Raw genomic sequence first — 72,089 nt, 5'->3', positions numbered from 1 at the left:
TGTTGTGTCTGTAACTCAATGTGTAATCATCAAATTCTTCATCTCAGAACCATGTGCCTTCCGCCTACAATGTTTTGAAAAGTTTTTGCAAAAAGCCTTAAAACTCCGGACGATAGCAATTAGAGCTGAATGCCATTTATTGGAACTTTCGTTTGCGGCAGGCTCAATAGTCTTGACGGCTACAGTGGAGATTCCGTCGTGGCTGTGGGACCACCATTTTAAGCCGATGTCTGCATCACGAATATCCGAGTAATGGCCTGAGACACGATCCCGTAAATGAGATCGGTGAAAGAACCACTCCCAGCCACAATGTCACCACTCCTCAAATGCCGCAGGCAACACAATATTTCAAACGAATATCCAAAGATAAGACAACTTCATATCGGAGATATTCCGAAGGGATTTCACGTTTACAATGTGTGAATGCCGTAATAACAAAAGTCTATAAAATCCACAGATTACCAGTCTATGCCGGCGGGAGTGGCCCAGCGGTTCTAGGCGCTAGAGTCCGGAACCGCGCTACCGCTGCGGTCGCAGGCTCGAATCCTGCCTCGAGCATGGTTGTGTGTGATGTCCTTAGGTTAGTTAGGTTTAAGTGGTTCTAAGTTTTAGGGGACTGATGACCTTAGAAGTTAAGTCTCATAGTGCACAGAGCCATTTGAACCATTTGAAACCCAGTCGATGAAAAAGGTTCCAAAATTATCTCCAGATGGTACCGTTACTCGAAAGGTTAAATTTTAATCTTGTGATAATACACATTCAAATTTTGATGATGAATGTCACTGCTTAAGTTGTGCCCCATAACTTAGTTTAGCACTCCAAGTGCATCTAGTAGCATTTAGAAAACTGGACAAGTCAGATTGTCCAGCATAATCTGGTCCCTGTTGGGAAATGTAACTTTGGGTACGTGTGTGACGTAAGCTTCCGGGTCCTTTCTGCACACCTGGTGCTGCTTAGCGGCTAAGCTTGTAAGTAGGCTGTTTAGGTTTTTTTTTATTGGTAACGCCACATAGCGCTCTGTATGATAAATCACTGACTGCGCTGTGTGCAGTCTGTGGCTGGTTGGCATTGCTGTAATACTCGCCATTGTAGTGTTGGGCAGCTGGATGTTAACAGCGCGTAGCGTTACGCAGTTGGACGTGAGCCGCCAGCAGTGGTGGATGTGGGAGGGAAATGGCGGAGTTTTGAAATTTGTAAGACGGGATGCCATGAACTGCTATATACATTATGACTTTTGAACACTATTGAGGTAAATACATTGTTTGTTATCTATCAAAATCTTTCATTTGCTAACTATACGTATCAGTAGTTAGTGACTTCCGTAGTTTGAATCTTTTATTTAGCTGGCAGTAGTGGCGCTCGCTGTATTGCAGTAGTTCGAGTAACGAAGATTTTTGTCAGGTAAGTGATTTGTGAAAGCTATAGGTTAAAGTTAGTCAGGGCCATTCTTTTGTAGGGATTATTGAATGTCAGATGGCGTTGCGCTAAAAAAATTTTGTGTGTCAGTTTAAGCACAGTCATGTATAATTTTTCTAAGGGGATGTTTCAAGCTCATATGCGCCACGTAGCCTGAAGACACTGTCGTGTGGTAGCGTTCTCGCTTCCCATGCCTGGGTTCGTTTCCCGGCGGGGTCAGGGATTTTCTCTGTCTCGTGATGACTAAGTGTTGTGTGATGTCCTTAGGTTAGTTAGGTTTAAGTAGTTCTAAGTTCTAGGGGACTGGTGACCATAGATGTTAAGTCCCATAGTGCTCAGAGCCATTTGAACCATTTTTGACACTGTTGCAAACGGAAGTACGTCTCAGCTAGCCAAGGGCTGCAGCTCGGAGACTTGTGCAATTTGTAAAGTATTGCTGAACAGCACTTTATAAAATATTACAGAATACAAGTTGTGTTCTGTCTGATGAATGAGTGTAAATAATGGGAGGGTAGTGTGTCCTCCGGCACTATACTTTCGAAACTTCAATGCATTAGTGCAGGACCCAAGGCCTGCAAGTGAACTGAGTATATTTGTTGGTCCTCCGGGCCGGATACAACTAACACATTAAAACCGCGAGAAATTAACAACGTGTGACCCGCAGACATTCTCGGTTGCGTCAGTAAGTGCTACAGAGTGTTCTAGTCCTGTTCACGGCTTCAGAAACACGAGTCTTCATGCGAGCGAGGTGGCGCAGTGGTTAGCGCACTGGACTCGTATATGGGAGGACGACGGTTCAATCCCGCATCCGGCCATCCTGATTTTGGTTTTCTGTGATTTCTCTAAGTCGCTTCAGGCAAATGCCGGGATGGTTCCTTTGAAAGGACAGGCCGATTTCCTTTCCTAATCTGATGAGACCGATGACCTCGCAGTTTGCTCTCCTTCTCCAAATCAACCCAACACAACCTGTCTTGAAACAAATTTTTGGAGACATTTTTTGTCGATGGTTAATGTGTCTTTTTGAACACAAATACAGACACGGACAGTGCCAATCATTAGCTGTTGCGTCATCACTTGTTACTCTGCACTGTAACTTTTATAGTTATTATTTCTGGTTTTGGCAGTGTGCCAGACATTATAAATAACTATTTGTCACCCATGTGTCAGTATATTCTGCATTTAAATTTATTCTTTTATAAGTATAATTGTGCTATCAATTAATTTAGCCTTACTTGAATTTCTTCAGGGCTACAGAATTATAACGCTTGTTTTACTGTAAGTTATTTAAAGTTTGGATGATTAATATTATAAACTGTTAAACTGAGCCCAACGTCTGCCCAGCCCCCAACACGAACACCAGTCTACCTAAATCCCAGGCTACAGAGGCTAGACAGCAAGGAATTGTCGGCATCTATGTGCAGACGCCAGGATTTTCCTAATTTTACCCTCGTGGTCATTAACTGAGAGGTAGGTTGAAGTACTGGTAGGTAACATATTTTTTCATTCGTTGTGGAATGCATGCTCTCGTAATTTGGGAAGCAGAATTCTATGTGACGTATACCACATATCGTTGCTGAGCATTTCTATGAGGGCCCCGCGCACCTGAAAGGTGAAAAGTGGCTACAGATTTCACAACGTTTTATGATTATAGCAACAGAAGATATTAACTTCTAGCAGCAATTTATCGGAGATCGCTTGAGCAACGAATGATACCTAACGACTGGAAAAAGGCGCACGACATTATAGTTTTTAAGAAAGGCCAAAAGACAGATCCACCCAATTACACACATATATCGTTGACGTCAGTCTGTTGTCGATTATGGAACATGTTTTTTGCTCAAGAAAAGTTTTTTGGAAAATGAACATCTCCTCTATAAAAATCAACATGGATTCCGCAAACAGAGATCCTGTCACACTCAGCTCGCTCTGTTCCTGCATGAGATTCACAGCGCAGTGGACAACGGCGCTCAGGTTGATGCCGTGTTCCTTGCTTTCAGTAAAACATTTTACACCGTCCCGTATTGCCGTTTAATGAAAAAAATACGAGCTTACGGAGTGTCGGAGGAGATCTTCGATTGTATTCAAGACTTTCTTTCAGATAGAACTCAACACGTCGCTCTTAACTGAACTAAATCGACAGATGTAAAGGAGTACCAGAGGGAAGTGTGATAGGAGCTTGTTTACAGTATATACAGGGTGTTTCAAAAATGACCGGTATATTTGAAACGGCAATAAAAACTAAACGAGCAGCGATAGAAATACGCCGTTTGTTGCAATATGCTTGGGACAACAGTAAATTTTCAGGCGGACAAACTTTCGAAATTACAGTAGTTACAATTTTCAACAACAGATGGCGCTGCAAGTGATGTGAAAGATATAGAAGACAACGCAGTCTGTGGGTGCGCCATTCTGTACGTCGTCTTTCTGATGTAAGCGTGTGCTGTTCACATCGTGCAAGTGTGCTGTGGACAACATGGTTTATTCCTTAGAACAGAGGATTTTTCTGGTGTTGGAATTCCACCGCCTAGAACACAGTGTTGTTGCAACAAGACGAAGTTTTCAACGGAGGTTTAATGTAACCAAAGGACCGAAAAGCGATACAATAAAGGATCTGTTTGAAAAATTTCAACGGACTGGGAACGTGACGGATGAACGTGCTGAAAAGGTAGGGCGACCGCGTACGGCAACCACAGAGGGCAACGCGCAGCTAGTGCAGCAGGTGATCCAACAGCGGCATCGGGTTTCCGTTCGCCGTGTTGCAGCTGCGGTCCAAATGACGACAACGTCCACGTATCGTCTCATGCGCCAGAGTTTACACCTCTATCCATACAAAATTCAAACGCGGCAACCCCTCAGCGCCGCTACCATTGCTTCACGAGAGACATTCGCTAACGATATAGTGCACAGGATTGATGACGGCGATATGCATGTGGGCAGCATTTGGTTTACTGACGAAGCTTATTTTTACCTGGAAGGCTTCGTCAATAAACAGAACTGGCGCATATGGGGAACCGAAAAGCCCCATGTTGCAGTACTGGTCTGGGCCCCCATTTCTTCCAAAGGAATCATTGGCCCATTTTTCAGATCAGAAACGATTACTGCATTACGCTATCTGGACATTCTTCGTGAATTTGTGGCGGTACAAACTGCCTTAGACGATACTGCAAACACCTCGTGGTTTATGCAAGATGGTGCCCGGCCACATCGCACGGCTGACGTCTTTAATTTCCTGAATGAATATTTCGCAGATCGTGTGATTGCTTTGGGCTATCCGAAACATACAGGAGGCGGCGTGGATTGGCCTCCCTATTCGCCAGACATGAACCCCTGTGACTTCTTTCTGTGGGGACACTTGAAAGACCAGGTGTACCGCCAGAATCCAGAAACAATTGAACAGCTGAAGCAGTACATGTCATCTGCATGTGAAGCCATTACGCCAGACACGTTGTCAAAGGTTTCGGGTAATTTCATTCAGAGACTACGCCATATTATTGCTACGCATGGTGGATATGTGGAAAATATCGTACTATAGAGTTTACCAGACCGCAGCGCCATCTGTTGTTGACAATTGTAACTACTGTAATTTCAAAAGTTTGTCTGCCTGAAAGTGTATTGTTGTCCCAAGCATATTGCAACAAACGGTGTATTTTTATCGCTGCTCGTTTAGTTTGTATTGCCGTTTCAAATATACCGGTAATTTTTGAAACACCCTGTATAAACTATGTGGTAGAAAGCATCGGACGCTCTTTAAGGCTATTCACTGATGGTGCAGTTGTTTGAACCAAAGTAGCAACGCTAGAAGATTCTGGAAACATCCCCCAGGCTGTGGCTAAGCCATTTCTCTGCAATATCCTTTCTTTCAGGAGGGCTAGTTCTGCAAGGTTCGTAGGAGAGCTTCTGTAAAGTTTGGAAGGTAGGAGACGAGGTACTGGCAGAAGTAAAAGCTGTGAGGACGGTGCGTGATTCGTGGGTAGCTCAGTTGGTAAACCACTTGCCCGCGAAAGGCAAAGGTCTCGAGTTCGAGTCCCGGTCCGGCACACAGTTTTAATCTGCCAGAAGCAGAATAAATTGTTTATGACAGTTAAAAATGCTTATACAATTTTTGACGCACCCTGTACAAAATCCAAAACAACCTTCGGTGCAATTAAATATAACGGAGGTAACATAAAGAGTACAATAGGAACTTCTCTGCTGAACTCAGAGGAGAGAGCGGAAAACTTACCTGTTGACGAGATAGAAGAAGAAATTGGAGTCGATGTAGGATATCTCCAGTATTAGAGTCAAAATTTAAAAGGACTCTGGAAGACCTGAGATTAGATAAAGCCGTAGAGGAAGATAATATCCAAAATCTAAAATCACTGGGTGAGGTGGGAATCAAACGACTATTCAAGGTGGTCATCAGAATCTATGAAACTAGCGACATACTGTAAGTAGGCTGTTGAGGTTTTTGTATTGGTAACGCCAACGCCACGTAGCGCTCTGTACGAAAAATCACTGGCTGTGCTGTGTGTGCAGTCTGTGGCTGGTTGGCACTGTTGTAATATTCACTATTGTAGTGTTGGGCAGTTCGATGTGAACAGCGCGTAGCGTTGCGCAGTTGGAGGTGAGCCGCCAGCAGTGGTGGATGTGGGGAGAGAGATGGCGGAGTTTTGAGAGCGGATGATCTGGACAGAGACAGAAAATTTGTAAGACTGGATATCATGAACTGATACATATATATTATGGCTTTTGAACACTATTAAGATAAATACATTGTTTGTTCTCTATTAAAATCTTTCATTTGCTAATTATGCCTATCAGTAGTTAGTGCCTTCAGTAGTTACAACCGTTTATTTAGCTGGCAGTATTGGCGCTCGCTGTATTGCAGTAGTTCGAGTAACGAAGGTTTTTGTGAGGTAAGTGATTCATGAAAGGTATAGGTTATTGTTAGTCAGGGCCATCCTTTTATAGAGATTATTGAAAGTCAGGATGCGTTGCGCTAAACATATTGTGTGTCAGTTTAGCGTTGATCAGGATAAGTAAAGAGCGAAATGTCTGAGTACGATCAGTTCTGCTCAGCTGTTTGAAAATCAAATAACTTAGAGGTTTTCCATCACTGTCATTCATAAATTTTTCTAAGAGGACGTTTCAGTACCATCAGACTTTCAGAAAAATATCGTCTCGGCCATTCCGAATACAGAAAGAGCAGGTAAGTGCGAGAACTATCGTACAGTCAGCTTAACAGCTCATGCACACAAGCTGCCGACAAAAACAATGTAAAGAAGAACGGGAAAGAAACTTGAGGAACTGCTAGATGATGATCAGGTTGGTTTTAGAGGGGATAAAGGCACAAGGGAGGCAGTTTTAACGTTGGACTTAAGATGAAAAAAATCATGACCCGCTCATACGCTTTGTCGACTTATAACTAACCTTCTGCAATGTGAAATGGAGCTAGATGTTCGAATTTCTGAGAAAAAAATGAGTAAACTGCAGGGAGACCAAGAATGATATGCACGGATTAAAAAGGGTATAGGGCAGGGATGTAGTCTTTCGTCCTTACTGCTCAATCTGCACATCGAAGAAGCAGTTGTGGAAATAAAAGAAAGGCTCATGAGTGGAATTAATATTCGTGGTGAAATAACATCAATGGTACGATTCAATGATGACATTGATGTTCTCGGTGAAAGACAAGAAGAATTTCAGGCTCTGAAAAATGGCATGAACAGTCAATGACTACAGAACATGAACTGAGAGTAAAACAGAGAAAGACAAAGGTAATGAGAAGCCTCATAAATTAGAACAGCAAGGAACTGAACATCAGAATTGGGGATCATGAACTAGATGAAGTTAAAGAATTCAACTTTCTAAGCAAAATATTCCATGAGGGACAGAGCAAGGAGGACATAAATAGCAGACTAGCACAGACAAAGAGGGCATTCATGGCCAAGAGAAAGCTGCTGGTATCAAACATAAGCCTTAAGTGAAGGAAGAAATTTATAAGAGTGTATGCTGGAGCACAGAATTGTATGGTAGTAAAACATGGTCTGTTTGAAAACCTAAACAGACGAGAAACGAGGTATTTGAGATGTGGTGCTACAGAAGAATGTTGAAAATTGCGTGGACTGAAGAGGTAAGGAATGAGGAGGTTCTCCGCAGTATCGGCGATGAAGGGAATACATGGAAAACACTGACAAGAAGAAGGGGCAGGATGACAGGACATCAGTCAAGATATTAGGAGCAGCCTTCATCATACTGCAGGAAGAAGTAGAGGATAAAATCAGTAGAAGAAGACAGAGATTGGAACACATCCAGCAAAAAATTGAGGACGTCGGTTGCAACCGCTACTCTGACATGAAGAGGTTGGCGCATGATAGCAATTTTCTTACTGGCCGTATAAAACCAGTCAGAAGGTTGATGACTAAAAACCAAGGAACTCTGCCCTAATATGAAAAATCATGTTATGCTTTGCCATTAACAAATTTTTGTTCGTTATTACATAAGTTATTTTACTGCGTATGTTTTTAAGTATATCTTGCTTAATAGAAAATTTTATAATGCTCGTGTATGCACGACTAGACAATACTGAAAATGAATGATAAGCTGAATTACAATTTTAATAAAAATGAGAGAGCCTGCTGTCCTTTTTTAGAGTAGTTTATTGCCTATCTCGCAAGTTTAATAGATAATCAGCTTCTGGCAGTTCCAGGGCCATCTTCAGATCCATAATCACATAGTTATGGATTTGAAGATGGCCGTTGAACTGATTGAAAGTGGTTGCCTATACAAGAAAACGCGATTTGGATATAAAATCTTCTGAAAGGATACTAGACTCTCAAATATAAAAGATCGCATCGTGCTTCACTGAAAATGTCAGATAATCATAGTATAGAAATTTGTTCTCATGTTTTAAACTTACCTGTAGAAGACATGGGCATGTAACGCGAAGAGTCGAAGGGTACGCTGTGTACAGCTTACGTCGTCTATAACTGTAGATGATTACTCCTGGCCTTTTAGTTATTGTCTGTGTTACATGTACAATATTTTAATCCATCGCTATGGACCCCATTTTATTATACTTTTATTTTAAATCTAGCTTCGTCAAGTAGAATATACACAATTTTTAGATACGATACCCTGATTTCTGTTTTTATCTTTTCCGTTGTAGTGACTGATAAAGTGTTTAATAATTGCGCCTCTCGGCAGTTCTGCCTAACGAGAAAGTTGCTGAGTTCGGATAGGAGGATTGGTGGACCTTCCAGCGATCTTTCCTGGGCACAATTCAGAGAACTCCAAGATTCGTCAGGCAATCGACCGCTCCATTCGAACTATTAACACAACTGGTGCTACGAAAGATAGCCTTCGATTTCCAAATTGCTGGTAAAGGATTATACATAATGCTGGTGAGTTCTATGAACAACAAGTCGAAAAAGAGAGTGAGGGAGAGAGAGAGAGAGAGATACGGTGATAAATACGTACGTATGATAAACTTCTTCCTCGTCAATATCTTTCCTTCATGTCTCCTCCGTGTTACCACAGATGACGTGTCACTGATATCATTTGCAAATGGAATGGATAAGTTCTAATGAATGTTCACCAACCTGCAGTCTTCTATAGTTGTTGTCCCCAGAACAGAAAACAGCACGTAGGTCGTGAATCCGTCAACTGACGCTGTAAGAAACTCCTAGGGAGGAATTGATATTATGTGAATAATTAAATTTTCAATTATTTTACTTATACGGAATTCCACTCGCTTTATATTATCGGAACACGAGAAACTGCCCAATTAGATTCCACTTTAGAGTGACAAATAATTTCCGTTCTTCAACAGAACAATGAACTGAGTATTTCCGTAATTGTTAGCACATTGTTCTCATCTACATGGCAAAATAACTAGAGTTTGCTAATGAAAAAACATGTCTGTTCTCCGACATTGCCAAACCAGCTATGATCTCACAGCCGAACCACTTCGCCCGCCATCCATGTTAAGCGCAATCCGGAGTTATGCGAAGTGCTTCGTCTGCCTTTTCGTTTAGCAGGTGTTTATCTTTCTGCTGATTATTAATACTTGTGAAAGAATGGAGTGATAGCACGCTATTGAGAGAAGCTTTAAACTGAAATGCAAGTAAATACGTTGTTTAGTTTGTCTAACAACAGAAGAATATCATTTTGGCGCCCAACTTCCGAGTGCAGGCAGCCAATCGCGGAGAAGGACCACAATTAAGGTGGTCTTTCTAACGATACCTGTACCGAACAAACCATCTTCCATCGATAGCTTACATCACACTACGTCATCTTGCCACTTCTGCCTTCTCAGTCGCTCTCGTACATAAACATGATGGGTACAAAGCCAGAAATACACTGAAGCGCCAAAGAAACTAGTATAGGGATGCGTATTCAAATAGAGAGATATGCAAACAGGCAGAATACGGCGCTGCGGTCGGCAACGCCAATGTACCACTACAAGAGTCTGGCGCAGTTCTTAGATCGGTTACTGCCGCTGAAATGGCAAGTTATCAAGATTCAAGTGATTTTGAATGTGGTTTTATAGTCGGCGCATGAGCAATGGGACACAGCGTCTCCGAGGTAGCGATGCAACGGGGTTTTTCCCGTACGACCAATACAGGAATGTACCATGAACATCAGGAATCCGCTAAAACATCAAATCTCTCAAATCGATGCGGCCGGAAAAAGATCTAACAAGAACGGGACCAACGACGACTAAAAAGAATCGTTCAATGTGACAGAAGTGCAAATTGCTGCAGATTTCAATGCTGGGCCGTGAACAAGTGTCAGAGGGACCATTCACTGAAACTTCGTCACTGGCGTGATCTGTTATTCACTGGCAAGTCCAGATGTCGAGATGTTCTCGTGTGTGGAGACCCGTGTTGAGAAGTATTTTCCGCAGACAGATTTTCAAAGTTCGGTGATGTTCTGGGGAGGCTTCAGTGGTGACAGCGATATAGAAATTTCGTAAAATGAAGAACAATCTCCTTCATTTTACGAAAGTAAAACAGTCGCGGACGAAACACCGGAAAACAATGGATAAAATTAAGACACGAAAATTGTCGCCGTCTACGGTCGCCTTGCCGCCATGTTGTAAATCGAACAGATCCTGTTGGATCATGTGGTGGCTGCTGTGTACGGTGATGGCTCTGAATCGCTTTCTAACGTCAGTGCCCACTTGGCGGCCGTCAGCAGCGATGAATTGGTCACTGAAGTAATGGAACGGCCGGCGGTGAATTCCGATCCAAACGCAGTCGTGCTGGTATGTGACATGCCTGACACTCGTGTTCGCGGGCGTCCTTTTCATCCCAAGAATGCTCAGCGGCTCTCATTGAAGAATGGAATCGCATAACACAGGGTGACCTTCGTAGACACACGCGGCTCGCGAATGGCACAAACCTTTTGAAGCTCTCAGGTTCAACGAAAGCCACCCAGGATGGGCGTTTCAGTTCTTTTTATGCAAACAATCAAGGATGTAATGATTTTTCGTTGAGTACTTAGTTTGTGAAAGGTAAAGGTATGATTTGGTAACATACTCAGTTCTCAATGGAATATGGCGGACGCCCAAAGTCATGTTCCCCTAATTCATGTGAGCAGTGAATAAAACGCACAGTAATTCTACTAAACTCGTAGGTCTTCTCAGGACACTTTTCTCTTTTTTTCCCACTAGCTGCTTATTTTTTATGGCCCACCGTCTAATTTCTTATGGTGGGTCGTATGCTGCCACTTAGCCGCTGTGACTGGATCCGGGGTCCGGTGTGACTGAAAGTAACACCACACCGGCTCCCGTCCCCATTCACACCGTTTCCCGTGTCCCGCCACGTGGAGGCGGGCTCTATTTGTTTACATCCATTTGATATCTTTTGTTCTGTGCAGCATTAGGAAAACTTATAACTAATACAAAATCAAGTGAGATATTAATAAACAAAACGAAATTAAATATTTAGAAAGAAGGAAGGAAGAGAATTGATTAGAGAAGAGATGAGTATAATATTGCCCGTCACCTGGTTGTGGGCGGCGACCCGGGTCTTGGAATGACCCTCAAGACGCTGGCCATCGCTCACCATGCCTTTCACATCTACCATCCTAAAAACTAACTTAACTAGAAGAGATTAGGGTACGTTAAAGCTAGAAACTAAGACTAAGACCTCCATGTCCAGCCAGCTAAACTATTTACGATATACAATAGAGAGGTAACTGATTTTGTGCTTGGCTCAAAGTTGCTAATGAAAGGGTACTTGTGGTAAAAGTAATAGAGGTAATGACGCTAACGGTTTGTGTTGAGTCTAAAAGGCTCCTAGTAGAGTACATCAGGCACAAGCACCTCCAGGCCCCGCCGACAACACGACCTGATCGGTGGTTTTCCCCGATCTGCCATAGGTATCCATTGGGTTGGGCTCAAAAGAGAGAAACCACAATTAAGATCCTTCCATACAGGCCGTGCGCCACCTCTTACCAGGAGGCGTAGGTCCCTTGAAGAGGTTGCCTAACTTTAAGCTTCAGATCCGAAGTTATTAGTGTAGTGGAGGTTAAGGTATAGGCTGTGTAGGTTGGTTGTACAAACAATTCATGCTGAGCCAATGAGACTTATAATGACACGTGGTGTGGCAGTTAGCACCTTCCGGCCCCGCCAGCAACTTAGCCTGAACGGTGGTTTTCCCTGATCTACCATAGGTATCCGTCGGGTTGGGCTCAAAAGAGAGGGACCACAATTAAGATCCTTCCATCCAGAGTGTGCACTGCCTCTTAACGGAATGTGTAGGTCCCTTGAAGAGGTACACAGCTTTAAGCTCTTTTTAGACATGGAGGTACTGTTGACTATTTACATATAAGGTGCAATCTGTTTTTAGGATTGTGTGTGACTTGTGCACCTCTCTTGTCTGTTGTTCCAGACTGTTCTTTGAAGTGGACTTGGTTGACACTATGCATCATCCGCGCTTGGCGCTTCAATATCTGTGTTGATGCCCTGGTCTGTATCTGTTTCTTCTTCATCACTCGTGGTGCTAATCATATCTGTGTCCCCCTGGGCGTTATGATGTCTGTTTGGACCGACTTGCCTTCGGTAGGGTCTGTTGCGCAAGTATTCTGTTTGTTGGATCTTCGAGATTTCGTCAGTTAATTTGTTGAGTTCAGTCCACCTTTCCGGGTCGCGTATTATGACATGTAGTTCGTTCTGTGTGTTCAGGCGATTTATGTGTACTGTGTGTCTTGTGTTCGTGCGTTGTCCGCAGAAGAAGACAATATGTTCAGGGGAACCTTCTTCCCCGCATGTGCATCTATTAGTCTGCTGCAGACTCACGCGGTATATGTGCATGGGATAAGGGCCATCTCCTGTGGTGAAATGTACCATACCGCGCCTGTTAGTTTTAGTCATTCCCGGATGTCTAAGGGAAGAAGTTGTATACACGGCGGCCCTTATCGCTGTTGGCCCACTCGCTCTGCCAGGTATCCACTCGCCATGCTCTGAGTTGACGTGTTGTCTCAATCGGTTCACCAGTGATCTGCCGAACCTGATCTATTCTCCCCATCCTAGGCTAGTACATTGTTGCGCGGTACCTGATGGTGATATCTATGGGGAAGATTCCCATGACGACACATAGTGCGTCATTTAATGTTGTATTGAATGCCCCTGTTAGTCGAAGTAGAACACTTCTTTGCCCTCGAGGTGCAGTGGTTCTGTTGGCTGAGAAATTTAATCTGCGGGCCCACGTACTGGCAACAAAGCATAGTACTGACTCGAAGAGAGCGCAACGGTATGTTCGTGTGACTGACAGGGGTTGTCTGAATTGTTTTGAATTTAGCCTAGCCAGTTTGTGTAGTATCTTTTCTGCTTTGTGTGTGCATATTCTCACGACATGTCAAGTAGGCCGGTGCAACAAATTCGACAATGCAGGCGACCGGGAGGCCGTCTGCGGTCGTGAGACCTAACTGCCAATTAGTGGCCGGACGGAGCAAAGTGCCGAATGGCCTTCCCCCGGGGGATTCCGTAAACGACCCGTTTTGAGATCCATAACCGCGGAGGCCGTCCTCCTCCCGGCACCGAGCTAACGCGACGCCACCTCGCGCCGTGTTGCCTGCAACCCCCACCCCCTTCTTCCATATTCATCAGGCGATTAGCCTGGCCGCGCCCGGAGGGTGGGAGCAGGCAGACGCAACCGCCCCTCTCCCACCCCCTCCCCGCTCCTACCCGGTGGTTTGCGTGAGCAGGCTTCCCCTCCCCTCCCCCTCCTTCCCGACACGCCCCTCCCTCGCCATGCTGCGCATTGTGCTCGTACCGCCGCTTCTTCCGTCACTTTTCCCCCGTACGAGCCATTGTTCCTCGGGGAGACGTCTTCCAGCGCGAGGCAGGAAATTGCGCCGGACGCCCTTCCGACTTGACCGCGCCGCATTTACATGCGTCTGTTAGCAGCCGGCGGTGGTCGTCTCGAGTGAAGGGGTTGGGGGGTAGCGGCAGGGGATCTCATTGTGGAGAGTCAAAGAGCGCTGCGTGCCGCGTACCTCGGCTGCCGGAGCCATTCCAGAGGAGACGCCTTGTTTACAGTGGATGAATGTTGCGGCAGTATGAGGCCACTTTTGTAAAGGAACACTGGTTCGTAGTCGTATGCACAGAGAAGCCTTTTTAAAGGAGTTTCCTACTAGTTTTCATGGCCTCATAATGAACAGAAGATCTATGGAATATTCATTTTTTTTTTACTTGAAACTTAACCGTTCATAGAGTTCTTTACAATGTGAAATCTACAACTGTCAACAACAAGTAATTTGAAACAAATTACAAATATATGAGACACTTCTAAATTACTCGAAGTCCATCACGAATAACATTTTTTCTCCACTAACAAGGAAGAACATTTTCTTAGAGGCTGACAGTAACACTGAAAACAAACGATGCATAAAATTAAAAGAAATAGTAAACATCATTTCTATGACGACGACCTCCAGGTCTACCTAAGCGTCAGACCTGAAGACGTAAACACTGCAATCGCTCTGATGAATGATGATCTGTCTTCAGTAGTGACATGGGCGAAAAACATGGGGCTTAAATTAAATGCAAAAAAGACGCAAGTAATCTTAATAGCCCATCAGAAATTAATAAGTTCAGATTTCCGCGAACGGCTACCTCCTATTCTGCTCGAAGGTACTCCAATACCATATCAGAAAACAGTGAAGAACTTGGGTGTAACTTTGGACGAGCATCTCAACTGGGCGGAGAATACAGTCGCAGTGTGCCGAAAGACGTCTGCTTGTCTCTATGCTCTCAAAAAGTTTCGGAACATATTCCCACAGGACTTGAAACGCCAGCTCGTGCAAGCACTCGTTCTACCGAACCTCCACTATTGTGATGTGATTCAACAAGGCATGAGTAGTGAAAACAAAAGACGGCTAGAGCTAACCATGAATGCCTGTGTGCGTTACACCTGCAACATTCGCCGATATGATCATGTTAGTGCTTCATACTCCGAGCTAGGGTGGCTGCGGCCGGACAAACTGCGTGACTACCACACTCTATGTCTACTTCACCGACTCCTCGTCGCGCAAGCACCCCAGTACCTAGCTTCAGAGATTAAAAACCTGTCATGCCATCATAATCGAAACACGAGGTCACTCTTATCTAGTATCCAAACTGTGCCCACTCACAAAACAAAAACTTTTGCAAACTCCTTCTCAGCTGCCGCTGTCCGCCTCTGGAACAAACTGCCCCTTACCTTGAGGAAAATCCAATCTACTGTTGCTTTTAAGAAGAAGTTGAAGCATTTCCTACTATCATCGGCATAAAATTCTCCACAAAATTAATGTGCAAGGCCAATCCTCTCATCTGTCAAATAGCAAAGCTAGCGTCTCCATCTTGCTCCTGAGATGCCTTCCACTTCATCTATCTCTATTAGCCACGCAGTCTTCTTTTCCTAATATATTTTCCTTAATCATGTTTCATCATGTCTCTCTATTCTTCTCCTCCCTTCACCATGAGTCTCCCTCATACTCCCTGCTGCCAGCACTCCTATCTAAAATCTTTCTCTTCAATAATGTATTTTTCGAGGTGTACCTTTCTAATTGTTTATCTCACTTTTGGAATTAGATGTAGTTTAACATGCCTACTAAAACATATGACTGTAAAATGAGTAGAATGCCTGGTTAGATGTAAGAGAGGGCCTGATGGCCCTAATCTTGCCAGGTTAAATAAATAAATAAATAAAATAAAAATAAATAGTACCAGTAAGATAAACAACTGTACGAGTCACGTACACTTGGGAATGGGGGGGGGGGGGAGCGATTATTACATGTTTCCATTGTTCGTCTAAATGTTTTCTGTGTTAAAATGCTCGTGGTTAGTATTCAGGTACCAATTATTGTGACCTACTTGCTAAGTAGCATTGTCGGTTTAGCACAGGATGTCGTTCCCGCAAAATCCGCTGGCCAACAATCCCCTACACACCATTCTTTGAACAGCCAAAAAGGAGTGTGGGGGAGGGGGGCGGGCGGGAGCCACGTACAAGCCAAATGTCGCTTGACACCACACAGTAGACAAGGGAGATTTGCATGGTATAGAGTGTGATATATCTGTGGATACACTGATGAGCCAAAACGTTATGACCACCTGCATAATACCTTCCTTGTCCATCTTTGGAACTGATTCTGCATAACAGGGATCCGACAGTTCGTTGGTAGCTTTGTTGAGGTGTGTGGCATTACATGTCTATGCACAGGTCATGTAATTTGCGTATTTTTGCACGCAGTGACAGCGCCCGATGCGACCCAGAGAGGGTCCATAGCATTTACATCAGGCGAATTTGGTATCCGAGACATCAGCTTTACTGTAATGCTCCTGAAACCACTGTAGCACGTTTCTCACTCCGAGACACGGATAATTATGCTGCTGAAAGATGATATCGTCGTCAGGGAAAACATCTAGCTGAAGGGATGCAGGCCGTTCGCAGCAGTCAGCGTGTCTTCATTAGTAGCACAGGTCCCGTGCAAGGGCAGAAGGATGTCTCCCATAGCACAGCACTGCTCCCACGAGAATGCGCCCGTGGAGCGCTGCATGTTTCTAGCCGCCGTTCACCTCGATGACGGCGTTTGTCGAGGTGACCATAGTCCGAGTGTAGCAAAAATGTGACTCAACTGAAGAGCCGACATACACTCCTGGAAATTGAAATAAGAACACCGTGAATTCATTGTCCCAGGAAGGGGAAACTTTATTGACACATTCCTGGGGTCAGATACATCACATGATCACACTGACAGAACCACAGGCACATAGACACAGGCAACAGAGCATGCACAATGTCGGCACTAGTACAGTGTATATCCACCTTTCGCAGCAATGCAGGCTGCTATTCTCCCATGGAGACGATCGTAGAGATGCTGGATGTAGTCCTGTGGAACGGCTTGCCATGCCATTTCCACCTGGCGCCTCAGTTGGACCAGCGTTCGTGCTGGACGTGCAGACCGCGTGAGGCGACGCTTCATCCAGTCCCAAACGTGCTCAATGGGGGACAGATCTGGAGATCTTGCTGGCCAGGGTAGTTGACTTACACCTCCTAGAGCACGTTGGGTGGCACGGGATGCATGCGGACGTGCATTGTCCTGTTGGAACAGCAAGTTCCCTTGCCGGTCTAGGAATGGTAGAACGATGGGTTCGATGTTGGTTTGGATGTACCGTGCACTATACAGTGTCCCCTCGACGATCACCAGAGATGTACGGCCAGTGTAGGAGATCGCTCCACACACCATGATGCCGGGTGTTTGCCCTGTGTGCCTCGGTCGTATGCAGTCCTGATTGTGGCGCTCACCTGCACGGCGCCAAACACGCATACGACCATCATTGGCACCAAGGCAGAAGCGGTTCTCATCTCTGAAGACGACACGTCTCCATTCGTCCCTCCATTCACGCCTGTCGCGACACCACTGGAGGCGGGCTGCACGATGTTGGGGCGTGAGCGGAAGACGGCTTAACGGTGTGCGGGACCGTAGCCCAGCTTCATGGAGACGGTTGCGAATGGTCCTCGCTGATACCCCAGAAAGCAATAGTGTCCCTAATTTGCTGGGAAGTGGCGGTGCCGTCCCCTACGGCACTGCGTAGGATCCTACGGTCTTGGCGTGCATCCGTGCGTCACTGCGGTCCGGTCCCAGGTCGACGGGCAGGTGCACCTTCCGCCGACCACTGGCGACAACATCGAAGATGTACTGTGGAGACCTCACGCCCCATGTGTTGAGCAATTCGGCGGTACATCCACCCGGCCTCCCGCATGCCCACTATACGCCCTCGCTCAAACTCCGTCAACTGCACATACGGTTCACGTCCTCGCTGTTGCGGCAAGCTACCAGTGTTAAAGACTGCGATGGAGCTCCGTATGCCCCGGCAAACTGGTTGACACTGACGGCGGCGGTGCACAAATGCTGCGCAGCTAGCGCCATTCGACGGCCAACACCGCGGTTCCTGGTGTGTCCGCTGTGCCGTGCGTGTGATCATTGCTTGTACAGCCCTCTCGCAGTGTCCGGAGCAAGTATGGTGGGTCTGACACACCGGTGTCAATGTGTTCTTTTTTCCATTTCCAGGAGTGTATTTCCGGTGATCGACGGCCGAATCCCAATGGTCCCGTGCCAACTGCAACGTAGGTGACTATGTCGTTGGATCAACATGTGAACACATAGAAGTGGTTTGCTGCGGAGGTGCGTCAACCAGTATTGTATTCTTTCGGCAGAGACGCCGCATCACCATCTATCCTACTTAACCGATCCGCCTAACTAGGGTGATCCCCCATCCGTGTCTGCTCGGCTTACATACAGTTGTTATCGCGTCACGTGCCCTCAGCGCAATCAGGCGTTATCCGAGGTCACGGTGGACAGTGATCATAATGTTGTGGTTTATCAGTGGTATATTAGCATTTATTTACCAGTAAGAACCATGAGTCATTTCTTTCGTCGCCGCCTGCAGCCTGAGCGTCGGACCACGCAAAGGACGCTCCCTTTGGTCCTCGTCTCTAGCTAGGCGTGACGTGCATCCTCTCCTCTTTCTACTCGGGCTTTTTTCCGACAAAACATCTTCTTCCATTACCATCTAAACTGGCTAGTGATCCATCTTCCTCCCTAGGTCGCACATCGTTGTATTCGGTACTCGGAGAACATATGATAATCATGATTTTAAATCTTGAAGGGTGAACTGGAGACGCGTACTGCATTGATTGACATAGTGAAAACGTATTGTTAAAGGTTGTCATGAAATTACATGGAAACAACACAGCGCATATTGTAAATGTGTCGCTGTCTTTGTTCTACTGCTATTATACGGTTAGTAGCTTATTTTTAGTATTAAAAAAAATGGATGTAAATTCTGTTTTCATCCGATGTGTCATATTGCATGTTTGTGCGCTACAATTTTTTCAACCAGCGATTTTAGATAGTCGACATGTTACGAAACAGAGGTTCAGAGTTCAAGCACTGAGATCTTTGGTTGTCAGTAGCACTGTGGCAGTGGGCTCTCCAAGTGAGGTCAGTTGTTTGTTGCTTTTGCTACTGAGCGGACTTTAATAGTTTGTAGAGTCCAGAGGGAAAGATACAGAGAAGGATGGATTTGAAATATGATATGGGAAACATTAATTTCAGAAGCGAAGACCTCGAGATGAAATTGTTGCTACACTCCTTGCTTGTTGTTCCAACGGTTTTAATGGAATTTTTCTTTATTCGTTTGGGCTACTTAGATTCATTGTTCAGGCGTGATTCAGTAAATTTATCAGTTCACATGGCTTCCATTCAGAAGTTAGCTTTACCACTCTTTTACCAGTCTGGGTAATTTACGTTACAAATACAAGATCATTGTAATACACTCCTGGAAATTGAAATAAGAACACCGTGAATTCATTGTTCCAGGAAGGGGAAACTTTATTGACACATTCCTGGGGTCAGATACATCACATGATCACACTGACAGAACCACAGGCACATAGACACAGGCAACAGAGCATGCACAATGTCGGCACTAGTACAGTGTATATCCACCTTTCGCAGCAATGCAGGCTGCTATTCTCCCATGGAGACGATCGTAGAGATGCTGGATGTAGTCCTGTGGAACGGCTTGCCATGCCATTTCCACCTGGCGCCTCAGTTGGAACAGCGTTCGTGCTGGACGTGCAGACCGCGTGAGACGACGCTTCATCCAGTCCCAAACATGCTCAAAGGGGGACAGATCCGGAGATCTTGCTGGCCAGGGTAGTTGACTTACACCTTCTAGAGCACGTTGGGTGGCACGGGATACACGCGGACGTGCATTGTCCTGTTGGAACAGCAAGTTCCCTTGCCGGTCTAGGAATGGTAGAACGATGGGTTCGATGTTGGTTTGGATGTACCGTGCACTATTCAGTGTTCCCTCGACAATCACCAGAGATGTACGGCCAGTGTAGGAGATCGCTCCCCACACCATGATGCCGGGTGTTGGCCCTGTGTGCCTCGGTCGTATGCAGTCCTGATTGTGGCGCTCACCTACACGGCGCCAAACCCGCATACGACCATCATTGGCACCAAGACAGAAGCGGTTCTCATCGCTGAAGACGACACGTCTCCATTCGTCCCTCCATTCACGCCTGTCGCGACACCACTGGAGGCGGGCTGCACGATGTTGGGGCGTGAGCGGAAGACGGCTTAACGGTGTGCGGGACCGTAGCCCAGCTTCATGGAGACGGTTGCGAATGGTCCTCGCCGATACCCCAGGAGCAACAGTGTCCCTAATTTGCTGGGAAGTGGCGGTGCGGTCCCCTACGGCAGTGCGTAGGATCCTACGGTCTTGGCGTGCATCCGTGCGTCGCTGCGGTCCGGTCCCAGGTCGACGGGCAGGTGCACCTTCCGCCGACCACTGGCGACAACATCGAAGATGTACTGTGGAGACCTCACGCCCCATGTGTTGAGCAATTCGGCGGTACATCCACCCGGCCTCCCGCATGCCCACTATACGCCCTCGCTCAAAGTCCGTCAACTGCACATACGGTTCACGTCAACGCTGTCGCGGCATGCTACCAGTGTTAAAGACTGCGATGGAGCTCCGTATGCCACGGCAAACTGGCTGACACTGACGGCGGCGGTGCACAAATGCTGCGCAGCTAGCGCCATTCGACGGCCAACACCGCGGTTCCTGGTGTGTCCGCTGTGCCGTGCGTGTGATCATTGCTTGTACAGCCCTCTCGCAGTGTCCGGAGCAAGTATGGTGGGTCTGACACACCGGTGTCAATGTGTTCTTTTTTCCATTTCCAGGAGTGTAGTTGAGGAATGACTATCAGTTTTGGAAACACAGTTGTTTAAAGAATAAATTACCTTCAATCATGTAGCAAATTTCAATTTCTTCTAACGTCTTCTCATGAAAGAATTGCCATATTTTCTGGTTATGTGTGTCGCCGCGTTGCACACAGTGGAACACGGTTTCTTAAAATGTGAAGCGTGAAGTGCTTAGAACAGCTGCACATCCTCACATTGCCTGCATAATTTACGTTTATTACTTCGAGCCGTATTGACGTCATTCACTGGGGATAAAGTTCTTTTCAGATTTCATGTCATATGTAGACAGTCTTAATTTCTCACTGCAGTGCTACGTTCGCATATGTACCGATCAATGTTTGGAAACTGCTTCCGTGAGACTATGTACGTAAATTCACAGAGTATTTTTGGAGAAATATTTCGGTGATTCATTTTTCTTTCAAAATCCATTTAGTAATTTTATGCAGTACTTTCATTCTGTTACCTTTGTGTGTTGGAATTGCAAGTCAGGTATCCTAACGTCAAGAACTGTAGCACTTCTCTGTACCGTACAGTGGAATTTCACAGACCAGCTTATTTTGTATACTGAAAGGTGATCATCTGAACATAATAAAAATTTCTGTGAAATACTGGTGAAAGGCATGAAAGCGGGCAGCTGGGAGTGAAAGTGTTAAATCAAGATAAATTTATGGCTAATGAATAAATTATTTTGTTTTTTTTTAAGCCAGTACCAAAAACAGCATCCACATTACACAGTCCTATGACCTGAAGCTTAACGATAAAACAAAGACTGACCTACGTGACAAAGTAACCCTATAAAATTTATATAACGCAAATTAAAGCAGGCAAAACACAATCGGAAGCCCGCCTTCGTCAATGAGACTGGACGCATACTCTTCCTGGCGGACTAGAAAATATGGAGCAGTAAACTGGCTGTACTAAAAAACAAAAGATACGGTTGAAACTTCCTGGCAGATTAAACCTGTGTGCCCGACCGAGACTCGAACTCGGGACCTTTGCCTTTCGCGGGCAAGTGCTCTACCAACTTTTTTTTTTTTTTTTTTAAAGACGTTATGATTATGAACGATAGTCGCTACCCTTTTTTTTTTTTTAATTTCTAATAAGACGCTACCCCTTTTTTTTCTGGACAGGAAAGGAAAAACTACAAAGAAATGTCTATTTGCCACCGCCACTTGTATTCTAACAAAAAAATAAAATTAAATGCACCTCTTCAGGCGTTGGCACCTATCTACACCTATTCCAAAACAAACTAACCTATTACTGCAAAGGTGTAGGAAAGGAAGAAAGTAGGGGGGAAGAGACATAGAGAGTAGCGATAAAAAAATGAAATTTGTTGTGAACAGGAACTTTTTTTTGTTTTTAGTTTATTGTATTGCATTTTTGTTTTCTTTATTTTTCTTTGTTTTTTTTTGTATGTATGTTTTTATTTATTCATTTTTTTGTATTATGGCAGTCGTTGCACCAGAATTCTAGGAGTCGCTTGCGCCGTCTGATTGGCGGAACATCCAAACGTGTCTTCTCGAAATTTTAGTGGGGATTCCGTGTGTAGTACGTTCAGAACATCATATCGGCAAAAAAGCATCAGCATCTCATGGCTTGGACGTTCCAGCTGGAAGGCGGGTCATGAAAGGCGCTCCGTAGAAAATTGGAAAAGAACTGCTTGTATCTGGGGTTGCGAACAAGTGCACAATGTCGATCGTTAAGGTACGTCCAATAACCTAGTTCTGATTTCTCATCGGGCCCAAAAAGGTAGCGGACTGTATGACCGCGTATCCAATTCACGGCATTAGTTTTTGTTGTGGGGTAATGAATCACATCCGGGAATAGAAGCGTCAGGAAAATAATCTGAGCAGGCGGCTATCGGGTGAGGAAAGCCAGGATACGCTGCGCGAGCCTCCAGACGTCAGCCGACGGACCACATGAGAACCGATGAGCGTCCGTGTCCTCTACACCACAGTGAACACAGAGTGGTGTGTCAGCAAGGCGGATGCGGTGCAAACGAGACTGGTTGACCTGTTTGCCATTGACGGTGATATACCAGGTGGACTGAACGCTGGTGTCGAGGTAACCAGCATGCACTGCTTTCCACACACGGCGCCATATGATCTGGGGAAACTTGTGTTCAATGGGGTTGGGGGTTTGACACATTTGTAAGGTGTCGTATACAGTCTTTGTCTGGAGTATACGGAGAAGGGGTAAGGAGTGCAGAATGTAACTGATTTCAAAGAAGAAGTACCGAAAGTGATAAAAGGGGGGTGGAATGTCGGATAACATGACCGGGGCTGACATGGAGACTGGTGCGTATTCACGCAAAAGCAGTCCGGTCAGGCTCGTCGGGCAGCGACGCCAGACTTTCAGTTGGGAGCTAACAAAAAGTGCGGTAACTCTGTCTGGCACATGGAATAAGCCCACTCCACCACGCTCCCGCGGGAGGGCAAGGGAGGAATATTGAACTTTAAATAACATCCCGGCACAGACAAAGGATCCCATCGCCATCAACATACGACGTGCGAGGGTAATCGGAACCGGGAACACTTGTGCCACATGGGGGATGCGTGAGGCGTGATAAACATTCACGTATTGCGCGCGCTGTATAATGTCGAGGGATCGAAGCCGGTGGTCCACAAGGCCAGCCCTGATCGTTTGTAGGAGACGTCGACCGTTGGTTGCCGCTGAGCGACGGAGGTCATTCATAAAATCAATGCCCAAACAGCGGACGCTGGTGGCCACACTTAGAGGAGCGACAGATCTTTCTGGTAGACCCTCACCAATGAGCAGAACCTTCGATTTGGAAATGTTAAGAGAACTGCCCGATGCCTCCCCATAAGTCGTCACCCAAGTCAGAGCAGCGCGAACATCGTCTTCATTGCGGAGGTAGAGGACTAGATCGTCAGCATAGGCTGTACAACAGAAGCGGTGCCCATGCAATGTCAGGCCCACCAGGCGTTGGCGAAGCCCCTGTAGGAGGGGCTCTAATGCCAAAGCATACAGTATCGTGGAAAGTGGGCATCCCTGTCGGACAGAGCGCTCGATCGCTAGAGGCGCGGTGAGGCGACCATTACAGAGTATTCTTGAAGTTGCGCCGCTCAAGAGCCGCATTACCACGGTGATTGTAGGAACCGGAAAACCCATGTGTTGGAGGACCGATTTCAGAAAAGTATGGTCGACACGGTCGAAAGCTTGACGGAAGTCAAGCGATGCCAATGCGCCAGGTAAATGTCGCGAGCGCGCGAGCGCAATCATGTCCCTATAACGGCAAAGGGCCGTATGGATGTTGTTGTCACCGCCCAACGAAGTCTGATCAAGGGAGGTGACGGATCTTGCTGCCTTCTTGAGGCGTGAGGCCAACAAACGGGTGAAAATTTTCATGTCACTGTTGAGTAGAGTGATGGGCCGGTAATCACAGATCCGTGATCGCCCATGTGGCTTAGGGACCAGGATGATGACCCCATCAAGGAAGGTGGCTGGGATCATCGTTGTGGGTGACATCAATTCACGACAGATGGACGTCCAAGCAGGTAACAAAAGGTAGCTAAAATACTTGTAAAAGTCGAGGGGGAGGCCGTCAGGTCCAGGGGACTTGTTGGCAGCCCCCACCTTGATAGCATCTAGGACTTCATCAGAGGTCCTTGTTCCTGAAGTTCTTGAGCCACATCCTCTGGCATGGTGTTGACAGTCATTGCTGCCACCTCCTCAATTAAGATCGGGGGATGAGGGACGGCAGCGAACAGTTGACGGAAATGAGAATAGAAAGCGTGACCAATGTCGCGTTGCGTAGTGTGTCGTCGTCCTTCCGCATCTGTGAGATCGTGGATGAGGGTTCGACGACGACGTCGGCGTTCCCTGAGAAGGTGGTACATCGATGGCGTTTCATGAGGCATATGGTCACAGGTGCAGGATCTGACAAGAGTCCCTTCTAAGCGCCGTCGCGTGAGGGAAGTGATCTGCGCTTTAGCACGATGCACCATCATCTGACGATCAGGAGAGAAGGCCATCGAAGTGCAGTCACGAAGGACTGCATAATAAAAGTCCATGGTGCTCGCTTGCCAGGCTTTGAAGTCTTTGCCATATCCTATCAGCGCCCTGCGCAGAGCTGGTTTCGCGCATGATACCCACCACGATAAGGTGGATGCGTAGGCGGGGCGACGACGATGACAGAGGGCCCACGCATCCTCAACGATTCGTCGGCAGTCAGGGACAGTCAGGTGGGAAACGTTGAATTTCCACAAGCCGCGGCTGTGCCACACTTGTTGGCGGGCGAGGACGACATCGCAGATGTAGGCGTCATGGTCAGAGAAAGCCAGAGGCCATACTTCGGCATGTCGAGTGTCGGCAGCAAGGGAACGTGTGAGGTATATACGATCGAGACGACTAGATGAATGCGCCGTATAATATGTGAAACCTGCACGGGTGCCATGCACCTTTGTCCATGTGTCAACAAGCTGGAGTCTGTCGATGATGACGGAGAGGGCCGCACAAGGGGAATGATGCGGTAATTGATCTTCAGGCCTTTGCGTGGAGTTGAAATCGCCACCGAGGACCATATCATCTAGGGGACCCTCAAACAGCGGCATTACCTCGTCAGCAAAGAAAGTGTGTCGATCACGACGTCGACTGGAGCCGGACGGCGCATATACATTGAGGATACGGACGCCGAACAGCGTGAGAGCCATACCCCTAGCATTAGCAAGGTACACTACATCTTCAGCAGGGAGTCCAGAACGGAGGAGGATGGCAACTCCACTACCGTTGTCAGAAGCATGGGAGATGTGTGCCACGTAGCCAGTGGGGGCATGGAAATCGGCGACAAACACTTCTTGGAGGAGGGCAATGTCGACATCAGCAGCATAAATGGTCTCACGGAACATTGCCAGTTTATGGGGGGCCCGAATGGTGGCCAGATTCATCGTCACTATGCGGTAATGTTGGGGGCGTGCTCCCACCATTGGCACAGATGTTCCGGCAGAGATGTCTGGCTGGCGTGTAACATCTGACGTAGTCACCGTTGTCGTAATCACTGGCTGGAAGGTGGGTCAGGCACCTCCATGGGGCACTGCCTGATGGGAGGACCACCATCTCGAACTGCTCCTTCGTCGATATCATCAGCCCAGGAAACTGGAACAGACGGTGAGCGACTGTCACACTCCTCGAGGGCGAGTTGTAGCGACGCTGCTGTAGTGGGGTCCAGGGAGGCACCCTCCTTGGAATCCATCATATTCGTGTGAGATCGTTCTTCAGATGGGACATCAGGAGCAGCCTCTCCTGTCGTCAGAACGCTCGAAGGGAGATCACTGTCGTGTATCAGCTCCACTGCCTGTGATGCCACATGAAGAAGTGTGTCGTCAGATGGCGTTTGACTCCTCTTCTTCCGTTTTCTGGGCGACCGTTGCTTTCGGAGGTGCTGTTCTGAATCAGAATGTGGATGTTCGATGTCCGAGGTCGCGCCAGTCTGAAGAAAGGCAGAGGTAGGCACCGCATTCGCGTCGATGTCCATCGAGCTCTGGAGAGTTGGTGGTGTCGTAGCCGTCAGAGGAGATGGTGCCGGTGAGGCCATGGCAGCACCGTCATTTCCAGTGGGGAGTGCCGGGTGGAGAAGAGGTGCTTCCTGAAGTGACGCGTACGGCTGTGGCGTAGCTATCTGGTAAAGAAGCGGCCGTCACTTTGGGAGCTGAGTCACTGGTCGGGACCTGGAGCAAACGTCGGCGGAGACATTCTGACCGAACATGGCCCTCCTGTCCGCAACCGGCACACGTCCGCGGCTGGCCATCATACATAACGATGGCTCGCACGCCACCTATCAGCAGATAGGATGGTACATGTTTGGAGAGTTCGATTTTGATTTGGCGGACACCATTCAACACGTTGTATGTCGTGAATGTCTGCCATTTCTCCGCGATGTGCCCCACAACATTGCCATAGGGTCGGAAAGCTTCGACGACCACATCTTGCGGCACTTCGAAAGGGAGCTCAAAAACCCGGATTGTTCCAAGTCCGAAACCAGCGTGACCGACCGTCACCTCTCCAATATGCCCGTCAGAATGTTTGAACTTGAGTCCGTGTGCGTGTTGTCGAACTACGTTAGCACACGCTTCCTCCGTCGTCATCTTAATATAGACGATGCTGCTAGTGATAGAGAAATGAATACCTATCACTTCCTGAGGGTCCAGACGTAGCTCTTCGCGAATGAATTGCTCAATTTCAAAAGCGCGTGGTCTAGCATGTTCGGCTTGGAATGTTACTTTAACTGTCGCTCGGCGGTAACAGTGCGCCATGAGGTGCAATAGAAATGGACGCTACACAACACGAAATACCGCGACGCGGAAGTAAACAAACTACGGTGCGCTGTCCGGCGCGCGGAGCCGGTCCGCACGCGACCACGGCCGAAAGCCGACTGACCAACTGAGCTACCGAAGCACGACTCACGTCCGGTACTCACAGCTTTACTTCTGCCAGTATCCGTCTCCTACCTTCCAAACTTTACAGAAGCTCTTCTGCGAAACTTGCAGAACTAGCACTCCTGAAAGAAAGGATATTGCGGAGACATGGCTTAGCCACAGCCTGGGGGATGTTTCCAGAATGAGATTTTCACTCTGCAGCGGAGTGTGCGCTGATATGAAACTTCCTGGCAGATTAAAACTGTGTGCCCGACCGGGACTCGAACTCGGAACCTTTGCCTTTCGCGGGCAAGTGCTCTACCAACTGAGCTACCGAAGCACGACTCACGTCCGGTACTCACAGCTTTACTTCTGCCAGTATCCGTCTCCTACCTTCCAAACTTTACAGAAGCTCTTCTGCGAAACTTGCAGAACTAGCACTCCTGAAAGAAAGGATATTGCGGAGACATGGCTTAGCCACAGCCTGGGGGATGTTTCCAGAATGAGATTTTCACTCTGCAGCGGAGTGTGCGCTGATATGAAACTTCCTGGCAGATTAAAACTGTGTGCCCGACCGAGACTCGAACTCGGGACCTTTGCCTTTCGCGGGCAAGTGCTCCACCAACTGAGCTACCGAAGCACGACTCACGTCCGGTATTCACAGCTTTACTTCTGCCAGTATCCGTCTCATACCTTCCAAACTTTACGGAACCTCTTCTGCGAAACTTGCAGAACTAGCACTCCTGAAAGAAAGGATATTGCGGAGACATGGCTTAGCCACAGCCTGTGGGATGTTTCCAGAATGAAATTTTCACTCTGCAGCGGAGTGTGCGCTGATATGAAACTTCCTGGCAGATTAAAACTGTGTGCCCGACCGAGACTCGAACTCGGGACCTTTGCCTTTCGCGGGCAAAAGCTCTACCAACTGAGCTACCGAAGCACGACTCACGTCCGGTACTCACAGCTTTACTTCTGCCAGTATCCGTCTCCTACCTTCCAAACTTTACAGAAGCTCTTCTGCGAAACTTGCAGAACTAGCACTCCTGAAAGAAAGGATATTGCGGAGACATGGCTTAGCCACAGCCTGGGGGATGTTTCCAGAATGAGATTTTCACTCTGCAGCGGAGTGTGCGCTGATATGAAACTTCCTGGCAGATTAAAACTGTGTGCCCGACCGAGACTCGAACTCGGGACCTTTGCCTTTCGCGGGCAAGTGCTCTACCAACTGAGCTACCGAAGCACGACTCACGTCCGGTACTCACAGCTTTACTTCTGCCAGTATCCGTCTCATACCTTCCAAACTTTACAGAAGCTCTTCTGCGAAACTTGCAGAACTAGCACTCCTGAAAGAAAGGATATTGCGGAGACATGGCTTAGCCACAGCCTGGGGGATGTTCCCAGAATGATTCTTTCACTTTGCAGCAGAGTGTGCGCTGATATGAAACTTCCTGGCAGATTAAAACTGTGTGCCCGACCAACACTCGAACTCGGGACCTTTGCCTTTCGCGGGCAAGTGCTCTACCAACTGAGCTACCGAAGCACGACTCACGTCCGGTACTCACAGCTTTACTTCTGCCAGTATCCGTCTCCTACCTTCCAAACTTTACAGAAGCTCTTCTGCGAAACTTGCAGAACTAGCACTCCTGAAAGAAAGGATATTGCGGAGACATGGCTTAGCCACAGCCTGGGGGATGTTTCCAGAATGAGATTTTCACTCTGCAGCGGAGTGTGCGCTGATATGAAACTTCCTGGCAGATTAAAACTGTGTGCCCGATCGAGACTCGAACTCGGGACCTTTGCCTTTCGCGGGCAAGTGCTCTACCAACTTTTTTTTTTTATGTTTTTTTGCAGCGGAGTGTGCGCTGATATGAAACTTCCTGGCAGATTAAAACTGTGTGCCCGACACGAGACTCGAACTCGGGACCTTTGCCTTTCGCGGGCAAGTGCTCTACCATCTTTTTTTTTTTTTTTTTTTTTTCTTTATTATCAGATTGACTTGGTATATTTCACGAGAATTCAGACAACCATAGTCAAATCATCATTTAATATTAGCTGCAAAAAGAAAATCAACAAATTAGTTGAAACACAAATAAAACATTACTTCTGAAGGGGAAGACCAACCCGTTATCCCACCCGTATGAATTTTGGGTGTACATATATATATACATATACATATATATATATATATATATACATGCAAAAGAGAAAAAAAAATTACTAAAAAATACAACCAGGGAGGGGACTCAAGCTCAGGGAAGAAACAGGAATCACAGGGGAACTTAACCAACACCTTGACGGTTAAACACAAGAAAAAGCATATTCGCAAAAAGCGTTCGGTATTGTGGTAACCGCTGCCATTTCCAATGCGCAGTTGACAAATAATGGTGAAAAACGCGGGGATCTGGGTCATTACCGCCTTCAATGACGTAGTGGACATAGTAACCCAAGAGCCAGACAATCGTGTTCGTTTTCGTCTGAGGAAAATAAGAGATGTCCGGATGTAAGAAGATGTCGTCTGGGAATGCGGTTTCAGGCCCTCTAGTAAGAAAAGCTAATTGACGGCGGACCCAGAGCCAATGATCCCGTCCGCAAGCAACTAGCCTGTGAAGTAAGGTGTCAGTTTGATGACATTCCTCACACTGATCAGTCGGACGAAGGCCAATACGAAAAAGACGATCACCAGTAGGTATCAGACGGTAAATGACCTTATACCACGTTGAAACAATCTCCATCGGCAAAATGGGAAGACTAAGATGAGACCAGACCGTTTTCCATGACGTTGACGGGGAAGCAAGTTCAACAGAAGAAGGGAAACATGCTTTACCCCAACGGAGTTGTAGCATGTTGGTAGTAATATGCGTCATATAAAGTATATCAGCACCCAGAATACCGACAAGTACAAAGTATTCACGAATGTGCCGCAATTTAGGATTAATCCGTCCAACATCAACAGGAGGGGTCAGACTGGCCGGCCGGAGGCGGGAAAGTAAACGAGAGGTGACTGAATGCGGAGCCCGCGTACAGGTTAAAACATTGCGGCGGGCTAATAAGATGGACGTCTTCACTTTGATATCTGAAAGACCCAATCCTCCAAGCTTCCGAGGCCTGGCCACAACTTCATACCGGACACGGAAGACATGGCGGCGCCACAGAAATCGACTAGACAGCTGTTTCAGCCTGCGGGCCATCATCGCGGGAAGCGGGAAGACCTGTGCAACGTAGTATATTTTGCTGAAGACATAGGTCTCTAAAACCCGTGCCTTGTGAAGGAGGCTAAGGGAACGGCGGTCATGTTCAAGGATCGCCCCGTGAACACGACTCGTAACCTCACGCCAATTTAGTGCCGCCATTTTGATCGGATTACGATCAACTATGATCCCCAAGGCCTTATGGCGATCGACAACCGTCGCCCAAGGAATGACGACATGATCAAAGCCTCTCAACGGCAGGAACGTGCATTTGCGATCATTAATGCGAGCACCAGCAAGACCACAAAATGAGTCCAAGGTATCCTTAAGCCGCGGTATGTCCTCGGCATGCCGTACTAAAACCATGACGTCATCGGCGTATGCACGGACTGCAAAAATTTCCCCCAATATATTCCAGCCACGTAATTGCATGGTGAGATGGCGAAGTAAGGGCTCTAAGGATAGAACAAAAAGTGTCATGGATAAGGGGCTTCCCTGGGGTAACCCCCGTCTGATCGATATCCGGGGGGTAGGGTGACCGTTCACAATCACCGAGACACTGATACCGGTAAAAAGATTAGTTAAGACTTGTCGAGCATCATTATTAAAGCCGACAGCGGTGAGCACTCTCGATAAAAAATCATGGCTGACGCGATCGAACGCTTTTTGGAAATCAAGAAAAAGCAAAGCCCCTGGGATATTAGCGGCAGCCGCCACCGAGATGACATCGCGACATTCGAGAACGGAAGTCAGTATCGTGCGTCCAGGCACACAGCTTTGGTGGGCGGCAATAATGGTATCGAGCAGTTTAGAGAGACGGATATTAATTGCTCGAGCGACAAGTTTATAATCAAAGTTAAGGAGAGTAATAGGACGGAGGGAATCAATTGCAGGTCGACCTGTGGATTTCGGGAAGAGGACCATTCTGCCTTCCTGAAAAGGAGCAGGAAGTGAGACTCCCCGCATCACTTCATTTACCATTGACGTTAAGGTGTCACCAATGAGCGGCCAAAATTGAACATAGAACTCCTTAGGAATACCATCTAATCCAGGCGACTTGCGGGACTGCGATCCTGCAACAACCTCATATATGTCATCATTCTGAAAGGGACGCAGAAAGGCGTCGTTTAATTGAGGAGTGACGACGCGAGGCAGCAAGGAGGTAAAGTCGTCAAGAGAGGTTTCCGCCGGGACATGAGTATCGTACAGATCAGTAAAATAGGTGTAAACGAAGTCAGAAATGTCACGGTGAGAGGTGAACACGCGGCCGTCAGCGGTTGTGAGGGAGGCAAGGCACCCACGTTTCCGGCGCGACCGTAAACGGACTAGATGGTAGAGTGACGTCAGTTCCTCTTGTAGAAGGGAACGTGGTTGAGACCTCGTCCGCAGGCCCTCCATTTGAATGCGTTTGAGCTGCAGCAATTTGGCTTTGATGCGCTGTATATCAGTAACCCGTAGGGGAGCATGCGTAGCACTATCGTACAGTTGACGTAAGACAGAATAGTAAAATTCTTGCGTTCGTCGATCTTCTGCCACCTTCGCAGCCCCAAAACGCATGAGAGCCCTACGGATGTGTGGTTTTGCATACAGTGTCCACCATGCCACGATAGACGGGTACCGGTCCATAGTACGAGAACAACGAGTCCAAATGTCCTCCAGGACGATACCAAGGGAGGTATCTTGCAAATACGCGATATTGAGCATCCAAGGAGGACGAAACAATTTTACCGGTTGTCGCTCGTAATTAAACGTAACGGCTACAGCGCAATGATCAGTAAAACAGGCTGGTATCACATCAACAGCCAGAAGTTGCCCACACAAGGAATCGGAAAGGTAAAAGCGATCGAGGCGACTGCTAGACGTGGGAGTAAAGTAGGTATGTCGCACAAGTGTAGGATAGCGAGAAACCCACACGTCACGCAGGTGCAAGGAGCGCACAAGGTCGTCGAGTTCTTTACTGAAATTAAAATTAGGAGACTGATCTACCGGCCGTAGAACACAATTGAAGTCCCCACCTAAAATTATCTTTGTCGGGGATTTACGAAGCAGGTAAATGACTTCTTCTTTATAGAAACTCGAACGTGCGGTAGTACAACCCGAACCAGAAGGGGCATAAAGAAGGAGTAAACTGAGATCATAAAACGTGCACCCGATCCCCCTTCCACTGTCGAGTACTTCGAAATTCATCAACGGAATGCCTTCTCTATAAAACAAGGCAGTGCCCGTAGAAAGTTCGGAAGCGACATTAAAAAACGTCGAGAACCCAGGAATGGAGAACTGGTCGAATAGGACTTCCTGTAAAAAAACAACATCTGCCCCAGACTGATAGATAAACTGTCGCAAAGCGGCGAGCCGAAGCTCAGAACATATTCTGTTAATATTCAGAGTAAGAAATGTATATGCTTGCATGGAACTTCAACCCAGAAAGAAGAACAAAGATCGGTAGAGAGCCGTCAGCTGACGGAGCAAACAACAAGTAATCATACCAGAAACAAGCGCTGAACCACAGAGAGAAAAACTACGAAACAGAACCCTCATCTTCCCACTGCTTTTTCTTCGGCCGTGACGCGGCTCTCTGTGGCTGTTTACGGATTCGACTGCGGCTCCGCGGTGCCGACGCTGCAGCGTTCGGCTGCGTGGGAGCATCATGTAGACATTCCGTGTCAGATTGCGGGAGAGAGGCCTCTACATCCCACTCGTCCGCAGACATGGGGTCACGGTAGGACAGTTGGTGAATAACAACGGGATCCACTGGCTCTGGAGAATCAATCAGTTGTTTGATGGGAGGAGGCTGTGACCCAGAGGGGGCGACAGAAATTCCAGAAGGGGGATGCGAAACAGAGTCAATAGGAGAGGTGTCAGAGAGAACCGGAGAAGACACGTGGCAACCAGAAGCAGGTTCCGTCACGGGCGTCTCCGAAGAGGCTGCCGCGGCAGCAGAAACAACGTCAGATAAGGTGTCAGGGAGCTTCTGCAAAGGCGTGATAGCACCTGTGGCGTCCTCATCCACGATTTCCGACTGAGAAAGAGAGTCCTTTACCGGAGGCCCATCGGAAGGGCGAGCCAATAAGGAAGATTCATCAGCCGCATCATCCTGTGTTCGCCGACGCTTGTTGTGAGAAATTCGCGCGGGCACATCGGAATTAACGGCAGCAACATTCCTACTCAAGGATAATGGGGGAAAATCACGGCCGTTGTCGGGCAACGGATCACTGCGTCCCTCAGTAACAGTGAGCGATTCAGTCCGAGATCCTTGCGGGAGAAGATCAGCTAAAGTCAATTTTTTACGCTGTTCGTATGTAGGTTTTAATACCACCACACGTCGCGGACAATTAGTACGGAAATGGCCAGTTTCATTACAATAATAACATGTTCCTTCCTGGCCACTGTACGTGATATGGACCCTATAACCACATACCTGTAGGTGAGAAGGAATAGGTTTTTTGACCACCATTTCCACCGACCGAATACCACTATATACCTGTAAGCGGTGCTGAGCAGACCAGCGTTCCTTTCGAATATGGCGTACGTCCCCATAAGGAAGCAAAACGGACTTCAGAAAACAGTCGTCAACCTCGGGCGGAAGGTTAAATACCCGAACATTCGTAGATACCACTTCTGCATTTGCCAAGAGAACCATACTAGTGGAACCATCACGGTGCGTAAAGGGTACCTGAGAACCATGACGAGAAAGTAGCCTATCAACCTGGAGCGGGTCAAGAAACTTAACAAAAAACACATATAATTCGCTATCGAAATATGCGGTATGCACCTGATCAGTAGTGACCTTAACTGTATCGACTAACCAGTCATGTATCTCCAAAGAACCGGGCTGGACGTGACGCGTGGATTTGTCAAAGGTAAAACTGACTGTACCTGTACGCGGAACTTTCGTGGGAACCATGGTGGACATCACGGCGAGAGACGACGCCGCGACAGGAAGGGCCGCACGAACACCAAACACCAGCCGACAACCAGCGATGCGACGCGCACGGAGACCAACACGGCACTAAACTGACAGGAGGAAAACACGCTGCGCTACGGTAGAGGCGGAACTAAGAGCACAACCTAGTCGCCCGACGCGCGAAGCGAGAATGACCAACTGAGCTACCGAAGCATGACTCACGTCTGGTACTCACAGCTTTACTTCTGCCAGTATCCGTCTCCTACCTTCCAAACTTTACAGAAGCTCTTCTGCGAAACTTCCAGAACTAGCACTCCTGAAAGAAAGGATATTGCGGAGACATGGCTTAGCCACAGCCTGGGGGATGTTTCCAGAATGAGATTTTCACTCTGCAGCGGAGTGTGCGCTGATATGAAACTTCCTGGCAGATTAAAACTGTGTGCCCGACCGAGACCCGAACTCGGGACCTTTGCCTTTCGCGGGCTAGTGCTCTACCAACTGAGCTACCGAAGCACGACTCACGTCCAGTACTCACAGCTTTACTTCTGCCAGTATCCGTCTCCTACCTTCCAAACTTTACAGAAGCTCTTCTGCGAAACTTGCAGAACTAGCACTCCTGAAAGAAAGGATATTGCGGAGACATGGCTTAGCCACCGCCTGGGGGATGTTTCCAGAATGAGATTTTCACTCTGCAGCGGAGTGTGCGCTGATATGAAACTTCCTGGCAGATTAAAACTGTGTGCCCGACCGAGACTCGAACTCGTGACCTTTGCCTTTCGCGGGCAAGTGCTCCACCAACTGAGCTACCGAAGCACGACTCACGTCCGGTATTCACAGCTTTACTTCTGCCAGTATCCGTCTCCTACCTTCCAAACTTTACGGAAGCTCTTCTGCGAAACTTGCAGAACTAGCACTCCTGAAAGAAAGGATATTGCGGAGACATGGCTTAGCCACAGCCTGGGGAATGTTTCCAGAATGAGATTTTCACTCTGCAGCGGAGTGTGAACTGATATGAAACTTCCTGGCAGATTAAAACTGTGTGCCCGACCGAGACTCGAACTCGGGACCTTTGCCTTTCGCGGGCAAGTGCTCTACCAACTGAGCTACCGAAGCATGACTCACGTCCGGTACTCACAGCTTTACTTCTGCCAGTATCCGTCTCCTACCTTCCAAACTTTACAGAAGCTCTTCTGCGAAACTTGCAGAACTAGCACTCCTGAAAGAAAGGATATTGCGGAGACATGGCTTAGCCACAGCCTGGGGGATGTTTCCAGAATGAGATTTTCACACTGCAGCGGAGTGTGCGCTGATATGAAACTTCCTGGCAGGTTAAAACTGTGTGTTCGACCGAGACTCGATCTCGGGACCTTTGCCTTTCGCGGGCAAGTGCTCTACCAACTGAGCTACCGAAGCACGACTCACGTCCGGTACTCACAGCTTTACTTCTGCCAGTATCCGTCTCCTACTTTCCAAACTTTACAGAAGCTCTTCTGCGAAACTTGCAGAACTAGCACTCCTGAAAGAAAGGATATTGCGGAGACATGGCTTAGCCAGAGCCTGGGGGATGTTTCCAGAATGAGATTTTCACTCTGCAGCGGAGTGTGCGCTGATATGAAACTTCCTGGCAGATTAAAACTGTGTGCCCGACCGAGACTCGAACTCGGGACCTTTGCCTTTCGCGGGCAAGTGCTCTACCAACTGAGCTACCGAAGCACGACTCACGTCCGGTACTCACAGCTTTACTTCTGCCAGTATCTGTGTCCTACCTTCCAAACTTTACAGAAGCTCTTCTGCGAAACTTGCAGAACTAGCACTCCTGAAAGAAAGGATATTGCGGAGACATGGCTTAGCCACAGCCTGGGGGATGTTTCAAGAATGAGATTTTCACTCTGCAGCGGAGTGTACGCTGATATGAAACTTCCTGGCAGATTAAAACTGTGTGCCCGACCGAGACTCGAACTCGGGACCTTTGCCTGTCGCGGGCAAGTGCTCTACCAACTGAGCTACCGAAGCACGACTCACGTCCGGTACTCACAGCTTTACTTCTGCCAGTATCCGTCTCCTACCTTCCAAACTTTACAGAAGCTCTTCTGCGAAACTTGCAGAACTAGCACTCCTGAAAGAAAGGATATTGCGGAGACATGGCTTAGCCACAGCCTGGGGGATGTTTCCAGAATGAGATTTTCACTCTGCAGCGGAGTGTGCGCTGACATGAAACTTCCTGGCAGATTAAAACTGTGTGCCCGACCGAGACTCGAACTCTGGACCTTTGCCTTCACGGGCAAATGCTCTACCAACTGAGCTACCGAAGCACGACTCACGTCCGGTACTCACAGCTTTACTTCTGCCTGTATCCGTCTCCTACCTTCCAAACTTTACAGAAGCTCTTCTGCGAAACTTGCAGAACTAGCACTCCTGAAAGAAAGGATATTGCGGAGACATGGCTTAGCCACAGCCTGGGGGATGTTTCCAGAATGAGATTTTCACTCTGTAGCGGAGTGTGCGCTGATATGAAACTTCCTGGCAGATTAAAACTGTGTGCCCGGCCGAGACTCGAACTCGGGACCTTTGCCTTTCGCGGGCAAGTGCTCTACCAACTGAGCTACCGAAGCACGACTCACGTCCGGTACTCACAGCTTTACTTCTGCCAGTATCCGTCTCCTACCTTCCAAACTTTACAGAAGCTCTTCTGCGAAACTTGCAGAACTAGCACTCCTGAAAGAAAGGATATTGCGGAGACATGGCTTAGCCACAGCCTGGGGGATGTTTCCAGAATGAGATTTTCACTCTGCAGTGGAGTGTGCGCTGATATGAAACTTCCTGGCAGATTAAAACTGTGTGCCCGACCGAGACTCGAACTCGGGACCTTTGCCTTTCGCGGGCAAGTGCTCCACCAACTGAGCTACCAAAGCACGACTCACGTCCGGTACTCACAGCTTTACTTCTGCCAGTATCCGTCTCCTACCTTCCAAACTTTACGGAAGCTCTTCTGCGAAACTTGCAGAACTAGCACTCCTGAAAGAAAGGATATTGCGGAGACATGGCTTAGCCACAGCCTGGGGGATGTTTCCAGAATGAGATTTTCACTGTGCAGCGGAGTGTGCGCTGATATGAAACTTCCTGGCAGATTAAAACTGTGTGCCCGACCGAGACTCGAACTCGGGACCTTTGCCTTTCACGGGCAAGTGCTCTACCAACTGAGCTACCGAAGCACGACGTCCGGTACTCACAGCTTTACTTCTGCCAGTATCCGTCTCCTACCTTCCAAACTTTACAGAAGCTCTTCTGCGAAACTTGCAGAACTAGCACTCCTGAAAGAAAGGATATTGCGGAGACATGGCTTAGCCACAGCCTGGGGGATGTTTCCAGAATGAGATTTTCACTCTGCAGCGGAGTGTGCGCTGATATGAAACTTCCTGGCAGATTAAAACTGTGTGCCCGACAGAGACTCGAACCCCGGACCTTTGACTTTCGCAAGCAAGTGCTCTACCAACTGAGCTACCGAAGCACGACTCACGTCCGGTACTCACAGCTTTACTTCTGCCAGTATCCTTCTCCTACCTTCCAAACTTTACAGAAGCTCTTCTGCGAAACTTGCAGAACTAGCACTCCTGAAAGAAAGGATATTGCGGAGACATGGCTTAGCCACAGCCTGGGGGATGTTTCCAGAATGAGATTTTCACTCTGCAGTGGAGTGTGCGCTGATATGAAACTTCCTGGCAGATTAAAACTGTGTGCCCGACCGAGACTCGAACTCGGGACCTTTGCCTTTCGCGGGCAAGTGCTCCACCAACTGAGCTACCGAAGCACGACTCACGTCCGTTACTCACAGCTTTACTTCTGCCAGTATCCGTCTCCTACCTTCCAAACTTTACGGAAGCTCTTCTGCGAAACTTGCAGAACTAGCACTCCTGAAAGAAAGGATATTGCGGAGACATGGCTTAGCCACAGCCTGGGGGATGTTTCCAGAATGAGATTTTCACTCTGCAGTGGAGTGTGCGCTGATATGAAACTTCCTGGCAGATTAAAACTGTGTGCCCGACCGAGACTCGAACTCGGGACCTTTGCCTTTCGCGGGCAAGTGCTCCACCAACTGAGCTACTGAAGCACGACTCACGTCCGGTACTCACAGCTTTACTTCTGCCAGTATCCGTCTCCTACCTTCCAAACTTTACGGAAGCTCTTCTGCGAAACTTGCAGAACTAGCACTCCTGAAAGAAAGGATATTGCGGAGACATGGCTTAGCTACAGCCTGGGGGATGTTTCCAGAATGGGATTTTCACTGTGCAGCGGAGTGTGCGCTGATATGAAACTTCCTGGCAGATTAAAACTGTGTGCCCGACCGAGACTCGAACTCGGGACCTTTGCCTTTCGCGGGCAAGTGCTCCACCAACTGAGCTACCGAAGCACGACTCACGTCCGGTACTCACAGCTTTACTTCTGCCAGTATCCGTCTCCTACCTTCCAAACTTTACGGAAGCTCTTCTGCGAAACTTGCAGAACTAGCACTCCTGAAAGAAAGGATATTGCGGAGACATGGCTTAGCCACAGCCTGGGGGATGTTTCCAGAATGAGATTTTCACTGTGCAGCGGAGTGTGCGCTGATATGAAACTTCCTGGCAGATTAAAACTGTGTGAGCGACCGAGACTCGAACTCGGGACCTTTGCCTGTCGCGGGCAAGTGCTCTACCAACTGAGCTACCGAAGCACGACTCACGTCCGGTACTCACAGCTTTACTTCTGCCAGTATCCGTCTCCTACCTTCCAAACTTTACAGAAGCTCTTCTGCGAAACTTGCAGAACTAGCACTCCTGAAAGAAAGGATATTGCGGAGACATGGCTTAGCCACAGCCTGGGGGATGTTTCCAGAATGAGATTTTCACTGTGCAGCGGAGTGTGCGCTGATATGAAACTTCCTGGCAGATTAAAACTGTGTGCCCGACCGAGACTCGAACTCGGGACCTTTGCCTTTCACGGGCAAGTGCTCTACCAACTGAGCTACCGAAGCACGACTCACGTCCGGTACTCACAGCTTTACTTCTGCCAGTATCCGTCTCCTACCTTCCAAACTTTACAGAAGCTCTTCTGCGAAACTTGCAGAACTAGCACTCCTGAAAGAAAGGATATTGCGGAGACATGGCTTAGCCACAGCCTGGGGGATGTTTCCAGAATGAGATTTTCACTCTGCAGCGGAGTGTGCGCTGATATGAAACTTCCTGGCAGATTAAAACTGTGTGCCCGACCGAGACTCGTTCTCCGGACCTTTGACTTTCGCGGGCAAGTGCTCTACCAACTGAGCTACCGAAGCACGACTCACGTCCGGTACTCACAGCTTTACTTCTGCCAGTATCCGTCTCCTACCTTCCAAACTTTACAGAAGCTCTTCTGCGAAACTTGCAGAACTAGCACTCCTGAAAGAAAGGATATTGCGGAGACATGGCTTAGCCACAGCCTGGGGGATGTTTCCAGAATGAGATTTTCACTGTGCAGCGGAGTGTGCGCTGATATGAAACTTCCTGGCAGATTAAAACTGTGTGCCCGACCGAGACTCGAACTCGGGACCTTTGCCTTTCACGGGCAAGTGCTCTACCAACTGAGCTACCGAAGCACGACGTCCGGTACTCACAGCTTTACTTCTGCCAGTATCCGTCTCCTACCTTCCAAACTTTACAGAAGCTCTTCTGCGAAACTTGCAGAACTAGCACTCCTGAAAGAAAGGATATTGCGGAGACATGGCTTAGCCACAGCCTGGGGGATGTTTCCAGAATGAGATTTTCACTCTGCAGCGGAGTGTGCGCTGATATGAAACTTCCTGGCAGATTAAAACTGTGTGCCCGACAGAGACTCGAACTCCGGACCTTTGACTTTCGCAAGCAAGTGCTCTACCAACTGAGCTACCGAAGCACGACTCACGTCCGGTACTCACAGCTTTACTTCTGCCAGTATCCTTCTCCTACCTTCCAAACTTTACAGAAGCTCTTCTGCGAAACTTGCAGAACTAGCACTCCTGAAAGAAAGGATATTGCGGAGACATGGCTTAGCCACAGCCTGGGGGATGTTTCCAGAATGAGATTTTCACTCTGCAGTGGAGTGTGCGCTGATATGAAACTTCCTGGCAGATTAAAACTGTGTGCCCGACCGAGACTCGAACTCGGGACCTTTGCCTTTCGCGGGCAAGTGCTCCACCAACTGAGCTACCGAAGCACGACTCACGTCCGTTACTCACAGCTTTACTTCTGCCAGTATCCGTCTCCTACCTTCCAAACTTTACGGAAGCTCTTCTGCGAAACTTGCAGAACTAGCACTCCTGAAAGAAAGGATATTGCGGAGACATGGCTTAGCCACAGCCTGGGGGATGTTTCCAGAATGAGATTTTCACTCTGCAGTGGAGTGTGCGCTGATATGAAACTTCCTGGCAGATTAAAACTGTGTGCCCGACCGAGACTCGAACTCGGGACCTTTGCCTTTCGCGGGCAAGTGCTCCACCAACTGAGCTACCGAAGCACGACTCACGTCCGGTACTCACAGCTTTACTTCTGCCAGTATCCGTCTCCTACCTTCCAAACTTTACGGAAGCTCTTCTGCGAAACTTGCAGAACTAGCACTCCTGAAAGAAAGGATATTGCGGAGACATGGCTTAGCTACAGCCTGGGGGATGTTTCCAGAATGGGATTTTCACTGTGCAGCGGAGTGTGCGCTGATATGAAACTTCCTGGCAGATTAAAACTGTGTGCCCGACCGAGACTCGAACTCGGGACCTTTGCCTTTCGCGGGCAAGTGCTCCACCAACTGAGCTACCGAAGCACGACTCACGTCCGGTACTCACAGCTTTACTTCTGCCAGTATCCGTCTCCTACCTTCCAAACTTTACGGAAGCTCTTCTGCGAAACTTGCAGAACTAGCACTCCTGAAAGAAAGGATATTGCGGAGACATGGCTTAGCCACAGCCTGGGGGATGTTTCCAGAATGAGATTTTCACTGTGCAGCGGAGTGTGCGCTGATATGAAACTTCCTGGCAGATTAAAACTGTGTGAGCGACCGAGACTCGAACTCGGGACCTTTGCCTGTCGCGGGCAAGTGCTCTACCAACTGAGCTACCGAAGCACGACTCACGTCCGGTACTCACAGCTTTACTTCTGCCAGTATCCGTCTCCTACCTTCCAAACTTTACAGAAGCTCTTCTGCGAAACTTGCAGAACTAGCACTCCTGAAAGAAAGGATATTGCGGAGACATGGCTTAGCCACAGCCTGGGGGATGTTTCCAGAATGAGATTTTCACTGTGCAGCGGAGTGTGCGCTGATATGAAACTTCCTGGCAGATTAAAACTGTGTGCCCGACCGAGACTCGAACTCGGGACCTTTGCCTTTCACGGGCAAGTGCTCTACCAACTGAGCTACCGAAGCACGACTCACGTCCGGTACTCACAGCTTTACTTCTGCCAGTATCCGTCTCCTACCTTCCAAACTTTACAGAAGCTCTTCTGCGAAACTTGCAGAACTAGCACTCCTGAAAGAAAGGATATTGCGGAGACATGGCTTAGCCACAGCCTGGGGGATGTTTCCAGAATGAGATTTTCACTCTCCAGCGGAGTGTGCGCTGATATGAAACTTCCTGGCAGATTAAAACTGTGTGCCCGACCGAGACTCGTTCTCCGGACCTTTGACTTTCGCGGGCAAGTGCTCTACCAACTGAGCTACCGAAGCACGACTCACGTCCGGTACTCACAGCTTTACTTCTGCCAGTATCCGTCTCCTACCTTCCAAACTTTACAGAAGCTCTTCTGCTAAACTTGCAGAACTAGCACTCCTGAAAGAAAGGATATTGCGGAGACATGGCTTAGCCACCGCCTGGTGGATGTTTCCAGAATGTGATTTTCACTCTGCAGCGGAGTGTGCGCTGATATGAAACTTCCGAACGTGAGTCGTGCTTCGGTAGCTCAGTTGGTAGAGCACTTGACCGCGAAAGGCAAAGGTCCCGAGTTCGAGTCTTGGTCGGGCACACAGTTTTAATCTGCCAGGAAGTTTCATATCAGCGCACACTCCCCTGCAGAGTGAAAATCTCATTCTGGAAACATCCCCCAGGCTGTGCCTAAGCCATGTCTCCGCAATATCCTTTCTTTCAGGAGTGCTAGTTCTGCAAGTTTCGCAGAAGAGCTTCTGTAAAGTTTGGAAGGTAGGAGACGGATACTGGCAGAAGTAAAGCTGTGAGTACCGGACGTGAGTCGTGCTTCGGTAGCTCAGTTGGTAGAGCACTTGCCCGCGAAAGGCAAAGGTCCCGAGTTCGAGTCTCGGTCGGTCACACAGTTTTAATCTGCCAGGAAGTTTCATATCAGCGCACACTCCGCTGCAGAGTGAAAATCTCATTCTGGAAACATCCCCCAGGCTGTGGCTAAGCCATGTCTCCGCAATATCCTTTCTTTCAGGAGTGCTAGTTCTGCAAGTTTCGCAGAAGAGCTTCTGTAAAGTTTGGAAGGTAGGAGACGGATACTGGCAGAAGTAAAGCTGTGAGTACCGGACGTGAGTCGTGCTTCGGTAGCTCAGTTGGTAGAGCACTTGCCCGCGAAAGGCAAAGGTCCCGAGTTCGAGTCTCGGTCGGTCACACAGTTTTAATCTGCCAGGAAGTTTCATATCAGCGCACACTCCGCTGCAGAGTGAAAATCTCATTCTGGAAACATCCCCCAGGCTGTGGCTAAGCCATGTCTCCGCAATATCCTTTCTTTCAGGAGTGCTAGTTCTGCAAGTTTCGCAGAAGAGCTTCTGTAAAGTTTGGAAGGTAGGAGACGGATACTGGCAGAAGTAAAGCTGTGAGTACCGGACGTGAGTCGTGCTTCGGTAGCTCAGTTGGTAGAGCAGAGTGAAAATCTCATTCTGAAAAGATACGGTTACTGAAACGTGGCAATAAACGAGTTTACACAAATAACTACTGGCAAACAGTTTCATAAAAAACGTCCTGGCACATTAAATATGTGTGCCGGACCGAGACTCGAACTCAGGACCTTTGCCTTTCGCGGGCAAGTGCTCCACCATCTGAGCTACCCAAGCACGACTCACGCCCCGTCCTCACAGCTTTACTTCTGGCAATACCTCGTCTCCTACCTCCCAAACTTCACAGAAGCTCTCCTGCGACCATGCAGAGCTAGAAAAAGCAAAGGTCCCGAGTTGGAGTCTCGTTCCGGCACACAGCTTTAATCTGCCAGGAAGTTTCATACCATCGCACACTCCGCTGCGGAGTGAAAATCTCATTCTAAATTCATAAAAATTTACGGCTGTAGTATTTCAGAAACCTGATTACATATTTTTATAGAAAAGGTGATAATATTAAAGACAAGAACTACTAAACAAAAAACCTAGAACATGCTGTAGCCGAAGCAGATACCAAAATACTCAGCACAGCACAAAACAAATTCAATGGGAGTGGTTTAGAATGTTACAAATAATGCCCACTACCCTAACGGTGCGGAAACCAACGAAGTCTGTCGAAAAAAAATTATCTGCTGTTCGTCTTACACAAGAAGAATTAGTCATTGGCTGTTGAACACCAAACGTTGAAAGCGAATATAATGTGAGCCTTATCATCGAAATAATTCCCCTCGGTGACCTAATGGCGGTACATAGGTCAGCGGTGGCTAGTTCGTTAGAGCTAGCCGGTCGCTGCCTGACACTCCCTGGAGCCTCTGGTCTGGAACACATCACTTCAAATTAAGTCCAGCTAGCCCGTCGCCTCCAGCGGGCTAGTGTGGACAGCGGAGTGTGTGCCCGACTCGCTCGGCGCCCCCTGTGGTAAGCGCTCGTCGCCTGCAGCACGAAAACTCCAAACAGATTGAGTGCGAGCCTGGTCGGAGAGTGCTCTAAAAGCCGACACTCTCGCGGAGTTAGTTTCTAGGTTCAGCGAGTTGACATACGGCTCAACTGCCTTTATGTGGGAAGAGATTAGGCATAAAACTGTACGATTAATGTATGGTTTATTTAACTTAACTAACGTTATTTGTGTTTGGAGGCCATGCCAGTATGTTAGAAATGTGGATATCCTGTGGGAGTAACTTTTTAAAATAAAAAGGAGATTTAAAATCTTCTTCTTTTTCTTCTTCTTCTGGATTATCTACGGCTGGCGCCGCTTCTTCGCCCCCAGTCACCATCTGACTTTCCTCGATATTTATATTCCTTTCTTCCATTGCCTCCTCCACAACATTTTACTTCGACTGGGATGGTGTCCATCGTAGTATCCTGTTTGCTTTCCCGTCTTCATTCAGCATATTCACATGGCCAAAGGCCATCAGCCGTTATGTCATCACAGGTATCCCTATCCATTTTCATCCATTGTCGGATTACATCATTTCTTATTCTGTCCATCATAGTACAGTTTGCATTACATTCTCCTCTTTATTGTTCTTTTTTTTCCACAGAACATTGTTTACTGCCCTTGTTACAGCTTGTCCCTTATTACTACCAGTATTGATTTCATCAATGTTTATACCCTGTTTATTAAATAATACTCCAAGACTGTTTGCCTGTTCCACACCTGTAGTTCCGTCTCCATCTACAAATTATTTACAAAAGGTAGTTCAAATGGTTCTGAGCACTATGGGACTTAACACATCTGAAGTCATCAGTCCTCTAAAACTTATAACTACTTAAACCTAACTAAGCTAACATACATCCATGCCCAAGGCAGGATTCGAACCTGCGACCGTAACAGTCACGCAGTTTCGGACTAAAGCGCCTAGAACCGCTCGGCCACCGCAGCCGGATAAATTGTTTTCTTTTTCCGTTCCAACAGTCGAGTACTAACACTTATTCATGTTCATCTTCAGGCCGGCCTGTAAGTTATACATTTTTTGTTAAAACTTTTTGAATGCGCAGAGCAGAATACCATATTATATGTATTTTCACCAAACATTTAATTATTAACTGGCGGTAAAAGAGAGGAGACATTCACTGCTGATAGTGAAACATCACGTAAACAAAACAGCAAGCAAGTGATTATTATACAAGTGAGAATATTATATTTATGAAACCTTAACAACTGTGTTCCACAGCCTGGAACAGTTTCACTTATATTTGAAAATCCTCTACAATGTACGTGGCTTAATTACGTGGGACGATTTAATATACTATTAAATAATACGAAAATATCATGACAGGCCTAATAACTCCAATCTCTTTGTTACTGCATAAGGTTAACAAATTTACTACATGAAAAATACTCGTCGGAGTTTCAAATCACTGAATAATGTTTCACCAAAATGGAGAAACATTATACTATATTTTGAGAGAGGCTAATGTAGTCAAAACCTCGTCGTCATCTTCGTGGTCATTGTCGTTACGCTCGTTAATCGGACGACTGGTTTGATGCAGCTTTCCACGATAGTGTATCCCGAGCAAGCCTCCTAATCTCCGAACAGGTAGGGGAGCGGCGGCTAGCAAGGGCCACTTAAGACAAAATTGCTATAAGTCTTCCGTTGTTGTTCTGAAATAAGGTGTAAATGCATCAAACTTTTCTTGAACATTTTTTTCGGTGTAAATCGTGAAAAAAAGATTACTGAACGAAACATCACATAGCAATGAAAGGTTTTCTAAAACTTACAATCCGATATGTTAAGGAAATTGTTTGGCAATATGATATATGAAGGGCTTATTTCAATAGTGGTACAAGTCCATGACCTCCACTTTCCTGTCTATAACGCTTCTGACATTAATCCTCCAAACAAACAGAAAGAAAGGTTCATCTCTAGCAAGAAGCCATATGCTTGAATATTTATGGTATCTCAACTGCAGATTTTTCAGCGCTCATTTCACTTTAGGACTCTGTATCTCAGAATGAACGAAAGTGCACTGGTACCACTATTGAAATACGCCCTTCATATAATACAAAATTTTTCAATAAAAACATGATTCTGTATTACACAAACAAAAAATTCAGTGTATATATCGAAAGTACGAGTCGATTGAAAAACACTTCTTTAAAAGTCTTTCAACTTCTGATCGACTGATGCTGACACAAAGCATTAAATTTGTCAACTGAGGTTTTCTGTGAGACAGTTCTGAGAGCTTAGTCAGAACGTATTGACAGAAATTTTTAGTTGCCAATTTATTTTCCGTGTCATATCTGTGAGGCAGTTAAAAATGTTTCTGAGAAATCGTAAACCAACTTTTGAAACTCGATCTTAGCTAGTAACAGTAACCGGAATCTAAATCTCTCATACGTGCTACAAGCTTTACTTCGTAATTTTATTCAAATGTTGCTTTGGAAAATCTCAAACGAGATTAGATGTCTGCTGATTCCCCACAATGATTTTAATGTGCTTTGCAATGTAGTCTGAGGAAAATTAGAACGATCGGCTGTTGCCCTTTATATCATTTCTCCATCCATCCATTTTCTGCTTGCTGCACTGCAGCTCGATCCAGTCCCATCGACTCTCATGTACTTCACACTTGGGAAGGTACCCTAAAAACAAAAATAAAAAACACAAAAAAGAACTGATGTCACCGAAACCATTCGACTTCGGTATGGCTCGTAATGCCTAACTGACACTACACATTAAAACATAGCAGTAACAGAAGCCAGCTTGGCCAGCGGAACTTCATTGTTACAATACATCTACGTTAGACTAACATTATTATGGTAATATCATTTCTTGCCTTCAAAGGCGTAAATCGATGCTGAAAATTACACCTTTCACCAGCTTTGAGACTCAAAAATAAATAAAATTTACTTATAACGCCAACTTAACAGCTACATTACGCAAGTTCTAGCAAATGGTGGAGGAATGTCTGCCTTTATTCAAAGCGCTGCAGGTGTTTGCGGTTTTGCGCTAAATCTGAGGAACACCAAGTGGCCAACGCTTCCAGCCGACCCTTACTAACCGAACTTCACCTACTGTAAACTGTATCCATCTGAACCTCGTTACTGCGTTCAAGCCTACGTCTCCCTCTACAATTTTAGTCCCATAATTCCCTCAATTACCAAACTGTTCTTTTATGCCTCAGGATATGTCATATCAACTGTTCTTTTATGCCTCAGGATGTGTCCTATCAAACGAGCCCTCCTTTTACTCAAATTTTGCCTCAAATGCTTCTCCCTAGTTCGATTTAGTACCTCCTCATTATTTATTCGATCACAACCCCTGTCAACTTCAGCATTCTTCTTTAGTAGCACATTTAAGGGGGAACGTTCATAAAAATTGCTATTTACAGGGTGCAGCAAATCCTCACTTTTGAAGGCAATGAAATTTTTTACCATATTATACACCCTATTAACACATTTGTGTTAATTTCCTTGGTTTACACATATTTAACTTTTTTATGAAATTTAAGAACTTTCTACGGAGTTTTCTCTGTTTAATCTCTTTACACATTATAAGCTTCTCTCACGATGGTAAGAATAATATAATTTTTTTGCAAAATTCCAAGCACTTTGCCTCATATCTCAGCTTTCACTCAGAATTTCAAAATTTACTCTTGAGACAATATCTTCTGCTCTTACAAAAATAATTGAACGAAATTTCGGAATTCTAGAATTCATAGATTCTGAGAAAAATTTAAACACTTTTAAAAACATAATTTTTCAGGAAATACAATTTTAAGTTTAATCTTCAGCACATCCCAGATTTGTTTTCAGTGTTCTCTTTCCCTTCAAAGGCTTTCTTCTCGTTTCTTGTTTTATGCTTTTTTTTCCTTTACCAGGTCTTGAACTGACTTTTCACCTGCAGAGAGGCGCTGTAAATCTATTTCTCTCAAGATGTCTTCACTGAAATGTCCTGCTTTAAAGCCCATCCTCTGTAATTCCTTCACGCTCGCTACGTTTTCATCATTATATACAACTGCATCGCAAGCTACAATTCCGACAAGTGTAGCAAATGGAAATGGGGTTTTAGGGCATTGTTTCCATTTGAGTGAATTTAGAGGCTCATTTGGATTCTGGGTTTTGCAATTAACAGACTTTTTCAGAAGTTCAGGATTGGCCAGAACTCTTTCAGTGGGCTTGACATCATGCAGAAAACGATATTGAAGTCACTCTTCGTCAATGTAGGGTTTCTTATCCCTTTGAGCCTGTACATATTTACACTAGCTACTGCAGCACAGATGATTAATGACACAGACGATGAAAGAGATGTTCATTTGATGGCAGCATTCGTTACCTTCTGGCAGCGCGGTTTATGCATTTCTCTATACACTCTTTGCGACTGTAGAATTATTAGATGCTGAAAGAATCGAACTTTTGCGTAAATCTCTGACAGTAGCACAAGACAAAAAAGAAATTGCTTCCTCATAAACAAAGCAGCTGGTTTTTTTTACTATTTCTAAGACACAGAACATAGTCCCAGATCATCTACAAAACCAAAGCGTAGATATCACACTCGCCCCCCCCCCCTGCCCTTCCCCCTTCCCCCTTGTAAATGTACTTGAAAGTAGTCCATGGAGTCGTTCTTCACCGAGCCAGTATTGAAATTTTGCTTCCAAAAGTGGTCTTGGCAGGAAGAACACGTCACAGATTTAATTATTTTTCATGCACTGCTGTTCCAATTTCATCATTGAAATTCTGGGAAGTTGTCCATGAGTTCTACTAATAAATAAAAAATAAACTGAACGTTGAAATTTTCGATCAATGAATGCCCCCACCCCCCACTTAGAAAGCTCACATTCTCTCTTTGTATGACGCTTCTGTGCGAGGTCACACTCCCGTCAGATATTTGCAGGAAAGGCTTCCCAACACACATATACTAAATGTTAATAAAATCCTCTCTTGCACGAATGCTTAACTTACTATTGCGAGTCTGCATATTACATCTCTCTGTGTTGGCTATAATCAGTTACACTCCTGGAAATGGAAAAAAGAACACATTGACACCGGTGTGTCAGACCCACCATACTTGCTCCGGACACTGCGAGAGGGCTGTACAAGCAAATGATCACACGCACGGCACAGCGGACACACCAGGAACCGTGGTGTTGGCCGTCGAATGGCGCTAGCTGCGCAGCATTTGTGCACCGCCGCCGTCAGTGTCAGCCAGTTTGCCGTGGCATACGGAGCTCCATCGCAGTCTTTAACACTGGTAGCATGCCGCAACAGCGTGGACGTGAACCGTATGTGCTGCTGACGGACTTTGATCGAGGGCGTATAGTGGGCATGCGGGAGGCCGGGTGGACGTACCGCCGAATTGCTCAACACGTGGGGCGTGAGGTCTTCACAGTACATCGATGTTGTCGCCAGTGGTTGGCGGAAGGTGCACGTGCCCGTCGACCTGGGACCGGACCGCAGCGACGCACGGACGCACGCCAAGACAGTAGTATCCTACGCAGTGCCGTAGGGGACCGCACCGCCACTTCCCAGCAAATTAGGGACACTGTTGCTCCTGGGGTATCGGCGAGGACCATTCGCAACCGTCTCCATGAAGCTGGGCTACGGTCCCGCACACCGTTAGGCCGTCTTCCGCTCACGCCCCAACATCGTGCAGCCCGCCTCCAGTGGTGTCGCGACAGGCGTGAATGGAGGGACGAATGGAGACGTGTCGTCTTGAGCGATGAGAGTCGCTTCGGCCTTGGTGCCAATGATGGTCGTATGCGTGTTTGGCGCCGTGCAGGTGAGCGCCACAATCAGGACTGCATACGACCGAGGCACACAGGGCCAACACCCGGCATCATGGTGTGGGGAGCGATCTCCTACACTGGCCGTTCACCTCTGGTGATCGTCGAGGGGATACTGAATAGTGCACGGTACATCCAAACCGTCATCGAACCCATCGTTCTACCATTCCTAGACCGGCAAGGGAACTTGCTGTTCCAACAGGACAATGCACGTCCGCATGTATCCCGTGCCACCCAACGTGCTCTAGAAGGTGTAAGTCAACTACCCTGACCAGCAAGATCTCCGGATCTGTCCTCCATTGAGCATGTTTTGGACTGGATGAAGCGTCGTCTCACGCGGTCTGCACGTCCAGCACGAACGCTGGTCAAACTGAGGCGCCAGGTGGAAATGGCATGGCAAGCCGTTCCACAGGACTACATCCAGCATCTCTACGATCGTCTCCATGGGAGAATAGCAGCCTGCATTGCTGCGAAAGGTGGATATACACTGTACTAGTGCCGACATTGTGCATGCTCTGTTGCCTGTGTCTATGTGCCTGTGGTTCTGTCAGTGTGATCATGTGATGTATCTGACCCCAGGAATGTGTCAATAAAGTTTCCCCTTCCTGGGACAATGAATTCACGGTGTTCTTATTTCAATTTCCAGGAGTGTATTTTCCTCCCCGAATAGCAAAACTCATATATTAGTTTTACAATACATAATAAAATTTTCTCATCATCGACTGATTTAATTCTATTTCATTCCATTACCGTTGTTTTGATTGTGATCATCTTATGCCCTCCTTTCAAAACACTGTCCATTCCAAGTAATTGCTCTCCCAGTTCTTTGCCGCCGTTAACAGAATTACAGTGTCGTCGGCAAATCTCAGAGTGATTATGTCTTATCCTTGAACTTTAAATCTTTTTTAAAAATTTGGACCTGGTTTAAAGTAATAGGTGAGAACTAATAAGGATTAGAATGTAAATGCATAGGCTTCCGTGGGCAGAATCAGGTGACATAAAATGTTTTTCTAGTGTAGAGCAGCATCGTTTTGTAAAAATTTTGACACTGGATGAATAAAACCGACATTTCGGCCACGGTTGCAGTGCTCTTTCTCTAGACTACGTCATATTTTTCTTACGAAAAATCTTTTCCTAGGTCTCAGTCATCTTCAGTCAACAGCTTATAAAATTCTTTCATGTATGGGTCTAAATGATGAAACCATTTTAACCACTGTAGGCTGCCAGTTTTATTCATTTAACAAACAAATTAATTTCTGGCCAGTTTCGGCTTTAGGCTATTATCAAATGCATAATATTGGTGATGAAATAGACCTACGAATAATATATGAAGGCCTCTTAGCAATATGCAAATTAATCCTCTAAGCGTTGGCTACTTACAAATTTTGTACAATACTTCCTAATATAAACACTGACTGAATTACTCCCACAGCGCACCAATCCTTCTGTCTGCTAAAACGAATTGATATGTGAAGCAATTTCTAGCACAATAGTGAAACACGAATATGCCGTCATAAAATTTGTCTGCGACATAATTAGGATCTTACCGTAGGAGGTTCTTCCCCACAGTCAGTTTTGCCAGACAGGCACTGTACTTATGAGTTTCCGCGGATACCTGGAATAAAGGAAGACTGTTACTAAAGTCTTACACGAGAACTCTAAAACTAAACTGAAAAGTTGGAGCTGCAGCGAGGTACTTAGCGAGGTAAGTACTTCCTTCATGTTTCTTTTAAGAGTTCCGTGTACTGCATTAAAGAGCAAAGTTTGTTACGGTACGGCAGCACGGAGTGCTCTCCAGTTCATGACGACGGAGTGCATGTACTCTTACTACAGATAAGCTGACAACCATGCTACTACGTTGCATAGCAGATAAGGGAAACCTGAGTGAAGAGCAGGCACTAAACGTAAGATTTTGTAAAGTTTAGGGTCTTTTCCTTAATACTTAACTCAGTTCTGCACTCGGGTTAAGTGTCTTCAGCTGAAAAAGATAGAGCTATTCCATTTCCCATTGCACTGTTGTATTTTCGGTATCGATATACAAGACTGAAAGGCGTAAATTAGTTACTGCCACCTGTCAGTGTCTTTGAATCATGTGTACCTCGGAGCTTTGAAATATGAGATACGTAAATTTTCTTCTGTAAGTACATTCATGCTCAGAAAAAATAAAACAGAACACTTTGAACGACTAGAGACATGTACGTTCACAGGACATGTACGTTAGTATGATCTGCAGAAATGATTAGAATTAGAACTACACTCCTGGAAATTGAAATAAGAACACCGTGAATTCATTGTCCCAGGAAGGGGAAACTTTATTGACACATTCCTGGGGTCAGATACATCACATGATCACATTGACAGAACCACAGGCACATAGACACAAGCAACAGAGCATGCACAATGTCGGCACTAGTACAGTGTATATCCACCTTTCGCAGCAATGTAGGCTGCTATTCTCCCATGGAGACGATCGTAGAGATGCTGGATGTAGTCCTGTGGAACGGCTTGCCATGCCATTTCCACCTGGCGCCTCAGTTGGACCAGCGTTCGTGCTGGACGTGCAGACCGCGTGAGACGACGCTTCATCCAGTCCCAAACATGCTCGATGGGGGACAGATCCGGAGATCTTGCTGGCCAGGGTAGTTGACTTACACCTTCTAGAGCACGTTGGGTGGCACGGGATACATGCGGACGTGCATTGTCCTGTTGGAACAGCAAGTTCCCTTGCCGGTCTAGGAATGGTAGAACGATGGGTTCGATGACGGTTTGGATGTACCGTGCACTATTCAGTGTCCCCTCGACGATCACCAGAGGTGTACGGCCAGTGTAGGAGATCGCTCCCCACACCATGATGCCGGGTGTGCCTCGGTCGTATGCAGTCCTGATTGTGGCGCTCATCTGCACGGCGCCAAACACGCATACGACCATCATTGGCACCAAGGCAGAAGCGACTCTCATCGCTGAAGACGACACGTCTCCATTCGTCCCTCCATTCACGCCTGTCGCGACACCACTGGAGGCGGGCTGCACGATGTTGGGGCGTGAGCGGAAGACGGCCTAACGGTGTGCGGGACCGTAGCCCAGCTTCATGAGGACGGTTGCGAATGGTCCTCGCCGATACCCCAGGAGCAACAGTGTCCCTAATTTGCTGGGAAGTGGCGGTGCGGTCCCCTACGGCACTGCGTAGGATCCTACGGTCTTGGCGTGCATCCGTGCGTCGCTGCGGTCCGGTCCCAGGTAGACGGGCACGTGCACCTTCCGCCGACCACTGGCGACAACATCGATGTACTGTGGAGACCTCACGCCCCACGTGTTGAGCAATTCGGCGGTACGTCCACCCGGCCTCCCGCATGCCCACTATACGCCCTCGCTCAAAGTCCGTCAACTGCACATACAGTTCACGTCCACGCTGTCGCGGCATGCTACCAGTGTTAAAGACTGCGATGGAGCTCCGTATGCCACGGCAAACTGGCTGACACTGACGGCGGCGGTGCACAAATGCTGCGCAGCTAGCGCCATTCGACGGCTAACACCGCGGTTCCTGGTGTGTCCGCTGTGCCGTGCGTGTGATCATTGCTTGTACAGCCCTCTCGCAGTGTCCGGAGCAAGTATGGTGGGTCTGACACACCGGTGTCAATGTGTTCTTTTTTCCATTTCCAGGAGTGTATGTTGGCCTGTGGATTCAAGATCAACTCACCTACTTGTAAGTGTCCCTGCGTCTCTCGTTGTTGCTATAAACTGAAGGTAATAGATTACTGTTACTTGAGCAGAGTTGCAGGATTCCTCGAAGACGCATGCGCGAACCGTATCGTCAAATCAGTGACTTTTAAAATGGGTGCATTAGTGGCATGAGAGAATGTGATGCGCCCATCCGGGAAATTGCTGCTCGTTTGGGACGAAGTGTTTCGGCAGTGCAAAAGATGTGGGCAGAATGGTTTATGGAAGGCCGTAGAATACGATGAAGTGAGTCAGGCCGCAACACCTAGATCAACCCCTGAGAACGTCGACGCTTCATCCGAATGACATTGCACGACAAATCTGCATCTTCCTCGGCTCTGGCGGAACAGTGGATCAGTGTAACACATCGTAAAGTGTCAGTGTTCACAGTCCGTCGATGTTTATTACGGCCTGGATTACGTGCGTGTCGTCCACTTATCCGACTACCTTTGGCGAACGTGGAGAAACATGCTAGACAGCAACGGTGTATGAAACGACGTCGCCGGCCTTAGTGGCCGAGCGGTTCTAGGTGCTTTAGTCCGGAACCGTGCTGCTGCTACGGTCGCAGGTTCGAATTCTGCCTCGGGCATGGATGTGTTTGATGTCCTTAGGTTGGTTAGTTTTAAGTAGTTCTAAGTCTAGGGGACTGATGACTTCAGATGTTAAGTCCCATGGTGCTCAGAGCAATTTTTGAACGACGTCACTGGGGACAGGAATGGCATCAGAAAATGTTTTCGGACGAATCTAGGCTCTGTTTGTTTGAAAATGATAACCACATTTCGCTTCGCCACAAACAAGGGTGGGGGTGGGGGGGGGGGCGGTATCACAGTAGCTGCATTCGCACAAGACATACAGGACCAAATCAAGGCGTTATGGTTTGGTGTGCTATTGGGTACAACCAGAAATCACAGTTGGTGCGTGTCCACAGCACTGTGACCAATGTGACCTACGTGAATGACATCCTGTGACCCGTAGCCACACTCTTTCTGCACAGCACCCGAGACGCCATTTTTCAGCAAGAGAATGCACGACAACATGTTGCTGCATGAACAGTGCTTCTTGGTGTGACAGGATGTCAGCCTTTCTCCTGGCCCGCCAAATCACCAAATTGTCGCCAGTCGAAAATAAAGTGGGATATGGTGAAATGACGGTTGCAGTGCTGTGACCCACTGCCAACCACCGCAGACAAACTTTGGAAACAGGTGAATGTAGCATCGTTGGCTCTATCGCAGGACGCCATTCGACCTTTTACGCGTCGATGCTACAGCGCATGGAACAAGTTATCAGGGCCCATGGCGTACCCTGTGCTTACTAGGCAGCAGAACACATGCTGAACCGAAGTGACTGAAATGCTAATCATTTCCGCAGAACACACTAATGTACATGTCACGTGAATATGAATGTCCTGTTTCTAGTCATTCAAGGTGTTCTGTTTTCTTCGGATCATGGGTGCATATAGCAAAACAGCGCTTTCAAAGAATTGGTAAAAGTCAAAGGTTTTAAACATTAGAAATTGTGGCCGCAACGTTAGCACAGAATGTTCAGCCTTCGCTGATAATCTGACAATTTAAGACTACAGAAGAAACACTGTGCACGGTACAGAAGCTGTACAAGATATCTTAACGGGCAGACATGGCTAGAGAAAATACGTATCTTACGTTGTATAACCCACTACCGCACGGCAGGAAATGTTCAGCACACACGAAATACGGAATACTTCCACAAGTATAATCTTTCTGATAACATACAGATATACTAAAGGAAAAGAGTAATCTTGCAAAATCCCAAAGCGAAAATTATTTTCGACGGATTCTCTACGCACCAAAAATCATATCCACTTTAGATCAGCTTACATTTACAAAAACTCTTAGACAAAAGGGACATACTGTGATTTTTTTCTGAAAGGAGGTTGGTTTATTCAGGATTCCAAAACTCCATATTATTCCCCACTCTTTTGACTACAAATCTCCATTTCTCAACATAGTCTCCGTTCAGTGTGACAGCATTACGATACCTTACTGGCAGGGCCTGTATGCCCGAAGGGTACCACTCTACTAGTCAACGTTGGAAACAACGTTCTGCTGCATTTCTAGCCTCCCCGTCATCCACGTTCTGCTCCTTCATTGGGCCAAACGGACGGAAGTTGTGAAATCCATGTTCTACGAAGGATGAAGAAGAACAGTCCAACGAAGTTTTGTGAGCGCTTCTGGGGTAAGCAGGATTGTGTGAGGTCTTGCCTTGTCATGGAGAAGGAGGAGATCGTTTGCATTTTTGTGGCCGCGAATACGCTGAAGTCGTTTTTTCAATTTCCTGCGGTAGCACAATACACTTTCGAAAATATGTTCAAATGTGTGTGAAATCTTATGGGCCTTAACTACTAAGGCCATCGGTCCCTAAGCTTACACACTACTTAACCTAAATTATCCTAAGGACAAACACACAACCCATGCCCGAGGGAGGACTCGAACCTCCGCCGGGATCAGCCGCACAGTTCAGGACCGCAGCGCCTTAGGCCGCTCAGCTAATCCCGCGCGCCTGCACTTTCTCGATGATCGTTGCACCATGATGGAGGACGTCAAACTGAATAAAACCTTCGAGGACAAAAAGGCCACCGCCGACGCGATGACTTTCACGGTTGAGAGCGCGGCTTCTAACTTCTTCCTGGAAGGAGAGGTGGTGTGGCACTTCACGGGTTGCCGTTTTGCGTCCTTTGCGATGTGAGAAACCTATTTTTCATCGACTGTACGACGCTCGAAAAAAAATTGTCACGATCAGCCTCGTAACGCCCAAGAAATTCCGCACAGATAGTCCTTCGTTTTTCTTCATGGTCTTCTTTTATGCGGCAAGAAACGCAGCGGGCACACGCCTTTGCGTACCGCAACTGGTGGACTAGTGTGTCAGCACTACCGACGGCGACGTCCATTTGTGCACAAGCTGTTTGACTGTGGACCGTCGATCACCTCGAATGAGTGTATCCGCACGTTCCAACAATGTACGAGTCACAGCTGTGTGCGGCCAGCGGGCATACGGGAGATCGGACTGGTTTGTGCGAACATTTTGCGATCATGACACATGCGTCACCCAACGATTCACCGTGCGTTTGTTCACCGTCAGATCTCCATAGCAGCTGGGCAAGCGTCGATGAATATCTGCAATGCTCCGGTTTTCCACCAAAAGAAACTCGATGACAGCTCTCTGCTTGGAATTCACCTCCGTTACAGACGTCATTTTGAAGACTACGTGTAGCGCCGCGACCTATCGGACCTTCGTGAATCTATAGGGTCAGAAGCGGAAATATTCCACCATATCCCACAACATATACCGCGTTTTTCCAACTGAAATTAGACAAGAAAAAAGTATTTGCATTACTTATTGAACGCCCCTCCTAGGAAACGTAATGCAGTGCATGTAGAGCAGAGCAGATTCCCACATCCAAAGATGTAACTGAACTGACCGTGAAACTAGAGGCCCAATTGTACACTTTCACAATGAATGCAATTTTTATATAAGTAAAATGTGGTTTTGTGCATCAGCTGCAGACTCTGACTGTTTCTGTAAGGGCAACAATTAAATAAATTATTGTCTTTTTTATTACGGTTTCAGGATTTACTGTCCACCTCCGTAGGTAGTACAATGGTCAGCGTGTCTGGCTCACGATGCGAACTGAGGAGCTACCTGATTGAGAATTAACGGCTCGAACGCCACGAACGCCAATAACGGCCGAAGAGCGGTGTGCTGAACCCTCGCCCATCCGTAACACATCCAATAATGCCATTGGCAGGGGATGACACGGCTGTTAGTCGGTGACAGTATGCATCGTTTTGGTTACGTGCTTCACCAGATTCACCAGTACACAACACCCGTGGGTACACAAGATCTAAGTCTAGAAAAAGAAGACAAGAAACTGTCGTGAGACAGCCGACAACGATGTTGTTATATGGAAGCCAGAGCTGAGTGAAGGAAAGGATACTTGACAACAAAACACACCTAACAGAAATTAGATTGTTGGGAAGAGATATGGGATGCATAAGAAGGGATCTGATTAGAAATTCTGACGTACGTGAAGAGGGGAATGTATGTGCTGTTGTTGAGAAAATTGCTGAATACAGAGAAAGATGATAACAGAATGTGAGCAGAACGAAACATCAAAACAACTGAAGAAACTTTTAGTTATAGCCTCGAAGGAAAGAGAGACTTTGGAACACCAAGAAATTATTGGTCACGGACTTTCTGAGGGTGGAATAGATGGACACCCGATTTCTGTTAAGGAAGGCGACAACAGGGTAACGGCCTTGCCGCAGTGGATACACCGGTTCCCGTCAGATCACCGAAGTTAAGCGGTCGAGCGTGGCCGACTTTTGGATGGGTGACCATCTGGGCCGCCATGCGCTGTTACCATTTTTCGGGTGCACTCAGCCTCGTGATGCCGATTGAGGAGCTACTCGACTGAATAGCAGCGACTCCGGTCAAAGAAAACCATCATAACGACCGGGAGAGCGGTGTGCTGACCACACGACCTTTCTATCCGCATCCTCACCTGAGGATGACACGGCGGTCGGATAGTCCCTATGGGCTACTTATGGCCTGAAGACGGAGTTCCAAGGCGACAACGACGACAGTCCCTAAGAATATTTGCACAGAGACAACTATCTGATTAAACTGCATATGTATGTACAGTCCTATTACAATTACCTGATGGTTGGCACTCCACACAGTGGAGCTGTCTTCCTCTGATAAGAGCGCTCAACGTCACGTTCGAACTGTTCACCGTTCCTGTTCCTCGTCTGGCTTTTTTCTTGATGTGTTTGCATCCAGAATCGTGGATGTGGTCCTTTTATTTCGCGTTTCATCACACGAAGAAAGCAAAAACACAGACACACACACACACACACACACACACACACAACACACACAAAACAGAACTAACGAAATACACACGTTTCAGACACAGCACTAACCAAATTCTACAGGATCCTTTCCCACAAGACGCCATTCAGCATCACATATACAGTTATTATGATCACAGACATTTCCTGACATTAGATTAGCTCCATACGACATTGCATGAAGCTGAACGTTTTGAAGGCTGCAATTCGTTGTTGCTACTTGATCATCAGTAAAACAATATAACGAAATAGTGAGCGTAATGGTGCAGCGTAGTGGTATGAGTACAAACATGACACGATGGGTTCCAATCTCGTCAGCTGCTTAGTAACTTTCTCAATCTAGTGAAAATGACTGATTATTAATTTTATTGAATTAAATGGTTTAAATGGAACTTTTTATTTCTAATGCTCCGTTATGCCATTCTCATCACTGTAGACCCATTTTTATTTGCTCTTATTTTCTTTCTATCATTATTTTTCCATTTGGAATCTACCTGTGTCGCGTGTACCCTACTAGCTTATCGATCGCTGATTCGCTCCCTTAGACTGTACGGCCTCCTGAGATTTTTTTATGTCTATTTAATCGAATTTTTAGTTGCTCATAAAACTGCAACACCTTCAAAGGTTATCACGCTGATTATGGCCATATAAGTTTGATCTTTTCCGAATGCACTTCTCACCAAAAACGGATTCTTGTAGCTGGATTACAAAGCTTTCATAATAAAGGTTTTTCATAACAAGTCTCATCCCCTATTTCAACCCCTCAGAGTTCAGTTTCCGAAAACACTGAAACACATATTTTTTTTTATTTGTAACTGAGAAGTCAAATACCAAGATTCATAGATGTAGCTTTAAGAAGAGTCTAGCAGTTCTGTAATAATAATATAATTTTCAAAAAGAACTTTCACCCACTATTTCACCCTCACAGAGCTAAATTTCCAAAAATGATGAAATCCTGACCGAGAAACCAAATACAAATTTTCGTAGGTCCAACTTCAAAATTGTCTTAATAGCCTATTCCACCCCCTTAGGGTTGCAATTTCGAAAAATTACCTTCTTAAACGACACTTACATTAGAAGATCCATATGTTATTCAAATTACAAGTTTCTGTCCTTAGCGGTTTGGGCTGGGCAATGATGAGTTAGTCAGGACATTGCGTGTTACGTACGTATATAGACAACAAGTGCCAACCACCTGTTGCTAATACAGCAGCTCGTGTAGCTAGTGTGAGGATGGTATGAGGTAACCAGTAACAGCAAGAAATTACACTATGCTTTCAGTGCTGTAGCTGAAATTTTACTGTCTTGAGTTTGCTGTTAGGTGAACTTGAGCTCTCATCGCCGTGAACAAAGCGTTCGTGATTTTAGTTCTGCTGCAGATTCTTGGCCGCCGTTTCCTCGGATACATTGCACGTCACGAGGTTGTGGTTAGGTTAGGACTCGCATTAAATTCAGGGCTATGAAATGCGTCGTCTGCCGCAGATCAGGCACTGGTCATTTAAAATCAGCTGTCGACAGAACATCTCGCATTTGCGTCATACCTCGCGCCGGCCGCTTCGAACACTGGTCCGCCCTACAAATTAACAGTACTTGTGAAGTTAGCCGCCACATTTGCGTGTCGCATATAAACTATAACCCGTTCATCGTAAGAATAAACCTGATTTATACATTGCACTATGTATTCTTTCGCGTTTGCTGGAACCTCATTGGATTTCCGTTTCACGTAGGACAGCAGCCAAGCTGTCTCGAGTACTGTCAAGTACGATAATAAAGGGTACATTTTGTGCTTTGCGTTAGGCGTACTTCGACTTAGCGATGATAAGGAACAACAGCTTTACCGGCGCATTTAACTTGGACAGCACTGGCCGGTCAGCTGGTACAGCTAGCCTGCAGTGACGTGACCAGCTACAGTTCACACGTAAAAAGAGACGAGCAGAGGAGCAGTACAGCTTCGAATGTAACTTAATTTTTAAGTATAATGAAATAATACACTAAAAACCTCCCACAATACGGTCCTCAGACGACTAGACGAAAACAACACGTTCTCATATTTAGCTAACGTACTATTGTAATTAAAAACAAAAATGATGAAAATTGCTGACTCGACCACAGGGTAATTTTTCTGCATAAGCTGTATGTAACGTAAAAGTGTATTGAAGGATTTCACCATACAGTTAAATATTGAAGCCATTGAAGGTGTTACTTACAGTCAGTCGTCTAGTAATCTCTTAGCTCCTTCCTTATCCGAAACAGAGAAATACATTTCAGTTCTGGAAGTTTCACCTGATACATGCCGGTCGGTGTGGCCGTGCGGTTCTAGACGCTACAGTCAGGAACCGCGTGACCGCTACGGTCGCAGGTTCGAATCCTGCCTTGGGCATGGATGTGTGTAATTTCCTTATGTTAGTTAGGTTCTAAGTTCTAGGGGACTGATGACCTCAGAAGTTAAGTCCCATAGTGCTCAGAGCCATTTGTAGCCATTTGAAGCACCTGATACGTTGTCAACGAGCCTATCAACAATAGAATCCACGAAACCAACTAGACGCAGACGCAGCATTTTCTCTTCTTCTTTTTGACGACCTGTTCTATACCCCGCCAGCGTTCGGCAGTGACGTGTGAAAAAGCTGCGTGCGTTAGTTCCAGTACGTCTGGCAGCGTAACAGTCTTGTTAGTTCTAGGGAAAAGTCCCGCAGCTTGGCTCCAGATCAGTTCTGTTGGGTTCATACTGTAATGGTACAGTAGCAAATGTAAAAATGCAGCATTTGTATTATGTGCTCCATGCACTGAAAATGATTGTTTTTCATGTTTCTACGATATTTACCTTTGTGGTATAAAACGATGGACATAGTCCAAATAAAGAGCATTTGGCTTTTCATTTTTGCCTTAAAAATTAAATTGTAATGTTTTCTTAATTTAAACAACTTTTATGAACAGTCTTTCATAAAACATCGATGATTAGGAATTTGTATATGAAATGGAAATATGAATTTCGCCTCCAATATGTAATTAGAAACAAGAAGTTGTGCTTTATTCATAAAAAATTATGATTTTTATAATTACGAGATATAGGTATTTCAAATTCAATGGGAAGAAAACCACCGCACCAATGACCTTATTTCGTTCATTTACCCTCACTGTACCGACTACGCTACACGCTTATTCTGGGTTTATGCATCAACTGTAGTGTACACAACACTCCGAAAATTTCAGAACCGATTATCTCCTTAAATTTATGAAAAACCTTAAGAACAGGCTATTTATCGGCACTTTTTAACCGTGTTCCACGTGCGTGTTTCAGTACAGAACGGAAATCAGCCTCAGCGATTTTCATACTGCGCATTAATAGCAATACAATCAGAACACAACGGTGCGGAGGCTGTGACTAAGCACGATTTTTTAAATAAAAACTTCGTAGCTAAGGCGTGATTAAAAAAAAGTTGATGGCTATTAATACATCTGAATATTTTAAAGTGTCATTTAATGTAATTTGGTAATAAGATATTTAGTACGTAAGTAGAAGAGCGTAAAAACACCAGTGTATGTGTGCTACGGCTTTTAGCCAATCATCGCGTTTGTGTTTGTTTACATTAGATTTATTCTTATGGTGAACGGATTATAGTGTCAGCCGGCAGTCCAAGCGGCAACACTGTAGCGGCAAGTGACAGACGTAAATTGTCAAATAATTTTAATCTGGCTATATAAGTCTTCAGTGTTGTTTTACCTGGGCATATTTATTTTCTCCAGCTTTGAGACGTAGATCTGAAAGATAGGAAGATATTTCCTTCCAGTTATAGTTGAAAATATTAATTTGTATGACAGACAGTTGACATCTGTCGTCGACTTGTACCAAACCCTTAACGTTACACTTTGAGTACACCGCTGTAATTTCAGGTCTAACCCTTATTCCGACCTACATTAAAAGGCTTTCCCACGACAACGTAGAAAATTCATCGCTCATTTGGTGGCAGTTTAAGGGTACAAGTGGTAATGGTACCCGACAGCACCGTGTCGTGTGTTATTGCAAGCTGTATATAGGCTACACCAACGAAAATCCCCGTGAGCGAGAAACAAAAACCACTATGTTAAATACGTCAAACATTTCAAACGTTCAACGAATTTCGAAAACTGCTTGGAAACGAGGCGTCAGTTGCAGAAACAGCCTCCAACCCCAGCCCTCTCCTACCACCAGCAAAACAGGAGGGAACAAAGTAGGTCCGATGCGCCTTGTACAGGTACATAACGAAAAGCCCCGACAAGCTATGACAAAAATTGTAAACCAGTTATAATAATTATTAGCGCGGCCGCTGTAAGCACCGATAAAAATACATTTTGCTACGCCGGAAGGCGGATAACAAATAATAAAAAATTACATATATATATACTTTTAATAGAGATACTCTGTCTTTAGTTCTCGAGTTGGGAAGACGTATTTTTTGTAAGATGTGTGTGGTAGCCATTTGTGTTGTCTGAATAATAATTATTATTTGTGCAAACCCACGAAAGTTTTCCCTTCTTCCGGGCATCATCTCGATGTCAGCGGCCTGCATCGGAAGAAGAAGCCCGATCAAGAACTAATGTTAAACACACGGTCAAGAGACAGTTATTCATGGCGGAAGAAGACGAAAGAAGAAGGGCTCCAGATGTAAGTTCACGACACGACTGGCTCACAATTTACGAGATTTATAAATAAAAAACAAAAGACAAATTATTCCCTGCAAAAACTCATAAAAATAAGTATGCCAATAGTATACAAGCAATTTGTTTCATCCCAGTCTCAGCATAAAGTGTTTTCAGTAGTTACTTTCGAAGGGAAAACAAAGCATTTTAACACAACTGTGCATAATTTCTCAGCATACTATTAGCCGTAGAGATGCGTGTTCGGCTGTCATTTCCAAGGACGATATTCAGGCTGTTATATTTGGTGGCAGCCTTGCATTACATCGGGGAGAGTTAGTTGAAAGGTAGAGCTGGGGCCTACTTAGGTACCCGTTTCGGCTATTTTGTCCCACTATCAGGAGAGTTACGTGTGATTTACGAGAGAAGAAGGCAGATAACAGCGTCCTCTCTTTCGACAGAATATGTCCGCCACACCTTCCGACCGCATCTCTGTCAAGCGACCCAGCACTGGCACTGAACTGTGGATACAAACACCATTTTCACTTGCTGTTAGTATCGTAAGATTCGTTGAGGATGAAACTTTTTTGGCGTAACTTAAGGCAACACCTTATATTTTCGCGTACAGTGGCTACTTCACAGTGAAATAGACCCTGTACATAAACAATGAACTTAAGAATCCTTTGTTTGCGCAATCAGTTGAACATCCACATGTAATGTATTGACTCTGGAAAATGAGACTTACTGACAATTTGAATCTTTTTAAAAATGATAGTAAGAAATGCAACTCCAATATACATTGGTTTAAATTTACGTACCGCCTGCCATTCGGAGAAACAGAAATATAGTGAACATTAAATATGCAGTGATTCGCCAGCTCAGCGAGTCAGGATGTAAACACGTGGAACGGAACAAACTGCGCTCTGCAGGCTAAAGAGCAACGCGATAAATACACAATCGACTGCGGTCGGAACATTAAAACTTTAAATACTTGCGGCTTGAAAACCCCCCATTCATTTGTTGGTGTACGAATTTATAAATACACTCCGGACGCAGCGGTCCTAGCCGCAGCGGTGAATCCAAAATAACGCACGTCAGCGGGCATAAAAGTTAGAGGCATTAGCGGAAAAGGCAAACAGATTTAGCAGAAGCGGTTGCTGCACCCATTCGGTATTTACATGGTAAAAGTGTTACGTCATGTTCGAAATCCCTGATTCCATTATAATTAACACCTTTAATGTCCGTGTTTCTACAAATTCAAAAGATTTGACTCCACTGAAACTGCACGTCTGGAAATTTTCCCCTTGTGCATTTCCTTTTCTTTTCTTCTCTCGATGGTCATCAGGCTGAAATTAGTGGCTCTTTAGATTGCTGCGTGTATAACGGCTGGGCACTTACCCTTTATTCTCCGTACTGTCCAAAGTTTCCGTCCCTCTCAAAGGAATCTACTTTCATTTACGAAAATATAATCTGACATTTAGTTTCTCTGATCGTCTCTCTGTTATTGCTGTGCTGTGGAAATTTACTGTCCTCTTGAACTGACAAGGAAGAAGGTTCGTAGTGACATTCATGTATTCATTGAAACCATAAACTGAAATCACAACGCCGGCCGGTGTGGCCGAGCGGTCCTAGGCGCTTCAGTCTGGAACCGCGCGACCGCTGCGGTCGCAGGTTCGCATCCTACCTCAGGCATGGCCGTGTGTGATGTCCTTCAGTTAGTTAGGTTTAGGTAGTTCTAGGGTCTGGGGGTAGCGTCTTTGATTCATAATCAAAACGTCTTCGGTCCCCGATTCGATCCCCCCCACTGCCTAAATTTTGATAAATAATCAGCATTGGCAGCCGAAGACTTCCGGCATAAGAAGTCAGCTTCATTCTGCCAACGGCCTTGTCAAAGAGGGCGGAGGAGCGGATAGAGGTTCAGGGCACTCTCTTGTCCTAGGGGTGGGAAATTGCCCCTAAAGGCGGAAGAATCAGCAATGATCAACGACATGATGCAGAAGGCAATGGAAACCACTGCATTAAAGACACGTAACGTGTATCCACAGGACATGTGACCTGTAGTTGAAGAAGTGTCATGATGATCTCTCCATTGGCAAAAGATTCCGGAATAGTCCCCCATTCGGATATCCAGGAGGGGACTGCCCAGGGGAAGGTTACCACGAGAAAAAGATTTAATAATCAACGAATGGATAATGTCCTATGAGTCGGGGCGTGGCATGTCAGAAGCTTGAACGTGGTAGGGAAACTAGAAAATCTGAAAAGGGAAAAGCAAAGGCTCGATCTAGATATAGTAGGGGTCAGTGAAGTGAAGTGGAAGGAGGACAAGGATTTCTGATCTGATGAGTATCGGGTAATATCAACAGCAGCAGAAAATGGTATAACAGGTGTAGGATTCGTTATGAATAGGAAGGTAGGGCAGAGGGTGTGTTACTGTGAACAGTTCAGTGACCGGGTTGTTCTAATCACAATCGACAGCAGACCAACACCGACAACGATAGTTCAGGTATACATGCCGACGTCGCAAACTGAAGATGAACAGATAGAGAAAGTGTATGAGGATATTGAAAGGGTAATGCAGTATATACAGGGGGACGAAAATCTGATAGTCATGGGCGACTGGAATGCAGTTGTAGGGGAAGGAGTAGAAGAAAAGGTTACAGGAGATTATAGGCTTGGGACAAGGAATGAAACAGGAGAAAGACTAATTGAGTTCTGTAACAAGTTTCAGCTAGTAATAGCGAATACCCTGTCCAAGAATCACAAGAGGAGGAGGTATACTTGGAAAAGGCCGGGACATACGGGAAGATTTCAATTAGATTACATCATGGTCAGACAGAGATTCCGAAATCAGATACTGGATTGTAAGTCGTACCCGGGAGCAGATATAGACTCAGATCACAATATAGTAATGATGTAGAGTAGGCTGAAGTTTAAGACATTGGTCAGGAAGGATCAATAATCTAGGAAGTGGGATACGGAAGTTCTAAGGTATGACGGCATACGTTTGAAGTTCTCTAACGCTATAGATACAGCAATAAGGAATAGCGCAGTAGGCAACACAGTTGAAGAGGAATGGACGTCTCTAAAAAGGGCCATCATAGAAGTTGGGAAGGATAACATAGGTACAAAGAAGGTAACAGAAGAAATACTTCAGTTGATTGATGAAAGGAGGAAGTAGAAACACGTTCCGGGAAAATCAGGAATACAGAAATACAAGTCGCTGAGGAATGAAATAAAAAGGAAGTGCAGGGAAGCTAAGACGAAATGGCTGCAGGAAAAATGTGAAGACATCGAAAAAGATATGATTGTCGGAAGGACAGACTCATCATACAGGAAAGTCAAAACAACCTTTGGTGACATTAAAAGCAACGGTGGTAACATTAAGAGTGCAACGGGAATTCCACTGTTAAATGCAGAGGAGAGAGCAGATAGGTGGCAGGAATACATTGAATGCCTCTATGAGGGTGAAGATTTGTCTGATGTGATAGAAGAAGAAACAGGAATCGATTTAGAAGAGATAGGGGATCCAGTATTAGAATCGGAATTGAAAAGAGCTTTGAAGGACTTACGGTCAATTAAGGCAGAAGGGATAGATAACGTTCCATCAGAATTTCTAAAATCATTAGGGGAAGTGGCAACAAAACGACTATCCACGAAGGTGTGCAGAATATATGAGTCTGGCGACATACCATCTGACTTTCGGAAAAACATCATCCACACAATTCTGAAGACGGCAAGACATGACAAGTGCGAGAATTATCGCACAATCAGCTTAACAGCTCATGCATCGAAGCTGCTTACAAGAATAATATACAGAAGAATGGAAAAGAAAATTGAGAATGCGCTAGGTGACGATCAGTTTGGCTTTAGGAAAAGTAAAGGCACGAGAGAGGCAATTCTGACGTTACGGCTAATAATGGAAGCAAGGCTAAAGAAAAATCAAGACACGTTCATAGGATTTGTCGACCTGGGAAAGCGTTCGACAATATAAAATGGTGCAAGCTGTTCAAGATTCTGAAAAAAGTAGGGGTAAGCTATAGGGAGAGACGGGTCATATACAATATGTACAACAACCAAGAGGGAATAATAAGAGTGGACGATCAAGAACGAAGTGCTCGTATTAAGAAGGGAGTAAGACAAGGCTGTAGCCTTTCGCCCCTACTCTTCAATCTGTACATCGAGGAAGTAATGATGGAAATAAAAGAAAGGTTCAGGAGTAGAATTAAAATACAAGGCGAAAGGATATCAATGATACGATTCGCTGATGACATTGCTATCCTGAGTGAAAGTGAAGAAGAATTAAATGATCTGCTGAACGGAATGAACAGTCTAATGAGTACACAGTATGGTTTGAGAGTAAATCGGAGAAAGACTAAGGTAATGAGAAGTAGTAGAAATGAGAACAGTGAGAAACTTAACATCAGGATTGATGGTCACGAAGTCAATGAATTTAAGGAATTCTGCTACCTGGGCAGTAAAATAACCAATGACGGACGGAGCAAGGAAGACATCAAAAGCAGACTCGCTATGGCAAAAAAGGCATTTCTGGCCAAGAGAAGTCTACTAATATCGAATACCGGCCTTAATTTGAGGAAGAAATTTCTGAGCATGTGCGTCTGGAGTACAGCATTGTATGGTAGTGAAACATGGACTGTGGGAAAACCGGAACAGAAGAGAATCGAAGCATTTGAGATGTGGTGCTATAGACGAATGTTGAAAATTAGGTGGACTGATAAGGTAAGGAATGAGGAGGTTCTACGCAGAATCGGAGAGGAAAGGAATATGTGGAAAACACTGATAAGGAGAAGGGACAGGATGATAGGACATCTGCTAAGACATGAGGGAATGACTTCCATGGTACTAGAGGGAGCTGTAGAGGGCAAAAACAGTAGAGGAAGACAGAGATTGGAATATGTCAAGCAAATAATTAAGGACGAAGGTTGCAAGTGATGAAGAGGTTAGCACAGGAAAGGTATTCGTGGCGGGCCGCATCAAACCAGTCAGTGGACTGATGACAAAAAAAAAAAAAAAAAAAAAAAAAAAAAAAAAAAAAAAAAAAAAAAAAAAAGTTCTAGGGGACTAATGACATCAGATGTTAAGTCCCATAGTGCTCAGAGCCATTTTTTGAAATCACAACATGCAAATGCGAGGATCATTCGGAAAGTAATGAACGATCGCTCGCGAAATGGAAAATACAGTGAAAATCTGATGAAGCTTTGCACAGATACGGTGAGCATTGTGTCTAGTACGTCTGTCGGTCGCATCATGTCGCTCTTTTCAGTTCTGAGGTCACAGTGAGAACGTAAAGATGGCTAGAAATTATTGACTCCTGCCAAATATAAGGGCCTGGTGAAAGATTTCGCCTGAAGCTACGCAATCCATATAACACAACTGTTCGTTCTACACGACAAATCTCGGCCGCACTCTGCAGGGGCAGTGAAGATGCTCCTGCAGCGTTTTCGATGGGAAGTGTTTGATCACCCACAATTCAGCCTGTAATTGGCTGTCCCTGAGATTCATCTCTGCTCAAATGAACCGCTGGCTACGAAGACAATGTTTTGACACAATCAAGGAGCTGCAGTCCAGAGTAGAAAATTGTCGAAAAGCAGTGGCGGCTGTCTTCTATAACGAGGGAATTGAAAAGTTGGTATAACGCTACGACAGATGTCGTATTATCAAAAGTTTTCTCTTGGGATAAGAGACAGATCCTATTTAGAGACAAGAGATTGTTATACAAGTATTTCTCAGAACAGTTGATCGAATACACTACAACCAAAAACATATAAAATTCTGCATACCATAAATTCCAAAGCCTCCTCTTCCCCCCCTCCCGTCCCTCCCTCCCCCGAACTCAAAGTTAACAAACTGCCAAAGTTGACACTGCCATAAAATAACTTACAATAATTTTATTTCACATTACTGAAACATCTGTTAACGAATGTTTACAACTACATTATTTCAGGAGATGGTAGTACGAATCAAAACAAGCAAAAATATTTTATGACCGGGAGTCCTACAAAGAATAAGTTCTGACATATGACATATGAACACGTGTTCACAGGAAGTGCTCTTGTGATTTCATCCGTGTCGGTGCATTACTTGTCCTACTACAGGTGGCTACCCAATATTTAACTTTAATTACATTCCCTGGCATGGAATACTGCAAGGTAGGAAGGCATCGCTAACATGTGGTTGCGGATTTGAGCACCATTATTGCATTGGCGCTCTATGTTATAACAAGGTCGTAAGCGTGCTGGGATACTGCTGTGCATTATCAACGTAAACATTTGATGGCTCAGTCGTCTGCAGTGAGTTGTTCCGTTTACGTTGTGTGATCGTACTGTAGTCTTGTTACATATGTTTGCGTTCGTGTACATTTTCCTAACTCCTGGTGCATTCTGTGACGTTTGACCTACTTATATGTCACGTTTAAAGCAAATGTTACCTTGGTATTTGTGGTGCGGTTCAACTTGTTTTCTCTCTTGCAGATATGATGACACAACCTAGCAACGGAAGCCTTTAAAAGAATAGAAATTGCAGACATGATTTACTGCTATGGTTTAGCAGATGGAGTTAACCTGGGAGCCCGTAACCTGTACATTGAACGATTTCCATCACGCAGGGTATATCTGTTAAACTGTTCAGCCGATTGTCCCAGCGTCTTGGGAAAACAGGTTCCGTAGCACCCAACAAAAAATCCAGTGGAAGACCTCGTACAGTTCGCACGCTCGAAATGGAGGAGGGTATTCTAGTGGACGACAATCCTGGAATCAATGTGCGAAGAATAGCAGCAGTTGAAGGTGTTAGTCCCACTGGTCTGGGCGGTACTTCAAGAGCAATTGTATCCTTACCACGTATAGCGCGTCCAGGCCCTTGGGGAACAAGACCATCCTGCCAGAGTGCACTTCTGTCCATAGTTCTTACGGCAATGTGGTGCAGAAGTACAATTTGCCTCGAAGTTTTTGCTTGCTGATGAGTTAAACTTCACACGCTATGGCTTTGTAAATGTCCATAATCAGCATGTGTGGACCGAGGAAAATGCCCATGCGGTTCACGAAGTAAGGCATCAGAATCGATAATCAAAGTATGTGTACGCGTTCTTGGTGATAGATTACTAAGGCCATACAAGTTACCACAGAGATTAGCAGGGACAATCTAATTGAAATCTTCCCGTATCTCCCGGCCTTTTCCAAGTATACCTCCTCCTCTTGTAATTCTTGAACAGGGTATTCGCTATTACTAGCTGAAACTTGTTACAGAACTCAATTAGTCTTTCTCCTGTTTCATTCCTTGTCCCTTTCAATATCCTCATATACTTTCTCTATCTGTTCGTCTTCAGCTTGCGACGTCGGCATGTATACCTGAACTATCGTTGTCGGTGTTGGTCTGCTGTCGATTCTGATTAGAACAACCCGGTCACTGAACTGTTCATAGTAACACACCCTCTGTCCTACCTTCCTATTCATAACGAATCCTACACCTGTTATACTATTTTCTGCTTCTGTTGATATTACCCGATACTCATCTGACCAGAAATCTTTGTCTTCCTTCCACTTCACTTCACTGAACCCTACTATATCTGGATTGAGCCTTTGCATTTCCCTTTTCAGATTTTCTAGTTTCCCTATCACGTTCAAGCTTCTGACATTCCATGCCCTTATTCCTGTTCTTCGGTGCTGCCCGAAACAACCTCTCTTTAATTCCACACACATGGTTCGCTTTCTTTGGAACCCACACTTCCAATTCTGTACCACTGTCCTAGGTCTTTGACTAAACCCTTGCGGCAGTTGACTATCTCAATCAAACTGGCGTCTTTATAACATACAACCACTCTCTAAAACTGGCTACACACATGGCTATGTACAGCTGAGCACGTTTTGGACAAAAATTGCGAAAATGTTAATGTAAAAGCAGCGTCAAATATAGGGTGAGTAGTATAAGTACAGATGTTTCTGTTGATGACTGAGGCCAGTATACTGAACAACATTAGATCAGTATTTATTTCATTTGCAGACTAATAATTATAGCTATTACGTGTAGTATGTTTATAGGTTAGTTAGTACTGTAAGGTGTCAGGCAAATCCAACACCTTCCATGAAAAACCTAACATGATAAGCAAATCTAGTAGTATGTCACATAGCTCCGAATAAAACGCGACATTAAATAAACCAAAGTAATGTGAGTAACGAGTGAGCAAATGGAATACCATAGACTAACACAAGAATGCCTAAATGCATGTCATACCTTCCCACCGTGAGAGCGACGCAGTTCTGAGGGGAGAAACGAGAACAGAAGCCGAGAGCAGAACCGCGTTAAGCTAGAAGGCCCTACGATAAGGGACGGGCTGGACACCCACGTCGCCAGCTAACCACTAGGACAACGCCAGCTGCAAGTTTTAGCGTGCGACTTTTTCGCATCTCTGTTACGTTAGGACCACCCCCCCCCCCCCAGCCCATGTTAAAAGATAGAGCCCTCAAGAAGAACAGTATAGATCATACCATGACGCTAAAAGGACCACACCAGCCGCAAGTTTTAGCGTGAGACTTTTTCGCGTTTCTGTTACATTGCAAACTTTAAAAACATTGCCCCACCACGAAAAGTATAACGTTTCTCATTGTATAGACAGAATTTTTGTAGGAGGAGCTTAAGGTTAACATTGAGACCCTGCTTGGTCAGATGAAAACACTGCCAGATAGTTTTTTTTAAACCAACTTCGGTAAATGGTAGTAAGAAGAAGTTAGGAGAGGTTAGTTAGTTCCGAGACGGCGAGCTGGATGGCTGCTGCGCCGGCCGCCGCCCCCTGACGAACACCAACAAGGTAATGAACCCACGCGATGCCGCATAACAGCGCATAAAGCTTTACTCAGAACTGCAGAAGCCTCATCTGTTACACCCCCTTTTTGCGTAATACTAGTGTCGATCGTCAATTAAAGCTCATGGTGTTCACATTTGCTACGTAAGTAAAAATCTGAAACATGATGATTTTTCTGTTATATAGTTATTGAGAAGCCACATCAGCCACTGTAATTTACCATAAGTTAGATAAGTAACTAAAGATAATTGAGGGTCACTGTAGACCATTTTGATAGTTTTCTCTTTTGTGAAACTTAATTTAAACCTAGATTACAGATTAGATATGGCATAGGTCATCCTTCAATCCATT

General features: G+C 46.0%; 9 non-coding genes across 9 annotated transcripts; all 9 read right to left on the bottom strand.

Annotated features, from left to right (window-relative positions):
- Window positions 1–27,898: 27,898 nt before the first annotated feature.
- Window positions 27,899–27,973, bottom strand: Trnas-cga (transfer RNA serine (anticodon CGA)). Its single transcript has one exon. It is a non-coding gene; the product is annotated as a tRNA-Ser (tRNA).
- A 225-nt stretch (window positions 27,974–28,198) lies between these two features.
- Window positions 28,199–28,273, bottom strand: Trnas-cga (transfer RNA serine (anticodon CGA)). Its single transcript has one exon. It is a non-coding gene; the product is annotated as a tRNA-Ser (tRNA).
- A 6,890-nt stretch (window positions 28,274–35,163) lies between these two features.
- Window positions 35,164–35,238, bottom strand: Trnas-cga (transfer RNA serine (anticodon CGA)). The gene has a single exon. It is a non-coding gene; the product is annotated as a tRNA-Ser (tRNA).
- A 525-nt stretch (window positions 35,239–35,763) lies between these two features.
- Trnas-cga (transfer RNA serine (anticodon CGA)) lies at window positions 35,764–35,838 on the bottom strand. The gene has a single exon. It is a non-coding gene; the product is annotated as a tRNA-Ser (tRNA).
- An 824-nt stretch (window positions 35,839–36,662) lies between these two features.
- Trnas-cga (transfer RNA serine (anticodon CGA)) lies at window positions 36,663–36,737 on the bottom strand. Its single transcript has one exon. It is a non-coding gene; the product is annotated as a tRNA-Ser (tRNA).
- Window positions 36,738–37,262: 525 nt separating this feature from the next.
- On the bottom strand, window positions 37,263–37,337 carry Trnas-uga (transfer RNA serine (anticodon UGA)). Its single transcript has one exon. It is a non-coding gene; the product is annotated as a tRNA-Ser (tRNA).
- Window positions 37,338–39,058: 1,721 nt separating this feature from the next.
- Trnas-uga (transfer RNA serine (anticodon UGA)) lies at window positions 39,059–39,133 on the bottom strand. Its single transcript has one exon. It is a non-coding gene; the product is annotated as a tRNA-Ser (tRNA).
- Window positions 39,134–39,658: 525 nt separating this feature from the next.
- Trnas-uga (transfer RNA serine (anticodon UGA)) lies at window positions 39,659–39,733 on the bottom strand. Its single transcript has one exon. It is a non-coding gene; the product is annotated as a tRNA-Ser (tRNA).
- Window positions 39,734–41,454: 1,721 nt separating this feature from the next.
- Trnas-uga (transfer RNA serine (anticodon UGA)) lies at window positions 41,455–41,529 on the bottom strand. The gene has a single exon. It is a non-coding gene; the product is annotated as a tRNA-Ser (tRNA).
- Window positions 41,530–72,089: the final 30,560 nt, after the last annotated feature.

Source organism: Schistocerca gregaria, chromosome 4 (assembly GCF_023897955.1).
Source record: "Schistocerca gregaria isolate iqSchGreg1 chromosome 4, iqSchGreg1.2, whole genome shotgun sequence".
Classification (NCBI taxonomy): domain Eukaryota; kingdom Metazoa; phylum Arthropoda; class Insecta; order Orthoptera; family Acrididae; genus Schistocerca; species Schistocerca gregaria.
This window is presented reverse-complemented; position numbering and strand designations above follow the sequence as displayed.